The following is a 60948-nucleotide window of genomic DNA, read 5'->3' as shown; positions in this document are numbered from 1 at the left end:
CAGAGGAGGAGCAAAGAGGATTGCTAAGCCTAAGAAATGTTTTGCATAGCAGTAGCTTTAAGAGGAAAATTAAATTTCATTCTCTACCTCTTTTAAAAAAACCACCCCACATTCTATACTCTGTAGTATATAGTCTATAGTCATGTCTGATCCAGATGTAACACAACAAATTCATGAAGCTTTAACATGTCCGCAAAGACACAGCCTTCCAATATTCTTTTCTCCTTTGTTATATAGAAAAGAAAACTAATACATTTCCTTCTTTATATATTAAATAACTTTTTAAAAGGTAATCTTTATTTAAATACAGACAAAACCTGTACCCTTATCAGCCCTTGACAAGACACTTCATCAGTGGTAACTGAAAGTTAATCCAGCAGTAAGAACAATCTTACATTTAAAAATCCTCATGAAAGCAAGTGCTGAGCTTTTGACTAAAGGAAGCCTCTCAAATGTGAAGCCCAAGAGCACTGTACAAGGATGCTTGAATGAACATATTTAAAACTTTGCACAGGCAACTATCTGTAAAGGTAAGTAGTGAATTTTCAAACTTACAGAAGGTTTAAGCACAGAGTTTCTTAATGAGATGTACTTCTGTTGAGTAGGACAAGGTCTGGGAAACTTGGACTATTAGAGGTAACAGGGAGAAGAAACAGTGAGTCTGGGTTTTTGAATAGTAAAAAAAAAATAATATAATTAAGTGCTGTGTAACAGACTGACAGAATGAAAATTCCTCAATAAAATGAAGCAAAGTGACATTTCTGAGGTACATATACAAAAATTAATATGCACAACAGTTTCTTTCTTTGAGAGGATACTAAAGGTCTCTATGGCAACATCATTCTCATTTGCACATACTGCACTGTCATATTTTACAGTTGCAATGTGCACACTCCTTGCCAAAACTATGAATTTACTTCGAGGTCCCACTTGTTAAGATAAATTCAAAAGAAGACAAGATTCCAAGTCTGAGCTTTAATACCAGAACTAGAACACCATTTCTTGAATTCATCTAAACAATTGAAAATCCTGTTTCAAATTCTTATGGCACAAGACTGGCTCAGAATTGAAGGTCCACTTGGCCAATTAAAAAAAAAAAATCCACCAAAAAAACCCCAGACAAAAGATACAAAACAGAGCTTTACAAAAAATGAATCAGAACTGAAGGCAGCTTAAGGCTTCATTAAAATATTTGCCAAGTTCTGCTGTTACTTGTGTAATCCATTCTTTAAACAGACTTCAGTGGGATTGCACAGATACAATGCAGAGCAAAACTGGCTCATACTGCCCAGTTTGAGCAAGTCACATTATCTCTCGCGGGATTTAGAAAGACAGGAGAACAAGTTTAATCCTTCCTGCAAGGATCATTTTATTCTCCCCCACACACTCCTTGAGTACAATTAGAGATGACTTACAAAAATTAATGCCACACACACCAATAAAAAAATTAGCGTGGGGCAAAACTTAGTCTCAGTATTTTGATATTTTTCTGTCACGTTTGACAGAATTAAAAAACAGACACAGCACGGCTTTCATCTAGGCATCTGTTGGCAGTACAATCAATACAAGATGATATAATGAATCTGGATAATCACTGTTTTATAAAGCTGTCCTTAGTCTGTCGTTGACCTTCTGTACCAAAATCTAGCCCTGTAGTCGTCACTGCAGGTCATGAAGCCAGGATTGGTAGGAGAATGGACAATACAACGGACAATGCTGTTGTGCCCAAGAGAAAGAAGATTTCTCCGTTCAGCAGTTCTTGAATCCCAGCAGCACAGACTTATGGTCCTTTCATCTGGAAGCAGCACATAATCTTCTGTGTGGTTGAAGACAGCTTGTGTCCTGTGTACTTGTCGTCCACTCAAACCAGCTCCTAAATATATGCAGCAAAAAATTAACCCAAATAGGCTCAGTTTTAGGAAGTTTCTGAAGACCTAAGAATAAACCTCCCGTAAGTATCAATTTCTACAGTCTACAAAGGAGCCTTACTTTCTCAGTTAGTCTACCACTCCCACATACAACAGGTGAATCAATAATGAATATTCTTTTGTAGTTATATACATGGTATATTCTAAAATTTCTTAGAGGACAGAAAGATTAACTACTCCCACTGTGTCAGTCAAGTCCAACCACTCAGTATGAGTGCAATCACTTAACTTTAAGAGCACTTTTGCCTTATATTTTATGTGTGAGTGTGAGGCTTACAGCTGTAACTAAGGAGAAAGACCACAGATAGTAGAATACACAGATTCTCATCAATGACATTTATTTTTAATGTATATATCATATGGCACATCGTATGACCTACCTTGGCCATACCTTCCCTCCATACCCTTCAAATAAAATGTGTTTCATATATAGGCATTTACTTTTGCAAAATATCAGGTAAGATGCATTGCAAAGTTTATCAAGGAGGTGCTGCACCCTGCTGGTTGAGAGCAAAATAGACCTAGCGTACAAAAAAGGACCGTACACATCCCAAAGGCTGATACATAAAATTTTCAACATCCTCTCCTCTTTTATGCTATGACTCCTAATGCTTAAGCACATTACTGCTTGACCCAAAAGCTTCCCCCATGACGTAACTGCTATCCTATGCAAAGCTTCTACATCCTTCACCATTTCTTAAGTCCTGCTGAGATCAAAGCATGGTATTGTCAGCACGGTCCGAGTATGACTACCTTGCACACAATTGCATCCTTGGGGGGGAGGGGAGAAAAAAAAAAGAAACAAACCAGCTGTAGCTATTTTTCAGCATATTGCCATGGCTTACTAGAGCCATCTTTTGAACAAGAGTCTAATGGTTAAAACAACTGCCCCAAAGTAGGTTTAATTCTCTGTCTGGGGGGGTACTCTGCAGGAAAGTGGCCTACTCTAGCCAGAAATGGATTAGGTGTTAGTTTTGACCCTTCTAGTTTAAACTGTGCCCCTAGTCAAGCAATAAATAGAAAAGAAATAAATTCATAATAAATAAATAAATAATCAAAATTATCACCAGCAAGAAAAGCGATGATGCTGTTTTAATAATCACTGTTTCTAAAACACACTAAAGAAAAACTAGAGAACAAAACCCGCTGCACAAATGTCCTAGTCCTTAGGGCAGTGTTCCTTTTTATTCTTCCCTAATTTAGTGGTAATTTCCCTCCAAAGCAATGGAGTAATGATGTCAGAAAGTCTCCAAAATCTATGCAGACTAAATATGTTTACACATACAAGAATCACAGCTTCTCTTCTGGAATTAGTCTACATTTAAGTGTTCTCAAAAATTTGGGGCAATTTATCCTCAAAGCAGCAGTTTCTTATTCCTTTTAAGAATTACTATTCTTCTGACAATATTACCACCCCTGCCGTAGGTCAGTACCTGAAAAAGAAGGTACTTGGAAGGTCACCTGCCACATACCTGTGTATTTGACCAGTGTTCGACCAGTGGATATCTCCCATAGTTTAGCTACAGAGTCTTTTCCACTTGACAAGATATACTTTGAATTTTTGGAAAAAATAGCAGAACAGACTTCAGCTCCATCATGTGCCTTCTCAAAAGTAGTGATACAGCGATTTGAAACACCATCCCACAGTTTGATGCATCCATCCTTACTTCCTGTCACATACATGTTTGCACTTGCGTTGTAATTTACTGAACATATAGCATCAGTGTGCTGATCTTGAGGATTGCAAGACACAAAACACTGGAAAGTATTGATATCATACAGTCGTAAAGTAGGGTGCTGGGTACCAACAAGTATGAAATCTCCAGAAGGGTGAAAAGAAATTGAGCGCAACATCTCTGCTTCCTGTTTGATCAAAAATACATAATTGGTGTAAGAAAGAAAAAAAATCTGAAATGGAAGTGTCAATTCTGGTGGCATTAAAGAGCTAAAACATTAGTTAAATTATCAGCTGGCACAATGTGTTCTGTTTTTGCAAAATAGAAAATGCTTCCTATAGGGTTAAAATGACATGCTACCTTTAAATGTATTGTAGTTTTTGTCCTAGAGCAGCTTGCAGTGCCCACTCATTTTTGGGATATCGCACAAAAGCGAAAGGAGGCTTTGTCAGCCAGTCACACACCCCAAAGCCCACCACCACATAATCCCAAACTCTCCTCCAAAACAAAGATAATATAATTGGCTTCAAAGTTACCCATATTAGATTTGGTCTAGATTAATAAAAAGCAGACAGGCACTAGATTTAAAGAATATAGGTATCCGTTATGCAAACACTCTTAACACGTAATTACCATAATGTCTGCAAAGTTTGTAGCTGCACACTCCTACATACCTAACCACTTACGAACTCAGACACAATTCAGCTCTCTGATACCTCGGTACTTATACATTCAAGCTTTGGTTGCTCTGAACTGGTATTGTATCTAACCTGTATATATTTGAAGGCTCTTTTGGCAGAAGGTTTTGAATAATCAAACAATTTAAGTGTGTAGTCCCTTGAACCAGATGCTAGGATCTGTTCTGTTGGATGAAAAGCTAAACACGTAACTTCATCCACATGATCATACAGAGTCCGAATAACGGGGTGATTTTCCATGTTTTGCTGTGCTGTCTCATTCATCATGACCTACAAGGAACATTCAACAAGTTAGACTGTTAGAAAGCAGAACATGCTTTTGACAGGAAAAGTAGGTTTTAGGCTTGCCAAAGTGGCCAAACAACAGCTACCTTTCTGACACATGACTGGGCACATAATCACTATTACCTTAATTATTTGAAAGCCCATTATATATTGTTACAGATAAGATCCCTGAATCTTTGCAAAAGTCAACTGACTTGCTCAAGGACAAACTAGTTTCAGCAGCAGAGAACTGGTGCAAGAAAACATCTCGCCTTCGTAAACAGTCCAAATCAAAATACTGTATTGCCGTAAGAATTAAAGGAAGCTGTACCAACTGGGAAAACTGCAACTTTTACTCACGCAGGATACTGCTGAGAATTCGGTGTGCACTCTGTGCCAAAAAAAACCCCCACTTTTAAATTGCTACCTGATAACTGTATTAGAGAAAAATAATAGAAGCAAATAAATATGTATTCTGTGAAACAGTTCTGAAACACACAGCCACTGGAAGCTGTAGAGGCCAAAAGTGTAAGTGGCTTCAAAAATGATCTGTGTTCATACAATATATTAATTATCAGCAACTATTAGAAGCCACTTCTGGCTCAATTCTCTAGGCTGCTGCCACAAGTTACACAGGTATACTTGCCCTATTTCTTCTTCCTTTTCTTCAAGGGTACTTTATGAGCCGCTGTTGGAGTAGGAAATACGGCGAGACAGATATTTAGTCCAACCCACTGAGCCAGCCACAAGGCACAGACATGGCACGAAACAGACAGCACCTCAAGAATTCACAAAGTGGTTACGATTCAAGTCATATTTTACCTCAATAGGCATAGCACTTTTGGCCAACATTCTCTCTGTATCAAGAATTTTTATTGAGGCATCAGCAGATCCTGTAGCTATTAACTGTCCGTCTCTGCTATATGTAGCTACACGACACGGTCCTTTATGAGATGTGACATAACAAGTCTCATATTCAGAAGCCTCAGGAGACATGGTCTGTACATCTGCATCAAATTCCAAGTCAATTCCTGTGCCTGGAGCTACCGTATCTGACCGTCCAATTGCATATTGAACAGCACTGTCATCGTTCTCCATTCCTGAAAAGAGAGAAGTTGATGCACTTAAACCAGGTTAACCTTCTCCTTAGACAGATAGGCTGTGGCCAGATGTATGCTACAGACTTCTGTAACAGCTACGAGACAGGTTTTAGGAGAGGCAGGCCCTGTTGAACAAAGCTAAGCTAGCAGAGCAGATTTAGTTATACAGCAGTACTTCTCGTAAGAAATGAGAGGTACTTTGGCTACGCTAGAGCAGAATACAGCTCTCAAAATTAACTGTGGAATACAACCAGCAAATATTGTAGGATGGTAAGTGCACTGACAATCAGTTACTGAAGCCATCGACAGGCCTCTGGTCAGCTTTTCAGAGGGAGAAACAAGCCCCAACATTATTACATGAGATTTGAAGTAAAAAACTGACGCATTTACCAATTCTTTTCCTTTCTGTTTCATTGCATTGAAGAAAAAAAACACCCCACAAGCAACTATCCCAGCATTGTAAATGAAAATTTTTACTCCTTTTCACACCCACTCTACAGACTTTTTTATTATTTTTTTATTTCCAGGATGCATCCACTGAACAAAGACAGTTCAGCATTGGAAGTGGTAACAGGGCAGACACAAGAATTTTAAGCTACGTGCCCAACTGTGATCATCAACTGATCAAATGCAACAGAAAAGTTTTTGTTGCTTTCATCTACAAATTGCAAGTCTAGCTATTCTTATTTCAAACGGACACAAGGCTTCACATATCTGTAGTCTTGGAACTCAACTAGTTCAGGCAGCAGAACCAGTTCAGTTACAATACAGGGAAGACATGATATTATGACTAGACCTCTTCCAGTAACTTAGTCAGCTTGTTTCAACAGCAGCTCAGGTATTTTGAATACATACTGCAGCACAAATGTACTTTCAGAGAGAAAGATACACCGAGAGAGAGCAGGCGATAACTTTGCTGAGACCCTAGACTGTGAAGCTTATTTTCTTGAGACTGATATATAAAGGCTAGTGAAGATTGCCAATGGAAGGGCTCGCTCCCTTTCCAACACCGTCAGGAAGAATCATATAGAAAATATTTCTGAAGTTGGCAGAGAACTGTGTGGGTCAGTTTTCTATTAGGTCTGTGGACTCAGTGATCCCATTTACTGGCACGTATTTTTAGAAGGTTGCCAGTCACCCAGGACCCTGAGCAGGCATTCTTACGTGTTGCAAGAAGTTCAAACAAACAGGTTTTGACAACACTCAGTGATCTGTTTTGCTTTTAATGCATACTGAAGAATGAAACATAGCACTAGAATGCCCTTCAAAAAAAGCCACAGAGGCAAAGGCTGTATTTAAATATACAAAAATGTTATGCTATTACTAGACATAATCTTTGCATAAAAGATGTCTTTTCAGTAACACTAACCTCTTAATTCTCAAGGGATTTAGAAACTGGACTTTTATGTTAGCTTTATATTCCAGCTTACCTAACTTAATTAGGTGCAGCAGTTGTTCAGATGGTGCACAGACTGATTGTGGTTTTATCTCATTTATCAAGCCATTGGCAATATTTATGTATCCATCATATAGCAGCTGACTAATTATCAGTTTATAAAGTTGCTGACGGTCTTTCAAACTGACTTTTGTTCTATACATTGTGAGCAAGGAATGCCTTGGAGGGGCCTGAAATAAATAAAGAAGAAAAATCACATACAAGAGAGTTGCATGAAACAACCACAACCTTTAAATAAAGCACATCCTGCTGAATTTCAGTGCAGACACCAAATACCACCAAATTTTAGATAAGGTTCAGAGACATAGAAATGAAAGACAAAAAAAAAAAAAAAAAAAAGGAAAAACCTGTTGCACTTGTTTGCTGTAGAAATGAAAATCTCGCCAATAAACAGAACACGAATTGCATTAAGGTGCAATAGAGAAGACAGAAATAATGCGGCGTTAGTTAGCAAAATGATTGTCAGTATCTTTCACTCAGCCTGGCCAGCACCGGCGGACCCGGGCACTAGGGAGGCGGTTAACATAAAACGTGCAGGGAAGTCAAACGCCTCGCCACCCTCACACAGCCCCAACCCGCTCCCTCCCCTTCATCCCGGGAGACCGCATCCTCCCCGCACCTCCTCCCGCCCGGCAGACGCCGGTCACCCGCCCGCACACCCTCTCCCAGCCCCGGGCTGCAAGGCCAATAACCGGGTGCGGGGACCAATAACCGGGCAGGGAGGGGGCGTGGGGGAAAGCGACTGAATGAGGGCGGGGAGTGCTTAGCCGGAGCACAGCGGTCACAGAGAGCCGGCTCCGAACGCCGCGGGGCGGACAGGCAGCTTCGGGCGGGAGCTGCGGCGGGCGAGACCGGCCCAGGCAGCGGAGCCGAAAGCGAGGGAGAGCCCGGAGCGGCCCCAGTACCTACCGACCCTTCCTTCTGCCTCCCTCGCTCGCCCCCTAAAATGGCGACCGGAGCCCTGAGCGCATCGATTGGCGGCGGCGGCAGGGGAGGAGGCGGCGGCGGCGGCCGGGACCGAAGAATGCTCCTCCGCGAAGGCTGCTGCATCGAGCGCCCGCAAATCGATTGGAGGCGACTCTTGAAGGAGAGAATTGCAGCATCACATGACCGTGACACCCCGCGCGCGCGCCCGGGCACCGGCAGGTCCCACTGTGTCACGTGATGGATGACGCGCCGAGGGAGCCCCCGAGCGGCGGGGAGGGGCGGGGGAGGGGGGCGCGGCGGGCCCGGGCCGGGGCGGAGCGGGGCGGGCAGGCACGGCGGCCCGTCGCGGCGCCCCGGGGTCCCTCTGCCCCTTCCCCCTCCCGGGGAGGTCGGGGCCTTGGCCGAGGCCGGCAGAGCCGCGCTCAGGGCGGGATGCGGGCGGCAGGCCCCGCTGCGGGGGGCCGGCTCCTAACAGGAGGGCGGCTGATGGCGGGGGGCCGGGGTTCTTTTGTGTCCCAGCTGCAAAGCTCCGAAACGCCGCTTCCGCTGAGACACCGGGATCCCAAACACGGGGACGTGAACGGGCTGTGAAATAACAAGTTGCTGGCACTGCTGCTCAGCGCTGCAGGCCTGCCCGACGACTGCAGCCACTTAGGCTGCACAGTTGCAAGCACCTCACACTGCCAGGCTGCACGGTCTCTCAGCAGGCTGAGAGCCTGTCCCGAGAGCACACCACCACCCTCCCAAAAGCCCTACTCACGTCAGCCTCAAGAAACGGTAGTCGAAGTGGACGCGGGTCAAGGAGGGGGGATGCCATGCTACCCATGCCCCGTGGCAGCTGACGTCTATCACATGCTGCAGCGACACGACGACCTGACATCTTCTTTTTACCTATCCTGTATCACTTGTAAACACCAACACACACACCAGGGTCGCCTTCGCACTTCTTTTCAGCACCGCAGAGACAGTTAAAAGTTGCCTTCAATCACGGTTCTTCAGAGGCCCGAAGTACTGAACCTAGTTTTGGTGCCGCTTGTCACTCAGCGGCCAAGGTCCCCCTCACAGGCGTGAGCAGGACCACTCAGGCAGCTGGCAACTGAGACAGCACAGCAGCCTCACGCTCCTTTTACGCTGCTACTCACAAACTGCGCTCACTGATCGTCCGCTGCCAGCGTCGTCCCTCTGCCGCTCAGCGTCTCCTCGAGAACCTGTTTGGTTTTGGAAGCTACCGCGGGCGGCGGATCACCGCTGGCGTGACACGACGGGTCCGCGGGCTGGCGAAGGTACCTCAGGCCAAGCGTCCCCTGGCGCGCTGCGCTGTGCCAAGGCGGGCGTCCCCTTCGCACTTGTCCTCAGGAGCTGGCGGCACGTGGAGCACTGCCCTGGGCCGCGCGTCCGGGCGAGCGCGAGGCAGAGGCCTGCTTCACCCCTCCGCCCGACCTCCCGCTCCTCGGGGCTGCGAGCTGCCACCCGGGGCACCTACCTCGCCGGCTGGACACAATGGCCCCCGGCCCCACTCGCGCTCGGCTCCACGCGAGGTGGCAGCACCGCCTCTCCCTCGGCCCGGGGCGGCGGGTGCGTGTGTGGAGGAGGAGAGAGAAGAGGCTGCTGCCTCGCAGGATGCGGGACTAACCTGACGCCCTTCCCCCCGCCGCCGGCGGCACGCTCCCAGGCCTCAGTGGCTGTGAGGAAGGGATGGTAGTTGTAGCGTTGCCACAGGTGGGTGGTCTGGGCGTACGCGATTTGCGTAGCGGAAGACCCGGCCAGCAGAGACTTTGCGGAGAAAAGTGTGTAAGCGGGGCGCCGATCCACGCAGTTGGAGTACGGAAGGAGCCAGCGGCGGAGAGACGGTACGTAAAATACGCATGTAGCGCAAACACCGCCCTCGGGGCGGGCGGGTTGGACCTATTCGGGATACGCAGCAGGCTGCCGTTGCGCATGCGCCCCAGAGGCTCGCGGCGACGAGGCTCGGCCTCGCAACGAGCGGAGCGTGCGGAGAGCCAATCGGCGGGCGGGCCGATTGAAAAGGAGCCAATCAGCGGGCGCGAACGGCGGGAGAGGGGCCAATGGCGAGAGGCGGTAGTTTAAAGGGTATTTAAGGGAGGGCGGTTTGAATTCAAACAACCGCGGCGGCCGGAGGGAGCGGAGGCCGGGGGTGAGCGGGCGTCCGGGCTCCGCGGTGGGGGCGCCACCCGCGGGCAGGGTCGCGGCACGGGGTACCCTGCCCGCCGGAGGTGCTGGCGGGCACGGGCCCGGCCGGTGGGAGACTGTGGGCGCAGGCTGGTGGTCGCCGGGCAGGCGTGTGGGGCGGTGTGCTGCGGCGGGCAAGGCCCGGCCCTGCCTCGGGGCCTCCCGGCGTTCGAAGGCGGGGGGGACCCAACTCTTGAAGAAGAGCCCCAAGACGTAGTGTTTTCTGTTAAAGTGACTCCTGTTCTCTACGTCTCATCCGTAGGCTAAGTTATATGTGGCTCTTCTCCTCAGGCGCTATGGATAAGAATACGAAAGAGAACCATTCTGGATACCCCAGTCGTGGTACGAAAGTAAGTGACTTATGAGATTGGTGGGTGTATTCCTGTATACAGGCTTCAAACTGTCTGTGGTAATTACTGTTAACTGTACTAAGTAACAAAAAGGGGGGAAGTTGTCGGGAAACAATGTTTTCTGTGCCCAGAAAACAATAGCCAACTTTATCTTTCAGCAGCTTTTTCTTGGAGAGAACAGTGCCCAAGGCTTACTTCTTTTAATTGCTAATATTGGTATTTCATACTTGAATTGGAAAATCCTCCTAATATTTTAAGTGTAATCTAAGATCACTTAAAGAGAGAGCAAACGTGTGTAGGCAACTTATTCCAGATATGGTTTCCAAAAGAAAGCATTGTGTAAACGTCATTATTCTCATGCTTGTGCAGGAGTACTCAGGATCACCCTGATTACATATTTTTGTATATAGAAACACAAACACTTTCTCATTATTTTAACTTAAAAACAAAGAGGCCTCGGTAAGGTTTCAGAATAGCATAAGCAAAACTTCTATTTAATCAAGCTAATGGTACGTTATTTTCAGTGAACTGAACCACAAGACTAAATAATATCTAGGGGAAGAAAGAATTGTTGCATACGTATCATTAGAGGGCAAAAAAAAAGTGAGAAGCTAATCATTAGCATTTGAACTTAGTTGTAGGCAAACTATCATAAAACAACTAAGAATTTCTTAAATATAAGCCTAAACTATCTTCCCTTACTGGAAGCAAAAGGTTAAAAGCAGATAGCTGAACCTTACTAAATAAACTTGTGTTGTTCTGCTGAAGTCCTGTGCAAGGTATATCAAGATGAAGAGCACTAAAGGGAGCAATGATGCAAAGCAGTATATGTTTTTATAGTAAGGGTCTGCTGTCTTACCACCTGTGGCTGATATTCTATAGATGTGTGTGGAAAAGTTCTTCTGCTAGCTATAAAGAAGCATGCAGTTGACAAGAAGTAGTTAGCAGTTTTCTACAATGTAGAAGTTTAAGAATATTTTCATTCTTAAAACATAAGTTCAGAATACCATAACATCTCCTCTTAATGTGCTTTGTGTTTTTTTCTGCTCTACTGAATGCGGCCATAAAGGTTATAGTATGCTATGCTACAATTAATATATAATTTTTCTTTTTGAAGACTGCTAATCCCATTGGGGATGGCCCGAAACGTGTCCCTGTGTCTCAGCATTCTGCCCAGAGCCGGTTACTGAACAGTGGAGTTCAAGCACAACGTGTTCTGTGTCCTTCAAACTTTGCTCAGCGAGTTCCTGTACAATCACAAAAATCTGTACTGTCAAACCAAAAACTGTCTAATAACCAGACAACGCAGCAGCCCCGACCAAAGTTTCTGGTCCAGCCAACTGCCAGGCCTCAGGTTCCAAGCAAAAGCAACGAAAAACATCAACAGGCTCCAATACCTGGTAATTCTGAAGATGATGTACATGTATTTATACAATTGTGACACTTGGAATGCTCCTATTCTGTGAAGCAGAGTGCAGTGCAGAAAACCTAAAGCTGATGTTGATGATGTGAGACAGTCCTGTAGAGAAGTACTTGGTTGTGCCCAGAAACAGAACAGCAGCACATACTGCAGCTTAGATGTTACTGCACTATCCTTGTTGCCAAGATTACCCATTTAGAGCCAATATGGGTGTTGAAAAATTTCCAGATGCTCACTAGTCAGCTGTGAATGAATGTAATTGGCACTCATACATCACAGTTTCTCCAGTATTCATGTCAGTCTGTAATACACAAGAATACTGTGGGTTTTTTGGGGAAGCTTAATTTTTTTAAGAAAGCTTTTAAAATTACATTTTGATAGCACTGATAACTGCTATGTTGCTTTGCCAATAGTAAGCTACACTAGGTTGTTTAAAATGTCATTGAATGTATTCTAAGAACTGTTGCAGATACTACACAGAAGTTCGATTTGCTCCGATGTGAATTTTTGTATTGTGTTCATGGGTCTGGTTTATAAAGTTGATCTACTTCTTTATACATAGCAAAAAATTCTGAAGCAGAAAGCACCTCTAAACAGAAAAATGAAGAGACTGCTAAAAAGAAAGGTGAAGAGACTAAAAAGTAAGTTTCATGTGTAAATTGTTGTAGCTAACTGAGTCCTGTTGGATTGTGCTTGGTTTTAACTTCTAGGACTTCATGTTGCAGCTAAGCTGAAGGCTACTTGAGCCTCTTGGTTGTGGAGACCCTGTGGCCCTACGCTTCACAGGGACAACATATGAAACTCTAGGAAAGTTTACTTTGACCTGATAATTCTCAGGAACCAGGACTTCCTGTAATGTAAAGAAAAGTTCTGGCTAAATGAGTAATAGGTCTTCCCATGAGATAACACTGACAGCCATTGCTCCAATCACAAGATGTACACTTGAAAACAAAGCCGCCTTCGTATGTGTGAGAGGCTGGAGTCTAAGGATGAAGTTAGATTTGTAGTATGGCTTCCTTAAACAGTGCTGTTCTGACATGCACTAGTAGGTACCTCTGTATTAAGTGTATTGAAATGAGCATAGCTTGGTATACACAGTTTTGACTTTGTAGTAGTGTGGTTGATGTTAGTATCTCTGTGTGTAAGTTTTAGGAAGGAAGAGACTAGCTTTCAGAACTTTCTTTTGAAAAGTCTCAATGTGTATTTTATCCTCTTGGTGGTGTTCTCTTAAAGACTAAAATCTAGCTCAGATCACTGAGTGCCTATTGAACAGGAATTATTGGTTGTAAAACTAGGAGTCGAAGCCCACACAAGTATCTAGCTTTTATAACTATCTTTCCTCTTGCAGAAGGCAATGGTCTCTTGATGATTTTGAAATTGGTCGTCCTCTGGGGAAAGGAAAATTTGGAAATGTGTACCTGGCACGTGAAAAGCAGAGTAGATTTATTCTTGCACTGAAAGTGCTCTTCAAAACACAACTTGAGGAAGCTGGTGTAGAACATCAACTACGAAGAGAAGTTGAAATACAGTCTCATCTTAGGTAAAGTTTAGTGACCAGTTACACTTTTGCTTCGTTTGAGTTCAAATAAACAAAGTGACCTTGTTTATGATAACATACCCTGTTGAAGAAAAGAGAAGTTTCTTTTTAAACATGTGACACCTTGAAATTGCTAGTTAGGATTCTTGCCTTTCTGCACCAAGATTTACCTTGTCTAGCTTGTAATGAAGTAACCTCTGGTAACAAATCTTTCTACTACAAAAAAACCCCCCTTGTCTGTTGCTTGAATTTATGTGGGTAACTGCAATTTCTCAAGAGTCAGAGCTTGTTTCTGGTATTTCCTGGAAAATAAGCCCAACTTGCTGAAGAAATTAGTTGTTTCACAGAAAGTGTTTAAAGTGTTTCAGCTTAAATTCCAAAACCCATAGGAATTGGCACCTTCAATGGTAATCTACTCTTCCAGTTGCTGTAGAAAGGTATGTTTAAGAAGATACGAATTAGTGAAACTCTTGGCTAGCTGCTTGCTAGTAGGGAGTCTAAACTGCTGCTTTGACAAATACCATCTATCTGCTATGAAGCTCTCTTAATGGATATGTTGTGAGCTGAAGGAATGCTTACAAGATGTTGAAGTTCCTAGGCTTGCCTTGAAAGGGGGGAGGCAGGAAAGGGAAATTAAAGTTATATGGACAAATACATTGTTCAGAAGAATATTTAAACCTTTTTGCAGGCACCCCAACATTCTCAGATTATATGGCTACTTCCATGATGTTACAAGGGTCTACCTTATTCTGGAGTATGCACCTCGTGGAGAAGTCTACAAAGAACTTCAGAAGCTTACCAAGTTTGATGAGCAAAGAACTGCTACTGTAGGTTGTTCTAGCTTCTTATACATTACTTGGTCTTCATATCTGGAATATCTGCAGCATAAAGCTAGCTCTTCAGATAAAGTTCTGCATTCTGTTGTGTGAAACAGATTCCTCAGATGCTAGTTTGCTTGAGCACTTGTAACAAGGAATAAGTTGGGAAGACAAATTACTGCACAGCACTAATATAACAATGTTCAGCATTGCTTAATATTGCAAGTGCTTGGTCACTTCAGGCAGAGCCTGTATTGCCAGACTTCAAGGGTTTAAGGAATAATTGCTCTAACTTAAACTACTAATTATGCCTAGAAAAGGCTATACTCTAGCCAGATAAGCTAGAGTGATGATGTCTTTATACTTTAAAGATTTGTTCTCTTTCTGAATACAGTACATCACAGAACTAGCAGATGCCCTATCATACTGTCATTCAAAGAGTGTGATTCACAGAGACATCAAGCCAGAAAACTTGCTGCTTGGCTCAAATGGAGAATTAAAAATTGCTGACTTTGGATGGTCTGTGCATGCTCCATCTTCTAGGTGAGAACGCAATATATATTTTATGCAGTGAAATACTCCTGTAGCGAAAATGTTAGCTTTCTTGTCACACTTACAGTTGTGGAATGGAGGTAAATGTGAACTTCCTAAAATACTGGGAAAAAATCCTACAAGAACTGGGCCACTGCAGCAAAGGTCTTAATAGTCAACTGGTGTAGCAGAGGGAGTCTTACGATCCTGTTTTTTCAACTTGTATGGTTCAAAACTTGCTGAACTTGAAACAAGTGAAGAAGGCTGGTGTACTGTTGTAGGGTTATAGTGGTCCCTGAGATGACAGACCAGCCCTTGTATTCAAACATCCCACTAGCAATATACTTAAGACTTTCCTTAATTAGTCTGAATTGCACCTGACAAAGGAAGGCTATATTTGATCTAGCAAGTGGGATGAAAAAAGGAAGGATAAGACTGAATGCAGTGACTGAGATGCTTTAAAGCTAAAGTAGAAACCTTACTGCTGGAACTTCTTTACCAGGTATTCTGGTGGTGCTGAGTCTATCCAGGGTACAGATGATTGCCACAATTATCTTCTATCTAGCTCTTGAAATGGATCTTATAATTGCCATAATCAGTAATTAATTAACTTAAACTTTTCTTCAGGAGAACAACTCTCTGTGGGACACTTGACTACCTGCCTCCTGAAATGATTGAGGGAAGAACACATGATGAAAAGGTGGATATTTGGAGCCTTGGAGTTCTGTGCTATGAATTCCTGGTAGGGAAACCACCTTTTGAAGCAGAAACATACCAGGAAACCTACAGAGCTATTTCCAGGGTATGTGCCAACACTTATTTGGACTAGCTGAATTGTGCTGCCTTTCAGTTCTATTGTCTTATTGAAGCTTAACAAATGATCATCCTGAAGGGTATGTATAACAACTAGAACTGTAGCAAGACATAATGATATGCATAAAACTAGATCCCTAAAGCTGTCTTCAGTCATTCAGTAGAATGACTATAAGAGACCTTAAGATACCTTGCCTTACTTTTTTGGCTCTACCCTGTTTCTACCTGCTTCTGGACTTCTACCTCTTTCATAAAGCAACTAATCTTCTCCACATCTTTCCTTTTCTAATTTATAAAATGAATATTTAACATTCAAGGTGTTACTAAAAATACTTAAGCTTAACTTTTCCTGTTGCACACCCTGGAAAGGTTCCAGCAAACTAATCTTGTTTGAAGTACATTGAAAAATACACTAGCTTAACTTGTACAAGTAGCAAGAACCTTGTTTTCATCAGGATCATGATGAAATTACTTAATCTCATCTCAATAGGCATAAGGTGCATAGCCCACAAAGCTGACAACAGCTTTCCTTTCTAGATCTACCTTGGAGGGTAGGGCCCTTTGTCTCTGTAGTTTGGTTATTGCCAAAGAACTTTTGCATCATCTTTAGTGTCCTTTCTTTTCCTTAGGTGGAATTCAAGTTTCCTCCATCGGTAACAGAAGGTGCAAGGGATTTAATTTCAAAGCTTCTGAAACATAACCCATTCCATCGACTGCCCCTGAAGGATGTACTTCTTCATCCCTGGATTACAGCAAACTCTACAAAGATGCCCAACAGCAGAAAGAGTGATGTTGCTGCCCCATCCAGAACATAGTGTTAGCAGGGGTAACCTCATGGGATCAACAAGAGGAGTCTTGTACTGTGACTACTGTAATGCTTACAATAGGAAAAGCAGGTCTTGGAATCCAATGGCAATTGGAATGCAAATCTTTGGGTTGGCAGTCTTAAACTCTAATTGCAATGTAAAATTATTTGACTTTTAGCTGGAGTTGTGGAATACTTAATATACTTGAAATCCAGTTACATATGGGCCAGGTTTGCTGATGAAAGTATTAAGCTGTTCAAGGCTTTTATGATGTGGTCTCTCCTGGCAATGGTTCATTGCTCCAACAAGAGGAAGTTGTTGTTCTAGCTTATTGAACAGTGCAATATCCCAGAGATACCTGCCTCCTAACTTAATGGGCTGCTAAGGGTATCGTAACTGTGGTGTAATCTGAAACTGAGTGAGGTGAATGCGTTTCTCCAAGTGTCCTAAAAATGATGTGTGCATTATTTTTGTCTCTATTTTGTCTTAAATGTGAGCACTCAACTTTTAAAATAAAGACTTGTTATATACTGCCACCAGCATAGTAAGGTTTCTTACAGCATTTATCACTTCCACTGGCTGTCTCTGAACCACTTGTCTTTACCTCCTCATCTATGATCACAAAATAAGTTTACTGCCCACCTGTGTCAAAAAGGAAGCTGATATAAAGTTCTTGCTCAAAGTGCTGGCACCACAAAGTAGATGTGGTCACTTACTATTCTACAGTCACAACACAGGATTAAAAGGTAAGTACCAAATATGTTGCTACTTACTTTGTGGGTTTTCCACAACTATTGAAACTTAGGCCTGCTTCTTCCTTTTTTTTTTTAATGCCGTTATTCAAAGACAACAGGGTCTGAAAGCACTTTGGGGAGAAAGGTCTAGAAAGTATTGCTAGTAAACGGGATATGTAACAGGAACAAGTGTTAACATCTGATGTTGTAAGACATTATTCCCTAAAATGTAGCAAGGGTCAGGCCACTTATCGCTTGCCAAGAAAACATACAAACCAACTATTTTCCAGTAAGACACTTCAAGCAAACCAAGAGAAAGCAATTTATTGTATTTGCATGATAAAACTTTAAGGTCATCTTCACTATTTTACAAGTAATTTTAAAAAATGATCCTTTTACAAGCAAGGATTCTAGAATTCAAAATATATTCTCAAATTAATTTAAAATACACTTTGCAAAAAACTTTATCTAAACAAATTGCCAGTAGTTTATACAACCATATTTATCTTAATAGGTAATCTGAATTCTGGTCATAATTTAAATGAAGCTCTGTTTCTTTACTGCAAGAAAATCTCTAGTTTGTGCTGGTGACTTTTAATAACTTTTAGGTGTATTTGCTTTAAGTGATTCCTGCTTTAAAGAAAGATTTTTTTTTTTCTGAAAAAGAAAAAGTTTGAATATTCCTTTTCTATCAACTTAGGACAAAACATACTTATCAGAAATGACTGATTAAATGAGAAAACCAAGGATGCCTTGTGATTATTCTGGAATTCTTTTGTTATCCTTGGTAACAGAACACTGCCCTATACTGATACAAAGAGAGAGGGCATGTAAGACAAAAAACAACACAGAAAGGCTTTTGTGAACAGGAAAGAAAATAAGCCCAAGTAAAACTTAGTCTTTAAGAAAGACTGACTGCCCACTTGAAATTTAAAAGGCTCTAGCTGTTTTAGAATGTAGTAGGTCATAGAAAGCTACAGTAGTGTTGGTTGCATGTTGTCATACCATGGTAACCCTTCAACTGCTGTTGATAGGTAAAAACTGCACTATCAAATACTCAAAAATAAGTTTCCATCCCCATAACAGGTATAATAATCACACAGATTAGTCAAGGGTAAAGGTAGAGCTTCCTTGAGGAACAAACTGATTTGAAACTTATGCTCTAATTAGAGCTGGCTCAGATAGCAGCAAGCTGAAGGTAGTACCCTGACAAGCTGCCACCTTCAGCAGCCATACTGCAAAGCAGGCATGAAACAGGAAAAATCTAGTCCTTTTTTTTTTTTAATAAGCAGCTAGTCAAAATGAACTTGACAGCCCTTCCTCCTGCACACATGGGTACATGAAGCAGCAGAGCATTGGCTCCACATTTAACAAGCAAGCCAAGCAGCTGTGCATGCCATAAGCTCTGTCAGTGACACACCTTACAGCTCCCATGGAAGCATGCCACACTGCAAGGCTGATTCCGAGTATGTCCTGTTCCTAAGGCTGGTATTTTGAGCAGTGTTTAACTATCTAATGCATCTTTGCATATATGCCATGTATGGCTATGTTTGCACTACATCAAGCCTCTAGCATGTGTACCTGCTCACTGCTGCAACTGTTTCCATCTTAAGACACTAAACCCCAGTTTGGGCTAACAGCACAGCCCCCACTGAGGCCAAGCCCTTGTCAGGGGGTTCTTTGTTTTGAGGTGGCAGTCTCTAGTATCAGCTTGCTTCCACAGGGCAGAGGAAGTAAACTACATCTCTTCCAGTTTTCCCTGTCTTAGAGAAAACCTGTGATGAACCAAGGGACAGCAATAATACAGAGGTACAAAGATATATGTGGCTGTGACTCATCTTCCTAGAGCACAAACTCTGCTTGCTCACTTGTGAGCCTGAGATTCCTCAGAGCATCCGACCAGCCTATGGGTTGGACTTTCTGAGTAGGAAAGGACTTAGGGTGCAATCTAATGTTATGGCTGAGTGGAGTTAATAGGTTGCTCATAACAAAAAGAAATTAGTTGCTCTTCCTTCCCTCCCTCAGCCAACTTTCATCCTAACCACATGATTCCTTCCTCTCAATTCACTAAACTTCAGCAAAAAAAAAAATTTACTCTGATCACCAGGGTAATTTCCTGCTATTTTACTTTAATCAGATTCCTGTATGAACAGATCTGTGTCAGAGCCACCTTGGGGTAAGCGTAAGCACAAAGACAGAGAAAGACAATGTAAAAAGAGCAGACCTGAAAGGAGCAACAGGTCCAAAAGACTGATAGATCTGGCACGAGCTATCTCACAGAAGCACAGTCCTAAGTCTGAAACCCAGGTTTACCACAGAATGTTACACTGACTACCTAGTTTTGGGACCTAGTCTTTATGTTAACTGAAAGGTGGTATGTGCAACCACATTCTAATAGGAAGTGTCCAAATAAGGAAACGTAAAGCACCTCTAATTGGTACATTCAACAGTCTGTCAGACAGAAGCACAGGAATTGCTCTAGAGAAGCTATGAATTGTAATGTCTGGACTTCAGATGCAGATCTGAGTTTCATCTACAGGAGCAGAAAGCTGCTAGGGTTAGTTTTCAAATAAAGATGTGTCTCCAGCACAAAGCCAGATCTCAATAATTAAAAACCCACAGATACCTTGTCTCTGACTTGATGATCTTTGGAACATGTTCACATAGGAGGTAATTCTTGTTACACTGGTTTCAGTAGACTCAGGATTCCTTCTGAGTCTATAGGCATAAAAAAAAAAAATTTTAAAAAAAAAAGGACTTTTGTAAGGCCAGTTCCTAGCCTATAAATAAAGCACATTTTCAAACAATAAAATCTTGAAATGTGGAAGCACCACAAAGGAGCTGTAGTTCAGAACAGTGCATCACCTATTCTGGCTAAAACAATTATCACTGTGCAATAATTAAGCATATGGGCACTCCCACTTAAGTTAGTTCAGCATGTGTGTTGTATTGCAAGATTGGGGTCATAATATATGCCCTTTATAACAAAACACCCATCTACCACCTTAGATTCCAATATATACACTTACCAAAAGTACTATTCATACAGGAAGATACTATTTATTCCACAGACTATTAGGAAGAGACTCTTACTCTGTTTCCAACTACACAGTAATAAACTAATGCTGCCACTCTTTTTTGACAAGAAAAAAATAAAGGCCCAAAAAGCTAGATTATAAAGACCCAGAACTGTGTGTTCTAAAGAGACTGCTCATTGTCAAGCATTTATATTGCCACTTGCAGTGGAAACCAAATACCACTTTAACAGGTTTTTCTAAGGAAGAGGTGGCAAAAGGGAAAGAAAATTAGGACAGCACTTTTCACAGTGTAACAGTTACCTGAAAGAACAAGTAAGAAATGCAAGAGGAGGTCAGCATTAACATAAATCCAAATAAGTCATTTAAAGAAATTTAGCAATCTGAAAAGCTACATGGATAGAGAGCATTTAAAAAACAGAGTAAAAACCAGTAAGAAATAATCATGGATTTGGGGCAGGAGGTTTGAAGAAACCAATCTTCCGGCAGTATCGGACAATAAATGGCACAGAAACTATAGTAATGCTGATTCGTACTGGAGCAAACAATTTGTGAATAGCATATGCCAATACAAATGTGCTTGTACCAGCAGCCATTTTAGATTGCAACGATGATTCACTGAAACCAAGTTTGAAGAGAACTGCAGTCATATCCACACCACTGGGGAAAAAGAAAACAAGATTTTTTAGTTTATTTTAAGGTTGCATGCTAAAGAATATAAATTAAAAGTGCTACTTTTTCAGGGAATTTAACATGGCATACTTCCAACTCTGGAATTTATGTTTAATCTAGATGTTGTTAAATAATAAAACCAATTATTTCAGCAGTAACAGCTCAAGTTACTTCTCTAGCAACAACGCATGCAATATTTTCAAACGCACATTTTTTTTCTTAAATTGACAAGTTCCCTGTGAAGTCAAGTATGTTCTTATTTTTACAACTGTATAGCTGCAGCACGTGCCTGGAGAATACTCAGCCGCATGTTCAACCTTCTGATAAAATAATCTACCTCTCTACTTCTGAATTTTAAAACAAGTTAGAAATTTGTGCATTTGTGTTGGAAATTCATCTTCCCCAAATTTACAATAAAGTCTATTCTGTGTCTTGATGAAATTTATCACACAAATATAGATCAACCTAAACCGAATAAGGTAGCTGTTGTTAGGCTTAGTGTTCCAACAGAGGAGTACCTAGCTGTTAAAATGACAAGTATCTTATCTAAAATCTAGCAAGTGAAGGAAGTATTATGGATCTCAAATAAGCATTATCCACCAAATCCATTAATATTTTAATTCTCTATAGACATAGAGAATTTCATCAAGATTCCTATGTTTGGAGTAATTTTCCAAAAGAAGTTGTTACTATAATTTCTCTCCCTTCACTTGCCAATATAGTATCTTGTAACTGGGAGTTAAATCATACCTGAAGGAAAAAATTTTCATTGTCACCCTGTGCCATGATGTAGTAAACGAGAAAAATCAGGCATTCACATATTCCCACTGAAGTCAAGAGTAAGTGACAGGGAATGTTTTGAGAAACAATGCATTTCCCTATTTCCTCAGTTGAAATACCTCATACTCAACAGACATACCTATAACTGATGCATTCTCACCAGAAGCCACATACACAATTTCCCACCTGACTCCTATATGATTATCTAGTATTTTCTTTTTTAATCTAATCCTGTTTTAGTGGTCGTGGCCTTCTGCAGTTTCAACTGCAGAAACTAAGCCCAACACCCAGAAAAATACATTTATCTCTAAGCTCCAGCACTTTTGTATAGCTCTATCTGTACAGACCATATTACTGTTTGAGAACAAAAGATATCTCCGCAGAACAAAAATAAATTCTCTCATCTGGCTAGTTACTCTAGTGCAGTCTCTACTCTGCTGTTTTCACCTGCCCGCCATGGACCATGAACTTATGCAAAAAGACCATGTACATCTATCTTGTCTCATGCCTGATGGGAGATTAGATCCATTTATGGATCCATCTATACTCAAAATTCAGAAGATTACTGTGTGTACATCAAACAGGCATAGAGTACATGTCTCCTTCCAGAAATAAGCACAAAGCTAAGATATTTTTCTTGGCTAAACCATTACCTAGACGCTACACACAACTGTACAAACCTCACCTTGACACAGCCAGGTAGAAGATTCCTAGAGATACTAATGAAATTCCAACATGGAATGAAACCCCTACAGCACCATATTCTTTAAAAACTTGTTTCAGTTGCTGGGATTTGTTGAGTTTCTTGTTTTCACCACTGGGATCTGTGGCTGCTTTTTCAGGGGATATACCTGCATCCTAAAAAGAAAACAATTAAAAGCATTTATTAGCATTAAGCACAATATCATATCATAGTCAGTTGAACCAATTTGAAGTAATGAACGAAGTGGCTTGCATACAGTGCTGTTCAGAACGAGACAGTAATACACTTTTGCTCTTTCACATCAGTATAGCAGATGCCTGTGGCAGAGCCCATGCAAGCTCCTTTTTCCCAGCTATTCATATCAATTCGTATCAAAGGGATGCACTGAGCTTGGTGCAAGTTCTTACACAATGCAAGTTTCATAATTAAAAATAGTTATTATAGTCCCAGTCTTCCATTTGATCCAAATGTGTGCCAAGGCACACCCACACAGTTGCTTGAGAGATGAGACTGAGGTGCCAAAGAGATCTTTGCTTATACTCACTGCTCAGCTTTATACAGTGAATTCTTGTAAGGTAGCTTTTTGTTCAAGGGCTAAGCAGCTGATGGCACTGGAAGCCTACATGATACCAGGCTGATGCTGGCTTACTAACGACTTACTGATAGAAGAGGTCCAACATTTAAGTTCCCATACATCACCCTCTGTAGATCAGCTGAAAAAAGGAAGAACCAGAGAACTGCTACTGTTGACAGCAACAAGCAATACTGTTGCCACGGTGTAGACAATAGCTACACAGACATGCCAGTGCTGGTGTAAATAGCCTAACTTCACTGAAAATGTTTGTCATAGTAAGATTTATTGACAGCTTTTTATCTGGGTAAATTTAAAGCGCAGAACGTCATACTAAAATATACTCCAAAGCAATTTGATTGTGCAATGCAGGCAAAGAAGGGCATATACGCTGCTAGTAATAAGACAGCCCTTGGATACCTCCTCATACTTGCCATAGAAGAAATACTAACTCAAGAAAGAGAATGTTTCCACAAAGACTTCAGGATTTTTCTCTAATTAGTGAGCGGTTGTCAGGAAAGATTAGAAGAGTCCTTTCTTTTCAGCTGAATTCAGCAGCAGTCATGACAATATGACAGCCAGACTAAAGGCCACTGGACACAGGATAGGTACAGTACTGCCTGGCACCACTTCGTCCTACTGTAGATCGGTTTCAAGGCACACAAATTAGAAGAAAAATACTTTTGATTAATCCTTGGACTTGACAAGATTGTAAATTAGGATACAAGACAGGCCCCTCTTACAACACTCATGGTAGGATGAACTTACTTTAATCAGTGAGTTTAACCATACCAACCACACCAGCCCCCCCAAAACCCAAAAAACACTGTTTGCTGCTGTTTTTCTCTTTTTGATCATAAGTTGTGTTACTTTGTATTTCATTTTGACAGCAAATCATGCTGATCCATAAATATGTATTTAGGAAATTGTGTAGGTCAACTTACTCTGATTCTCATATTTTTAAAATTTTCAAACATAGTGGATAATGTTAGATTTTTTTTTTTTTGGCTCATGAGCCAAAGCAATATTTGAATAGAAACCGAAACTTGACTAAGAAAGAAAAATGTCCAGTAGAAAAAGAAATCTTTTATTGCTTAAACCAAGCAGTTTTAATACTAGAGAGTAAATGAGGAAAAAATGTTCAAATATATATTTTTGAAGCAAGCTCATTAAGCAAAAGAATGGATTCATAGTTAGATAATCTAATTACTTTCAGCCACTGGAAGTAATTAGATTCCATACATGGCTGTACTACACGGCTGCTACTTCACCATGTGTCAGAACTCATTTTCTTACTCTTCAGTTTTATTATAGGAAAGAGGGGGTGGGGGGAGAGGAGGGAAGAATGCTGTTTTAACTGCTAGTCTGTGAAATTTAAATACTGAGTTATTGAATGGAACTAGTTGAATAAACTGAACAAAACAGTCTCATAATACCTGCTGCCAAAAGCTGTCCTAACAATTCAATCAACATCATATGCTTAGTCAAGAATACTCATTTATTCAACAGTGTGATTTTCTTAAAAGCCAAGCGTGGTTTGAATAGCATTTTAAGATTTAATGGTTTATAGTGAAATTTTCATCCAGACAAAGATGATCATTGTCTATTTAAGGAGCCAAACATGAAGATTTTCTTCAGATAGCTGCCATGAAAGCAGGAGCTGACTTCAGAGATATATAAGCCTCAGAGGAACTCTGGGTCTTACAGCCACGCTTGCAATATGGATCATAAGGACTGAAAAATTAGCTTGTTCTCATCTTCCAAGTACATTTCAATTCACAGGCTCACATGCCAGGTAATTTCTGAATGGTATTGAAGCAAGATGTTAAAAAAAGTACCACTTCAACAGATATTATTTGGACTACCCAGTACAAATAACGTGAATAATGTACAACTTAGCAAAGAAAACTTCCTATTTTCCATATAATTCTGCTACAATATTTCTGCTAGAAAGCCAATTTTATTCCCATCGTTTAGACAAAGATTCAGCTTCTGGACGAACTAAGGCATGAAAACAAGTCTGAAATATCATGTTATGCTTTGTAATGAAGATACAGAAATTAACCTGAAAATCAAGCTGTAGAAATTAAACTGTAAATAAGGCTTGGTATGGAAAGCTCACATTCACAATCTTGGCACAAGCAAGTGTAAAGCAGGTCCCTATCTCCTACGGAAACCCAACATAAACATGATTTAATAATCTACTGCAGTGTAAAAAACACTTATGTGTAAGGCCTTCATTTGCTTTTCTCCCCGAGCCAATTCAAATTTAAAACGAAAACAATGAAGGGTACAAATTCATACAAATTCTCCCTTCCTATCTCCAAAACACGAACCGAATGTTGAAAGCACGGTGAAACACATCATTAACCGAGTGCACGGTCGTATTTTATCTCTCAGCTAACGAAAAGGCGCAGTCAGGCGGGGACCTCTCCGCAGGCACGCCGCCGGCATGCCACCCGCTGCCACTTCAGGGGCTGAAACCCACGGCACTTTTAGAAAACCCTTTCAGCCACCGCCACCAGGAACACCCGGGCTTCTCTGTGTCTGCGTGAATTACTGAAAACCCCTTTTTTCATTCTTCATGACTCACCTGAAGTGCTCAAACTCTGCAGCCCCCAGGCAACCCCTCCCACCCCTCCACGCTGGGGCGGTGCCGGCCAGCTGAACCCCTAATCTTGAAAACACCCCCAAAAGCTGGAAAACACGTCCAGGCCAAGACAACTTGTGCTTTAATCAAAGCTACCATCCGCTCCCCTCCAAGGCATCTCCCTCCAGAGGCGGGCCCTGAGGCCGCGCTGCCCCCTCACACAGCGCGTACCTCACGGGGGGCTTCCCTCCCCCCAAACCTACCTTGGCGGAGCTGCCGGCGGCGGATCGCAGCGTTACGAGGGGCAGCGGCGGGCTGAGGCCAGCCCGGGCGAGGCGGGGACCGCAGCCCGAGGCGCGGAGGCCGGTGACGAGCAGGAGGCGGCGCGGGGGGCTGCGCGGGACCGCCGGCGGCCGCAGCGGGCCCAGGCGCACCAGGCGGTACATAGCAACGGCGCGACAACAGCGCAGCCCCAACTCTGCGCGCCGAGCGGGGCGGGCGACCAGACCTGACAAGCCGAACACCCGCCCCGCCCGGCGGCGGGCACCCTCCTCCTTAAAGGGACGCTGCCCCTTTAAGGAGGAGGGCGCCCGCCGCCGGGCGGGCTGGCGGCTGTTTGAGGGAGGGCGGTTACAGGCAGCTGCCGGCTGAAGGGGGGCGAGCGCTGCGCGCTTTTGGTCTGAGGGAAAAAAGTCTCTAAGGGCTGTGCGTTGCCACTCGGGACGGTGTAAGGCAGTCCTCTGCCTTGTCTTGGCTGGCTAAACGCCCTCCAGCGCCCTTCTGGAGGGAGCTGTAGGAGCGTGAGCACAGCAGCTTTTCCGTGCGGCCTTCCAGGTAGCTCGCTGAGGAGGGAGAACTGCCTTTTCGGTCCCCTCGGCAGTGTGTGGGCCTGTAAGCGTGGAGAGGAGGTGATGCTTGTCGCTTTTTAGAGTGCTCCCTAAGTCTGTGCATACATTAAAGTGGAGAGGTGGTTAAAGTGTCATCGCTGCTGCAGTTCTGGTGCGTGGGCTCACAGTGCACGCAGTTTATTTACTGACTTTATCTTGAAGAGCTCTAGTAATTTGCCAGGACTTCATGGTATAAGGCAGGGTGCAAACACAGAGCTTTTCCAGTCCGGGTTCATAGCATCTCTCAGACCAGAAGAATCCTTCCAACAAACACTGAGAAGGTCTCGCATATATAGCCTTGTTTCTATATTAAAACCACAACAGGAAAAGTAGGAAATAAAAATGCCATTGAAGTATAACATGACTGTGGGAGAATTGCGGATGTTGGGGGGGGTTGGGGCATATTCCTGGCAAGTGAATCCCAGTGCCCTGGGGAGCACTATTTCAACAAGTAGGGCTTCGGTTGATGGGAAAGATCTGTCCGCATAGGGTAATTTTCAGGATCAAGGCATAACTCTGGTGATTTCCAGACCTTTTGTGGTGTTTCAACCATTCAATGTTAATGCTACTGAACACAGTTTAATATCTGCAAGTTGACTGCTACCCTGCCCAATGCCAAGGCTTTTCGTAACTGCTGTCACTGCAGTTTTCTGAAGTGGTGGCTCCTTGCCATCACAGACAAGGCTGCTCACTGCAGGGAGAGGGTAAATATTGCATAACTATATTAAGGTACTGAAAATGCATCTGAACGTTAAGCTCTGGCATAAAATACTTCTCTTTTCCTAATTACTAAGCCTTTCCTCTTGTTGCTTTTACAGTGATGTAAGCATACAGGGCTGAGTACAATAGGAGAACTGTGTCAGATAAATAGGAGGTTTTCCCTCCGGAAGAGCTTGCAGTTTAGGAGCAGAAGCTGGAACTGCACAGGACGACACTGAATGGTACAATGCTGAAACGGCATGGTGGGTGGCTCTGGTTAAGTGCAATGCACCACAGAACAGATGGGTTTCAAGGAGTATCTTGGAGGAAGAGAGGGAGAGAGCTTTGCATGCATTAAAATAAAGCCTGTTCTGGGCATAACAAACAGCACTGCCAGTTCTAGGGTTTTACACTTCCATTAGTTCTTGCTTCATAAATCTAGTCTCTCTCTGAATGCTTTGCAGAAGAATAGTTTCTCAGAACATGTATTTATTATGTTCACATATTTATTATGTTTATTACTATTCCAAAGCAATTTGCTAGTGTGTTTTCTCTGACTGCTTATAGACCAGCACCACTTGAGTAAACAGATGATGTTAACATGGCAATGCTCTAGTCATAGCACACTACAATTTTGTCATTTTTTTTCTGAATTGTAAAAAATCCCAGGAGTTAATTCTGGTCTCACTCTGTAAAGGAGATGTCAGTCAAGTTCCACTGACACGGACCACCATGGGTCTCTGCACATATGCACTGGACACTTCCCTGTATTTGTCTGGCAGACCAATTAGAAACCGTTGCACGGTGGAGAACACAGAGCTGCTCTCCTGTGGCATAGGTGTTATGCTGCTGCTGGACATCTAGAAATCCTGGGCAAGTGCAGAAAAGAGCAGGAGATCAGTTAGTGAGGCATAAAAGAGTTAGGGTTGGCAATTTTACATGTACGGTCTGGCTGTCTGCTGTCTCCAAAATCTCGGTGGAAGATTTTGCTTAGAAACAGGAAGGAACAATACCATAAACATCAAATGATATATGCAAACAAAACAAGCAAACACCTGGGCTTAAGATACTTTAATGTGAAGATGGTTTACAAGTGCAGGGAAAAAGGCATTAGCTCCATCCTGCTCACTGTAACTAACTAAGACAAAGGGGAGAAGGTACAGCTTTCAAAGACAGCTCAGGAAAATGCTTCCGCACAGACACACATTTGTGTTATCCTGGATGTGCAGGTCCCTCTGTAATATGTACAACAACATTTAGTCCTTGCACGTCACTATATTTACCTCTCTTTGCCTGCAGTAGTAGGACTCGGGGCCATCTTCCATTTGCAAGTACCACCAAATTGTTACTTACTGCCTGAAATCTTCAGGCATTGCACCTAGTATCTTACCTGTAAACCTGGAAGTAGAAGTAATCCTGATGGTGCAGCTGAAAGGCAACTTGCCAAGTAAGAAGTTAAAGAAAAGACTGATAAGCCTGAGAATTCACTTGCAATTTGTGTGGCTGTTGGGAGAACAAGACTTTAGGCCTAAGAAAGAACTGCCTTGGACTTGTATTTACCAGCTGCTAACACGTTATATCCCGTGGGAGGATGTGACATTGTACCCACCAGAGTGGGCGCAATAGCAATTGAATGTGAAGGAGGGATTCACTTTTTGGTTACTGAATTTCTCTATTACATTCATACAGTGCATTTATCTTTCATGTAAATAGAGGTGATTGCTATTGTTAGTGAGCAGGACTGACTAGTAATTTTCATTTTTCTAAAATTAACCCAAATTGTCCTGTTGCTCTTTGATAATTAGAATATCAGTCTTTATAATATGTCAATTTTCAAGCAATACCTTAATAATTTATCTTACATAAATGTACTTCTTTGTCTGTCATTCATTTTCCCACAAGCACTCATATATCAAAATGTTTTGGTATCTATACTAAATATAAGATAAACTGAAAAAAATGGATGCTTCAAAATGCTAAAATATTTACAGATCTCCAAAGTGTGTTCAGCAGGCCTGAAACAAGGCCATGACATGTCAGGATGTGAACCCCAAATCAAGATGGTTTAGGGATCTATTATTTAAAAATAGACTTAGTTTGACGATGCACTTGATCTGCTGCATTTGTGTCCTGTCTGAACCACTGCTTCATCTCTCAGCCTGTTGCTATGTAGATTTACTGTTATTTTCCTTTTGTAATTTTCCAACAGCCAGATAGTGCTGCTCTGGTTTTGTGTTATTCATGTTATTATTGCATTGTTACTGTTTATCATCAGTAAGAGTAAAGCTGGGAATTAAGATGAGAGATTGCCAAAGAGGCAGTAAGTAAGATGTCACCAGAAGATGTATTTGGATTTCTGTGAGGCAAAGACTTTTCCATAATGACTGTTCTCATACAATTTGTCAGAAATGTTTGCTATGCTTTTATCAGAACATTTTTAATGAAGTAGCATAGGGGACACCCTTTATCAAGATACCTATTATAAACCCCTTACATACACTTTCCCTTCCATAATTTGACTTTTTGAAGTCAAAATCTCTCTTGGTTTTACAGCGCTGTAGGAACAGTGACAGAACTGAAGTATGCTATAACATGCAATTTCTGTAACTAGAAATCCATGTTGCAGAATTGTTCAATCTGTGGTTTGCCGAGAGTGCAAGCTAAGTACTGCCATTGATGCTTGTGGGACCCTGCAATGAGCTAGTTCAGGAATTAAGTTCATTTGTAAGGATAAATGTAATTAGTAATTCAGTAACAGCTTACTTTTAATAATATCTTAGTCAAACTACAATGATGTTTTAATGATGAAGAAATCTTAGAAGTCTTCTAAGTTTTATAAATTGCATGAGAGCAAATTCATTACACGTTTTTCAAATAATTTAATCTACAAATAATTTGGAGATCGTGAATGTGATAGTTCCAAAATGTAATGCCTTCTAATGGGCAAGTAGGAATTGGTTCCTGTATGAGAATGGGAGACAATTGCTTATGCGTGATTGAAGCTGTATAATTTAGTATTATTACAAATGCAGTAATGCCATGTACATAAACATAATGAGAGAAGCTGGGAGCTGATCATGAACCTCATTCAAAAAAGCAGCTAAGATAATTTTTTTTTATATTATAGTAAATTAAGGGCATGGCATGTGAACTAGTTTTAAGTGGCCTACTTCTTTAGTACGTTGGCTTTTTCACATCATGTTCCATGGGTGCTTAAATTATGAAGATGAGATAATGTGGGTAGTTGATAAGATGAACATGAATTAAAATGATATCAGGAAAGGAAGAATGCCAGGAAATTTTATTTCCTTGAAATTAAAATTTGTATCTGTGCAAAGTATAACACAGTGCCTGTTTATTATTATTTGAGGAATCCATATGCAGTTTATAAACATATTTAGTAGGAAATTTCTGTATCATGAATGCTTTACTATGTACAGTTAGCTTTCAGGGGACATCTTCCTTCTCAAGCAAAAACAGTGGAAAATCGTTAAAGCTTGGTATCTTCTGTTCAATGGGAGAACACTGCACTGCTAGGATAGCTAAATCCAAAGGAAGGCAGCCCAGGTATTTTTGTCTGTGAGAGAAATTTAGGGTGAGAAAAATCTCCAAACAGGACAGCAAAGAAGGAATGATTTGCTTTATTTACCTGCAAATCCTTGAAGAATGGGGCTGCGTGACCCTGTTTTATTCCAGTGCCCTGGAGATGTGTGGGAACATCCATTGCAGAGCTCTGGTTGTCCAAGCAAGGGGAACTATGACTTCAACTCAAATCCCTCTAAAAGTGAGTCTGGCAGTTTATGTGATGACTCATGGGAGCCTCTGCACAAAGATGAATTTCACCTACTAAGCAGATCTTGCCCTTTGACCCTCAACTAGTCTTGTTGAGCAAAAAGGGGTGTAAAATAAAAATAGAAGAAAATAGAAGTGAAAATATCCATATTGCTTGTATTTATGTGACCTGCTGCTGACTTCATGTGCCCATCCTTGGCATGCATGTGAGTGAGCAGACTGTCGCTGTGGAGCAGTGAAGGTCCCTCTCTTTCTCATGGAGGAAGAATAGTTCTTTCAGGATCTTTGTGCCTTAGTTGATGCAAGAAGTCAGCAGCATTAATTCTACTCTCCACAAGAGTCCTCTCCAGTAATTTTCTGATGACATGTTTTTTCATTTGGATGGTGTGATGTATAGCCATTTGGATGTGTGTGAGTGAAAATCACATCCAATGTCTCCTGCTAGGTGTGGGATTGATAGCCCCAGCAAAGCAAGAAGGTTATTTTTTCACGGAATGGATAAACTACATGGAGTGGCAGCAGAAGCAGCTTCCCTGGCACCCACTAATGTGTTTCACCCTAACGTGGAGGGTAACTCAGTCTCCATGTCCAAACAGCTCTTGGCCTTTTTGCCCTATCTCTGCATGATAATGCAGCGCTGAGGACAGACACAACTTACTTCATAGAAGTCACTGGCTGTTCTCACCTTTCAGTAACTATTAACCTGGGTTACATTTGAAGCAGCAATAATTGCTGTACACACTGCTAGTTCCTTGAGAGATGTTATCACGTACCCATTCACAATTTGGATGACAGGCTTTAGCATTTAACTCAAGTCACCTTTTTTTGGTATCCAGCAAAGTTTCCATTCCTCATTCCTGCGAAGAAGTTACCATCTTCTACCCTTAGACTGATATTTATTTTGCAGTGAAGTGCAAACAATTAATTCAGGTACCTGGGGTTTGGCATTTGGATAAGATTTCGGCTGGCTATTTAATTTATCATTCAGTGCAACTGACTCTGAGGGGAGGTGTGTGCTTTCCACCTGTACCTCTGAAAAAGAGCTATCAAACTTTTAAAACAGATGAAGTCAGCTAGCCCAGCGAAAGTGCAGTGTCTTGTGCTGATGAATATAACACAGAAAGGGATGCAAAATGATACTGTTTAATGAATTCTTTTTAATGTCTGCTGCTATTAAAATGGGTAAAGTGGTATTTTGTGAAGTGAAAAATTATGGGGCCAAATTTGGAAGCTGAATGTTTAAACTGCTTTGCCTCCTCAAGCTGTTTTACACCTCTTCTTATTCCCATGGACTTTCAAATCTGCATAGAGTCCTTTAGATTTATTTTTCGATTTGTCTCACTGCTGTACCGATCATAATTTAGCTTCATGAAAACTTAGGAAATATTAGGCTAAAGACTTGTTTTGTGTTTGTTTTTCTAAATGTTCAGCAATTTCAAATTGTTTTCACAAATAAAAAAGCCAGTTGTCCTCTTCCTCTTCAGGCTTAAAAGCTATGTAAATAGTTGATAACGTTCTGTTGTAGCGGCCCATGACTCAGATTCTGAAGTGCAGATTTTCCTGCCCTTTTCTCCTTACCAATATTGCTATAAAGCAAATTGTCAGCCTATTTAGACGAAACAAGTAGCAGTCAAGGCCAGATTCCCTCTTTTCTACCTCTCACTGCATAATGCCATAATGAGATTCTAGCCAAACAACTCAGTGCAATGCAGTATTCAATCATCTGCATCTACTCAGAAAAGGCTGATGTGAATTACTAAACACAGTCATTAGCCCCTATTTGTATGAGGTTACTGGAAATTGTTCCCATGTCTTTCAGCTGGTTATGCTGCTGCACTGGGACACATCCTTTCAAAGTGAGTGACGCACCTGGTCTGTACTCTAATACATGCAAGTGAGTTTACCTTGCAGCTTTTGAATGTACATCTTTAGTTTGCTGAAGACATTCTGATGTGACTGGCGATAGGGAAAAAAACCTTCCATAGACTTCCTTAAGAGCATGGTTAAAGAGGCCAAGCTGCTCCTTAACTCCTGCCTGCTCTACAGAGCCAGCACTCAGGAGCAGTGCAACAAGAGAGCCTTTTGCAGAAGGCTGGGTCCCCATGCTTGTCACATCTCTGTTCTTGCATCAGAAGAATTGCATCAATACGTTCCCTGAGACCAGAAGAGCAGGTGCAGGAGGAGAGCATGCCTTCATCTGGTCTCTTCTTCTGCTCTTTTTTTCAGCCAGATACACCCAAAATTGTAACTACTTTGAATGACCAAACTTAAATAATAATAATATTACTTTCATTGATACAAGCATTTAATAGATGTGAGTATTCCCTAAAAACGGGGAATATTCTTTCAAAGCATCTAACCTATCACTTATAAAAGATTTATGTCATATTTTCAAGTGTGATTTGGTAAAGTAGGACCACTATAAACAGAGTAATTCTGTATAGGTTGTCAGCTTTGAGATCTCACAAAATAAGGAGCTTTTTCTTGGGCTCTGAGCATGTGATCACCCTGTTACTAGCCATATTACTTGTGTCATGTTACTGTACCTGGTTCTGATCTTGCATTATGGTGGTGCTTGTTATATGATCTCAGTAGCAGAAAAGAAAAGAGCCTGTTCTTTGGCTCTGGGCATGTGATCACCTTGTGACTTGTCATGTTCTTCTTGTGACACTAGTTAGCTGGCACAAGCACCCATCCATCATGAGTCAACAAGTGTGAACGCAGATATTCTGTTTGTATGAGTGAAGTCTTTTAACATGTCTGGCAGCTGTTGCTTGAGAGCAGGCATTGTAGCAACTTGTCTGGGACCAGAGTCCAGCGTATAAAGACTTTCTTTTTCAAATTATCTGCAATAGCAAGAAGGCAGAATGGAGGGATGTTGTTTGTTCACTGATAGATATTTCTCCCCTGCCAAGCACATGTCTTACAAAGTTTAGTCAATGGATGGCACTGCTGACTTTTCACAGCTGGGCTAGTTTTGGAAGCTGGCTTGTGCAATGCATTTATGACTCATTGTTCCATTTAAACCATGTCTGAAAACTTGCTATTGCAAAGTGGCTGCTTCAATAGTAGTCATGCAGCCAACTCCCCTGGAACAAAGACGGAGTAGATGTTGTGGGCCATTGAGGAACTCTGTCAGGGAAACGTAACTGAGTCCCCAGCCAGTCCTCATTCATCGCTCCCTAGTTCTCATTAGGAAAAAGGCTTGCTGCGCCTCATCCTGTGTGGGTACAGAAAACAGAGTGGGATTTTTTTTTAATTGAGATGGCCTACAGCAAATTTTACTGATCGGAGCTCAACCTGCTTGAGCTCTGAGATGACCAGAAGTCATGTAACTGTCCTGCGCTGTGCTGAGCTAATGAGCTCTGCTGAGAAAAAGCTGTTATTATTTCAGGCTTGATGCCATGCTAATATGGTTACGCAACTTCTAATAAAACTTGGAGCCGCTGCCAAGTATGAGCATATCTGCTGGGAATATGGACAGATATTGACTAAATTGCTGAATGTTCTTTTACTGCTGCAGAAGGTTCTTTACTTATTCTCCAGATGTGCGTCCAGTTGCCAAAATATGCTTTCAAGAACCACTGTATAAAATCTGCTACAGTAGCAAGTCTGGAGGAAGGAGGGCTCAGAAGGTATCCTCAGCACTAGAGAAAGAGGGAGGAAAGGCATTCCCCTGTATTACTTCCCATTATTAATTATTTCTTATCAGTAATGAATAAGACATTCTTCATTATTTGTTATCCTATGGGATAGCACATGATAATTCACTTATTATTCATAGATTTAGCAAGTTTATCTCTTTTTTATAGACTACTACTCACTTGAGCTCACTGAGGAAAAAATCTTAATTACACTGTTGTAAACTCCGAGTTTGTAAAATGGGAGAGAAAAACAAGGAGATACAGTGATGTGAATTTAAATGGGGAATCAGAAAGGAGAGCTGAAAAATTGAAAACAATAAGGATCTTGGATGTTGTACAAAGGTTATTAAGCATTCAAAGAAAAGAAGAAACAGAAAAAAATGAAAGGGGAGGGTTAGAAGAAAAGATGATTAGATGAACAGATCCTCTTATTCCAGAAGCCTGGATGAGTTTTAAAAAACAACCCGATTCCAAAAGCCCCTAAAGAAACTCAACCTGGTAACACTCTTTGTTTAGCTGGATGCAGTTAAGTGAAGTGAATAGTGTTGCGATAGTATAAAACTGACATAAATCAGAGAGTGATCTGTGCCTTAATTACCAGTCTGCCATATCAGCAGATTCAGTCCTATGGAAACCCCAAGTGGTTTCCATGGTACATCATCCCCCACATACTAATAGGTCACTTGCCTTCTAGAAATACTTTCAAGATAATTAAGAAAAATAATAAATTGGTAGGCCATTTTGCTTCTAATTGGGGGTCAGACGTATTGAACCCTTGAAAATCTGAAGGTTTTGCTAATAATCAGAAACAATCGGCATCCTATAGTGCTATCTGCTTTGTTCTTAGTTGTTTGTGAAGTGTCAGCTTTTTAATGGGTGCAAGATGCACCACAGATAACCAAGAGATGATGTTTTTGGGGAAGCTGCTCTGCTGCCAAAGTGGAACTGAATTTTGCTGGCCTGAAAAGAAGCCAGCATCTCATCTTTGAGGTTACAAAACCTAATTTTGCCTATTATTAGAAAAGCCTTCAGCTGCCTCTGACAGGACTGCAGGCAAAGAAATTGTACTGGAGAAAAAGATCTAACAATATACATTGTCTGCTAAAAACTTCACTAGGTTAAGTAGTTCTATTTTGTACTGACTCATGAAGTAAATAAACATCAGTGTTTATCAACTACTGGTAACGCTGCATATGAATTCAGCTTTTTGATGCAGTCTTTGGGATTTGGAGTTGTTCCTGGATAATGCTTGAACACACAGACATTAGGCATGTGGTTGTAAGCAGTTTCCATGGGAATAGCATTAAAAGCTATTTAAAGAATGAAAGAAAAATGAACACATCTTTTGTAGATTTTTATGCCAAAATAACTGATCCTAAAAGCTAGTGTGAAGAGGCTCACACACTGACACAATGGTGCCCAGAGATGTTTAATTCTCCTTTTGTTAGGGGTGAAGTATTTATAAGTACTTGTGACAGGCAACACTGTGCAGACAGAAGTTATATGAACATTTATAATTCTACTCTACACTTTATGTGCAGAGGAACTGTATTGATAAAGACTGCAGTCTTTCCTAAGCCAGTATTTAATATTAGTATTTAATTCTCAGTGAACAGAAAGAGCTAGGGCTTAGTTCAGATTGTTTTCTTCTTTTTTGTTATCAGAATAAAGTCAGGAACTTACGAGGAAAAGAAAAGATAAACTCTGGTGTCTTTTGCAGTTGAGGAGATGGCACAGGAGTAACAAACCAGGGCATTCAGCACTCACAAATACCCTAGAATAATAGGCCAGCATGTAAACCAACAGTGAACAAAAAGGGGGAAAACCAGCCTGTGCAGTCCTTCTGAGTAACTCTGCTTTCACAGTAGGTAGCCGTGGGGTGCAAGGAAGGGAAAGAAGAGGGTGGGAACAGGGGGAAGAATTGATTCAAGAAGTAGAATCTCATTAGAGGCTGCCAGGGAATAGTGGTTAACAGAAAATGTAAATGATTAATTCAACAGGATCTGAAAAATGCCTTGTCGGTGTCATTTTGAATTGGGTCACTGTTGCTCCAGTGCAATACCATAATCAGTGCTGGATATGATAGAATAGAATAGACTATTTCAGTTGGAAGGGACCTACAATGATCATCTAGTCCAACTGCCTGACCAACTCAGGACTGACCAAAAGTTAAAGCATGTTGTTAAGGGCATTGTCCAAATGCCTCTTAAACACTGACAGGCTTGGGGCATCGACCACCTCTCTAGGAAACCTGTCCAGTGTTTGACCACCCTCTCGGTAAAGAAATGCATCTTAAATGATGAAACTAATAGAAACTAGGAATGTGAACTATGAGTGAGGTCAGCTGTCTTTTACTATTAGTGACAGTGTCATCCAGCTGTGATACCTAAATAGACTTTCTCACACACCATTGGCAGACACTACTTTTTAGGAGCTGACAGACCCCAGATCAATAGCTTATCTAATAAATTTTTTGAGCCACCTACAAGCAACTTTACAATGTGAGATTGGAAAGAAATAGTCTTGAGTTTATGGTACTCTATTCTCTTACATCTGTTTCCCTTGCAACAGGATGTTTACCCCGGGTGTCAGAGGGTGCAGGTCCAGGACTGTCTCTGCCGAGGTACAGCTTTGGCTGTGCCCAGCTTCCACGTGCCCAGCCATGCCGGCAGCATCTCCTGCCTGCTCATTTGAACTGTTCTGCATTGAGCAACATCATCAGGCTGGAACTGGGACAGGGAAAATTTGCTCATTTCAGAAATTTTCCCTTTTACGATGGAACAAATATAAAAATGTGACCCTTGAAGCACATGCTAACATTTGCCTTGGTACGGGTTGCCAAACAGGGCAAGAGATGCTTAAAAATCCTTGGGACTTTTCAGATCTTTATTTAGAGGAATGAGGAGATAATCAGTTTACAGGATGTACTTCAGTGGACAATACCAATCAAATTGAAATTCTAAGCTGTATATTTATGCTTGGCAATAGATTTTTTTTTTAAATGGTGTAAAACACTAGCTAGAAAAATGGTTTCCATCTAGGTTAACATCTTGCATAAGCCACTGGAGCTTAAAAAAAAAGCCTAAAAATAATTTCCTGAAATCTTCTAAATTGAACTGACTGAAGGTAAGATTTGGAATAATTTCCTCCGGAACCTACATTACGTTTAACTTGTTATCAACATCTGAATTGCATTTCTGAGACAGCAACCATATGTGCTCACAAATTAGGATGTGTATTGCATACTTTTATTTTTGTAGTTAGAAATGCTCCCTAATGAAGGAAGGAACCTTTGTTATTAGGAAAAATACTTCATGATAATTAAAAAACCCCACCTTGTCCAGCTTGTTATTTCCTGCTGTAGACTACTGGGTGCCAACTTTATATTTTTCTTCTACAGTTGGAGCATTTGTATATTGGTAGGGTACAAGAATGTCTAGCAGGGAACATATTCGACTTTCTGGAAATTTGTTGAAGATCATGGAACACTGCCAAACATTTTTCTCTTCTAAATATATAGTTGTACATTTAATAAATGTTATAGAATTTGTAACATTACCATCCCCATATCTGCCTTAATATGAAAGGACCTGAAGGTTGCACATTTCTATGCTCAAAGGTTAAGATCCTTGACAACTAGAAAACAAAACTAGATAAATAGCTTGTAATGAATACTGGGGTTTTTTTGTTGACTATGGGAAAAAGTCTGATTAACAGATTTGTCTTCTTCTGATTTCAAAAGGATTCAGATTTCTTCTTCATTTTCTTTCTTAAACCATAGTGTAAGACTACTGTGTGGTCTCAGGCAGATGTTTCATTGTACCTCAGAAGAATTTGGTGACTTTTTGTATATTTCTTAAAGCACTTAAGATAAAAAGAATTATATTGGTGAGCAAGTACTTTATATCAGTATTTGGGGCTCTGTAAAAAAAGAAACAATACTCGTCCACTTTTGTAAAATATTTTGAGCTTAGTTGCTTCCTCATTCATATGAAATTTTATTCTTATTTAAAAAAACAAGTTTGCTTTATAAAGTGCACTCTGGGCTGTTTATAGTGCTGAGTTGCTTTCAACCTGCTGCTTTAGCATGGGGATGTGGGACAGTTTCTTGCTGGCCAGCTGCTTCAGAGAATTAATTCAATATGCAGATCCTGAACTTTAATAAAAGACTAATTATCTGGTAGTGGCTGAGCCTCAGAAGCCTGACTATACCTTCAGGCTTTTGACTCAAGCCTCTATGGAAGGCAGCTGCCACTTTCACGCTGTGTTTTCTGTTGAGGAGTACACGCACACTCTTGTTACCACCAGGCCCAGAAGGTGAAGGAGAAAAACATCAATTTCTTTTAAAATTCACTTGGAGTTCAGTGTGAACTTTAGGAGATATAGTTGCTAATGACCTAGAAGTGGTTCATCCGTTATCAGATAATCTGCCTTTAGCTGAAATTATTTAAGTACAGTGAGTTGAAGACAAAAAACCCAGAGAGAACTTCACGTAGAAATGAGCAAAGTATTTTAAGTTAATTGAACACTTTCAAAATTAAAAAAATCTGGCTCCTTTGACTGCTCAGTGGAAACAAAGCAGAAGGAAATCTAATTTACCATGCATTTAGATGGGCTTTCCAGCTTCTTTGTTAGCAGAGTGCAAAGTAGCAGGCTAAGGCTGGTATATCTGGCTGTTAGTTTTAACCTAACTTTTCCTCTTTTTTCCCCTCAAAAAATAATAATTATGGAATGAGCATTTCTTGGACTTGTTTTAATGTTGAAAATGAGCAGATGCTCAGCTAACATGGCTTGACATCTATTGATTTTAAATTTTGTTTCTGTTTCATCTGTTGTATCCTGATTAAAATGGCATGGACCATCTTCTGATGTTCGATGTTAGAACTTAAGTTTTGTTAAATCTCTTGGGTTTTAACATTCAATAAACCAAGAAGCAGAGAGAGCTAGTAGCCTGAGTGCTGAGGACAGTTAGCAAAAAAAGCAACAGCTTTAATTGGAAATAACTAGACTTCACGTGGCTTTGGACCCTGACATTTATTGTCAAGGATTTCTCACTAATAAGGTTTTTCTTTCTTTCCCTTTTGGCTTTAGATAGAAATATTTTACTTAATGGATTTGTAAGCTTTCCCATCCTGTCAGAAATCACACAAGCAGCCACCCATTTATAATGGAATAAGTAAGGCGAAGAAGTGGTTTATATATTGATATTCTATGCACCTAAAATATCTTGAGGGAGGAAACAAGTTGAGTGTATGATCCTGCAACTCTCTTGACAGCAAAGCTCATATTAAGTCCTAGCTTTTTCATGAAGAAGTCATAGTCTTACAGAGTATTAATAAACTATCTCTTCACCTTACAGAGCTCACCTTAATGGACGAGAAGTTTCATGTCTCACTTGATGTATATGGATGAGAATGTAGCCTGGAAAGTGCTGTTAAAACTACTTCTACTTCCTAGCTTTACATACTGCTGAAGGTAATTCTTACCATCTTAGTTATTTTTGTGTTTAAAAAGGAATACATTGATGAGAAACTTTATAAGCTTTTTGGAAGAACCAGTGATTATTTTAATGTAATGCTTTTTTCCAGGAGCTTGACATCTCTCTTTTACGTATTCTGGATCTGAATCACTCTCAATCTGAAGTTAAGTATTAATGATGAATTCTCCCTTGTATCACTTGTAGATAATTTGTTTCTTTGTCTATTTTGTTTGATTTTCATCTTGCATTGATAAAAACTTGCACTAGCTCTCTAAGGGTGGCTACCCCAGTACCAAACTAACATAAACAGAGGATTCTCTTCACTTCACGTATTTGCCGTTTTTTAATTTAAGCAGCCATAAAAGAACACACAAGTGGGATATAACTGTTGAATGATGACTCCCTGCCTCCTCCACATCCATTTTTTGTACGCTTCTTCCATTTTCTGTGCTGCCCATACTTTTGTACCCTGCGATGACAAAACTGACCTCAACAGGTTGCCAGTTCTGGAAAAGTGCTTAAAAGTCATTTGCATGATAACTACAGAGAAATTTATGCCAGTGACTCCTTGATTACCAGCCTGTCTGCATGGAACAACAGCCTCTTAATGCTGGAGCACACTAAGGTGTGATGCCCTGGACATGGCAGGGAAGAATCAGAAGAGGTTTTAAAGAGGGATCCTTCCCATGAAGAGAGAGTGGTTCCATGCCCATGGAGAGAGAAAGCAGGAAGGAATTTCACTAAACTTGAAACGATGACTGTTTCTTTGAATCAAGGGGTGAAGTTAACCTAAGAGATGAGGGGGAAAGAAGAAAGAAATAATCTCTGGATTTCTTCCACCCACCCTGACCCCACCAACAAGGCTTTTTTTTTTGTACTTTCCTTCTTAGAAAGTATCTGTGATTTAAAAAAAAAAAACACAAACACAACAAAACAACATACAAAACTTCTCAACTAATCCCCTCTACTAAAACACCTACTTTCTTGCTGTTATGCCTGTGTAGGGCTGAGATTAACGTGCAGCTGAAAACTTGGGGGAGATCTATGTGGGTTTGGGAATTTGGAGGGCTGAATTGTAGAAGCATTCAGGCTGGAATCTGCTCAGGAGAGTGCACTTGAGGGACAGAAATCACATCCAGACTCTGCCCAGGCCACATCAGGGCTGTTTATAACAGCCAGGGGCTATCCAGAGAGGACTGAGTCAAAAGGTGACAAGAGTGGGTGAAAAAAATGAAAACATAGCTGCTAAATGACTCAGTGCTGCAGTCAATATGTGCACAGAACATTGGGCATCATGTCATTTCAGTCATACAAATAACTCGGCAGTCCTCTAATGATGTGATGTATTACCATATAATTGCATAGCTAATTTGGCAGCAAGACTAAATTAATTCCTTAATGTAGAGGTCTGCAAGATACAGTAGTCTTTTATGTTGTGTTTCCCTCAATTAATCTGGAAGGTGGCCAGATAAACAACTTGTGATAATAATGGTGTAATTGTTCTCAAATCTTGAATGTTAGATGGAAAAAGCCCAGCTTTCCTGTACTGCAGCCAGACACAGTCGTCACTCTCTTCTATTCCACAAGGTGGAGAAGCTCAGCAGTGCGACTGAGAGGAAAGGGCGATAGATGCTAAGCAAACTGTGCAAAACAAGACTGCTCCTGATCAAGAAACCCTTTGTTTTACTTTGAGCCCAAACCTGCCTTTTTAAAAAAAAAAAAACAACTGATCAACAAAAATTTCAAATATAACGTTATTTTCTAAGGGAGGAAGATGACTTTCACATCCAAAGCAAGCAGCATTTCACAGCCCTCTCCCAAAGTAATGTTGCTTATTACCAACACTTAATAGCTTTTCCAAGCTATAATTCTGAAAACACTTTTCAAAGATGGGTAAAATCTTTAACCCTCTTTTATAGATGGAGAAGCAAATAAAGGCTAAGCAGCTTTCTTGAGATATGCTATAGATCTGTAGAAAAGACAGTGAATCACCCACTTTTGAGTTGTAGCTGATGAGACTAGAAACACCAGCACAGGAAAACTGACAAAATAAATCATAATTCTGTATGGATTTACAGTGAGTGAAAACACGTATCACGAGCACCCCTCAAACTGAGATGCCTAATTTGATCCCCAATTAGGTGACAGTACACTATTTGCTTTTGCTGTTTGAATTGTGGGCAGAGATTGTACCCACTGAAAGAACATCCTTTGAAAACTTTACCATGTTGTCTGATAAACCAGGTGGGGGCTGGAGGCTTATTGAAATTAAGGGATAAAGGCTTGGCTTCGTTGTTGAGATTGGGTGTTGAGCAGGGCAGCCTTACAGAAGATCCAATCCCAAAGCTATTCTGCATGTACAAGTGGGGGATTCTGGATGCTGGACTGAAGAATGTCAACGTTGACAGGAGCAGACAGACTTGAGGTGTCTCTGGTTATGTTAACCCTCCAACTGCAAGTGCAGGATCATTTGCACCAGGCTCTTCTGAGCTGTCGGGACAGGAAGCTGCCTGAAAGCCAGGTGATCTAGCTATCCTAGTCCATGGTCAGGGCTTATTTGCTAAAACACAGCATGAAGGTAGTGAGAGTGCTGCGCCAGCTCCAAACATAGAGCATCTCTGTAAGCTATCCACTTGCAGTATGGCAGATCTTCAGGGCTCAGGGCAGTGCTGTCCACAGGGAGCATACAGGTTTGCGAATCAAAGTTCTCTTCCAGGTTTCACTGTCTTGAGAGAAATGCTTGACCTCAGTTATCTCAGTTTACTTAGCTGTAGGATAGATTTTACTATAACCACTTAGAGTAGTCCGACTGGATAGTTTAAGGATTACGTGATAGATGATGCAACAGATGATCCATAAGAATTTCTTTTGAAGAAGAAACGATATAGGTTGGCTCAAAATTTGAAAGCCTGGCTCTGGGAAACTGGACCTTAACCCTACTCCTAGACTTTCTGAATGTGTCCTGTTTACTGAAAGTCTGAATCCCTTTAGCATCTATCAGCATTCTTGTCTGAATCTTGCCTTCTGTGCAAATCTCAAGAACTGAGGACATGATAGTTAGAGCATGATAGTTTTAGATTGTATCAAGATGAACTCTGTACTTTCAATCTATTATAAAGTTTGATCTTTCTGACCCCAAATCAAAGCTATTTTCTGAAGCATTACCATGGTGATGCACAACACAGTGTATTGTCATTGCCAGTGCTTTTAGAGCTTTATTGAAATGCTTTTGAGCTGAAGAAAAAGATGTATATGAAATAATAGTACATTATATTGGAGATTGACTTATAATGGGTTGCTATATAAAATATTTAATAGAATCTCTAAAATTGTATCAAGACAAGTTACCAGAAAATTAAAAATACCTAAGTATATAGAGCTGCAAACATAGACATTAGTGTGTGAGTACAACCAAGCCTCTCCTTCCAAAGCATTGAAGGAAAAAATGTTTGCTAGCAAATTCAGTAATTGTTTCTGAAAATTGGCAGCTATTTAGTTTCTGGGTAAGCCTTCGGTATTACCTGTTTCTAAGAAACTTCTTTGGATTCACAGAGTGCTTACTATTGTGAAGCTAATAGATATGTTTTTGATGAATACATTTTTCCATTTGAGTTGTGAGAGCAGTAACCTTTAGTCATACACAGACAAGATCATTTCAATTCTAGGCTTAGTCCAGCAAAATTGCTTGATTCAGAATCTGAGACGTGCATTGGCTTAATTATTTTTGATTTTTTTTTTCCATTTTGATGAATCTTATATGATGATCAGATTGTGAAGTTTATTTTACGTGTATGGTAAGTTCATCTTAGGTCTGATGAATTTATTTCTCCTCTGTTCTCCCCTGCTCTTTAAAAATATGCAGGATTTCTTTTATTGCTTTTTAGAACACCTTTTGTAAACATCATATTCTGTGGATCTAATCCCATCTTCCCTGAAAACCAGCAAAGGGTGTTTGATGTTAAATCCTGACCCTATTCAAGATTCAGCAGGAATCTTAAACTATTACAGGTAGTTCAGACTCCACTCAGTGCAAATGAGGACCAAACCCCATTCATTTTCCTAGGTTAGGCAAGAGTCCTAAAGCTCTGTTGCTGAGATGTGCAAGAGTTGACTGATCTCGCTTGAATCTGTGTGTCTGCTCTGATTTAGGCTGGTAAAAATGCAGTCAATGCTATATATTTTACCTTATATATCATTAATTTTAACATATCTTCTCATTTTCTCTCAAAATTCATTAATGAGAATAGAACTATTAAATTTACATACATCAATGACTAAGCAGTTATGTTAACCGGATTGTTAGAAACATCAATATTACTTGAAAGTAGGTCTAATTATATACTGCTTCATATATTGGGTGTTATTATTTCTGTCTGAATTGTAATGTGGTTAAATTATTATTTTGATTAAGCTGATGAGTTCATTCTCATTTATCTCCTTCATTCTGATTGATTTAATTCAGAAACCTTCTAAATCTATATAGCCGTCCAACTCTGAGAAGCCTCCCACTCAAGTTCAAGCAATACAGTGCTATTCTTCACAAAGGCAGAGTCACTGGAAACTGGGAGAAGGAAGAGAATGGGACAAGATATTTCAAGTCATAGGACTGAGCTTCCTGAGTGAATTTGGGCATTACTCAAGAAGTTTAACTTAATGCAAATTAATGCAAATCAGTTCAGCTTTGCATCCATAAGCCCAATAAATGGGTTGAACTAACAGACTTGAACTTGCTTGTGCTAACAGTCACGATGATTAGCTGCCTTTTTCCAGCAGGTCCTTAACAAGTCTGGAAAAATTCTTTTCCAAGGATTTTTATTTTCCATTATGTGTGTCATTTCCTGAGACTGATGTTCTGCTAGTTGGTAACTGCCGTCTCTCCTGAAGGAGGCACCTGACATATTTGCGAGGCCATTTTCTAAATAATGGGAAACATTGCACAAATTCTTTCAGAGTTAACTAGAGCTCTCAGTGGTGGGCTCTTGCCACAGAAGCGGCGAGGCGGACAAGGCACTCCTGCTTGTTCTTATCCTCTCCCCGTCATTTAAATAAGGGCTCCATGTGGTCGGTAGGGAACAAAGAATGAAGCTGTGTGCTAGAAGACTCTCCAATCCAACATATAGTGTGTTTGTCTTATCTAAAGAGGTGAGAATCAGCGCTTCATTTCCAGATCCATTTATAAGGCTCATTAACACTTTGTTTACTAAGTAATAACCAAAAAATGGAAGTACAGCAATCAGAAGAACAAATTAGGAGTTATGGGAATTGTGGCTGAGCATTAGAGCTCATTTGGTCACTTGCTTGGACTGTACCCAATCACCTTCCCGTGTTGCACATCTTCTAGTTAGACTGTAAGTACTATGATTGGGCTTGTTAAGCTAAAGCTTTGCAGGCATGGTAAAGTGGGTAAAGGACAGCTCTCATACGTAACTGCTCTTTGGGCCATATAGAGCTTCACTGGTTAATGCTGTTAACTGGAGGCAGGTTACCAGAGATGATGCTGGGTGGTCTACCTGTGATAGTACTGCAGATTTAAAGTACAGTGGCTTTACATGTTACTATTGTTGCACTGGGTCGGTGCTACTCTGCTTTGTAACACCAACGAAATGCTTCAAACATTGCTGATTGCTTCTGAGCTTTGCCAGAGCTCTCTTATTTCTGGCTGTGATGTCCAGAGCACCCACTAGCAACATACCACAGAAAAATGACACAGATACACTGGCTTTCCCTTCCACACTCCATGTCTGATCTTTGTACATGTAGTAGGAAAAAAGGAGGAGAAATGTGTTTAGCAATGGACTTCTCCATTCTCAGTGAACCACTAGCTTAAGGGTTAACTGCCAGCAACAATAACATGTTAAATAAACCAATAAATGGATTAAATACTGCATTGCTTGTATATGAAAAAAATGCTTCATATAAGCAAAGAGTTTTTTGGTTTTGGCTGGATATCTTGAGCCTAGTCCTGCTCCTGGGTTAGTTATAGCCAGGTACTCTATGGTTATAGGCTGTCTTCTCCCACAGGAAGACCCATGCCTACTGCACGGGGGTTGCACCATTCTCCAGACAAGCCAGTCTTTGTTTCTGGCTTCCTCCTTGCTTGAATGCAAGCTGTGCACTAGCTCTAGCTCCCCATCCCTTTGAAGTCTGGATACAATACAGAGTAATTTAATTAAGGATGCTCTGTGGGGAAAAGAGAAGGCTGAGGCAGCCAGGGGACAGCACATAAAAGCAGAACATCAGCTGCAGCTAAATGATCAGTTGTATCGCAAAAAGAATACCAGATACTGTGACAAGTTGGAAAAAAGGCAGTTTATACAAAATCACATGGATCCCTTGTTATGCTCAGAATGAGGATACAGTGCATTCTTTTATGAGCTTTTGGAGCAGGCAGTGTGTTATATCGTTGTGTATTGCTTCGTTTCTCTAACTGGGCCATGACATTTAATGAAACTGAGATTTTTTTCCCTCATTAATACTGCAAAATATTTAAACAGCATCTAGCATTGCTTTTAGAGGCTTTGCTTATAACTTTTGTTGCTCTTAGCAGGACTGGTTAGCCTCAGTACGAGAAAAAGGATAATCTGATCATTTCTATGTGAGTTTAGAAACTGTAGGGCTCCTGTAGAGGTATTGACAGTCCTGTTTAGGGACCTAATTTTCCCACATGTTGTATAAGGAGCTTTGCTATCTTGCCAGCAGTGGCCAGCATCCTGGATGCAGAGCCATCTTGAAGGAAACCTCAGGTAGGAGTGCCCAGAAGATGTGTACATATGTTCCACCTTGGCATGTATTAACCTCTTTTTTTCTTAAGACTTTTATCTCTGTGTGTGGCAGAGGGTAGTGGGTCAGAGGATTAGCAAGTCTCCATCTTATTACTTCACTTCTCTTGTAAAACTTCCTAATTCCCTGAGGCTTTTAGAGGGAGAAAGGGCCTCATAACTTGACCTTGGTTTCAAATAGACAGAAAATCAAAGGTCCACATTCTTCTCCCCACACTTGCTGTGGCAGTATCAGGGCAACTAAAATTGCACTGATGCTAATGGAAAGAAACCTACTTCAGAGTTTCCCCATTGCAATGGGGATTTTGAGACTATTGTAATGCTTAAATTATTTTAAAAGTGAAGTACGGCATGCTGTTTCAGGAGCTGGCTTGAAAAGCTATAAATCCAAACTCATTCTAATGTTAATTGCACTGAACTATGTACTGGGCTAATTGCAAAGCTTTTAGCTGTGTTGGTTGTCCATGCACTCCCTACTTCCCTGCCCAGGAGTCCCAAATTACATATAATGGAAAAAATTAAAGCATTAAATGGTTACTGCAAGTGGCTTAGATTGCAGTCTGCCGTAACATCTACGTCATCTGCACAGGAAACAAAAAGTGTTATTGTCTGGAACGTTTCCATTCATCTAAAAGACATTGGGAAGGCTTAGCACTTGACTTTTACATGAAAAATTCTTTATCTTTAGATGCTACAAAACAGAAAAAGGGGGTTTTCTTAGAATGTATTTGTGATTCTGAAAGACATCAGAAAGCTGTACTTCAGGATTGTAGATTAGATAGAAAAAGCCTGAGCAAAATAACAGAATTTCCTCAGTTTTGATAGCTAACATTTTAAGTACCATGTCTTGATACAGTAAAGTGATACACTATAGTGTCACTTTATGAGAAGAAGGACAAGGACTCCTCCCTGTTCCCTCTCTAATACTCAAAGGAGGGGACTCACATAAGTGACAAGTCCACAAAGCTATTTTGTTGAGGCCTCTGCTGATGCAAGAGAAGCTGGCAAGTTTTCAGAACAATAGGAAACATGTAACCACCTCTCCTTTTCTTTGGTAAAGAATGACATACATACTGCCTAGATGCAGTCTGCAAAATAGATCTGGACACATTCCAAAGCTCCACCCAAGCCAAGCTCTGGCACAGTATGAACAAGGTCATCCAGAGCTGGTCAGGCTGGAACGTCTTCAATACATTTTTCTTGCACCTGGCACTGTGAGTGCCCACCTGATTTTCTTGTTGTGAAGGTCAATTACTTGTGCTGTGCAACAGAACTAAATGGCCGCAAATATTTGCCTATCTTTAGTTTTTCCACAATTATTGAAGTAATGCTTGACTTGAAGCTGCCATGAAGAATCATGTTTTCACCATAATGAAAAACAGTCTACACAAATGATTTTTCTTTGCTTGTTTCTATTTCCTACATGCTGGTAATGAACTGTGTAATCTGGCACCAGGTGGACACTCCAAACCAAGTTTTTCTGGGACTGCAGCAAACCAGAAATGTTCGCTAGTGAGTTACATTCAAAGATGATAAAAGCATCCTCAGCACCTGTCAATGAGCAGAACAGTCCCTGTTGGAGGCCTGTGCTTGACTGACTGTGTCAGCATAACCAGAATGAATGTATTTATGGTGCTCAGCAGGTATCTCAAAACAAGTTTCCCTTGAAAACACTGTGCTGTATTATGTCTTTCAATTACCTTCTACTGCTGAAACTGCTGGGAGAAAGATCTTTGCCACTGATAATAGAGGTGTTAAAATCAAACATACACTCTAGGATTTTGCTTCAGTAGGTCCTGGAAAAGAAGAGAACCATGTCTTCATGGTTCTTTGAATTTTTGGCCTCTCCTGACTATTCTACTCTGTAGTTATGTCCTTATCCCTGTAGCATAGAAATATCTTCATAAAACATGAATTTATCTCCTGGGTGAGAAGGAAACAGAGTGAGAAGAAAGGGAAGCATTAAGAAGTCTACTACAAGAGAGCGTATGTGCTTTTCATGCTCACTCATGATCTGTGGCCTGCAGCTGTCCCTACCTATATTATAACTATATCCAGTCCTGATATGAAACTGCTGGTCTTTGACATGAGCTGCATGATGGCATGCCATGAGCTTTGACATGAGCTGCGTCTTTGACATGAGCTGCACCATCAATGATAGACTGGGAATGGTTGTGCTTTCCAAATAGGACATAATCCATTGGAACCACAGCTGTCACGACTTCATGATGACAAAGACAATCAAAAGCCTTGGGAAGGGGCAGTAAAATGGTTAATTCTTCAGTTTCTGAAGGGGCTAGAGAGGCCTGTTGCTTTGTGCCTCGCCACTTGCTCTAGTTACTGCAATAGGAACTCTCCTGCAGCTCCTCTTGAAGTGAGCTATCTTGAACCCTTATGGAAAACTGATAATCAAATTGGGCTGATCTTTATCCGATCAGTCCATCAAACAATGTCATTAGGAGTGTTGCAAAATAACCAACCAACCAACCAAAACTACAAAACCCACAAAAACCCACCTCCCCCCTCCAAACCTCTGAATGCATTGTAGCTCTTGCCTTTGTTCTGCAATGGCAGTTGGAAAAGATATTGAGGAAAACAGGTCTCTTTCTTAGAACAAATTCAGCATGAGATATTCGCTGCCTATGACACAGGCCTTCCTCTTTTAAATTACCAGTGTCCTGAAGGTGAGATCCTGCACATCCATTTGACAGTTCTGCTGGTCTCCCCATTCTACACTGTTCTAAGACATTACTGGTTGGTAGAAATAATCACAAAAACCTTCTGCACTGTTTATTTTAAAAAGTGTCATACAATTTGGGAAACAGTGTACAAAGTCTGCTTTCATCTGTAGAAATAGCAGTATCTTTCCAGTCTTTGTTTAATTATCTGGAGAAAAAAATCCCTTTCAAGTGCATTATGGCAAACCTTTAAGTGGCAGCATCTGTGAGATGAGAGTGATATCAGGTTGGCGCAGTCTGAGTGAAGTGGAGTGAGCGTGGATGACCTCTTCCTGTGGTTCAGAAACAACACTGCGAGCCTCACAGCATCTGTTTTTTTGCTCTGCAGGAGCACCCCAGAGAGAAGATGATAATCTATTGTCAAAAAGTAACACCTTTTCTAACAAGAACAGTAGAATTAGAAGCACGAATCTGGAATTATGGCAGCATGTTATAAACGACAGCAGCCAGGAGACAACCAATGCACAAATCTTTGCTTCTTGAAGAAAGTACAGGAAAGGTACAATTGGTATCAACCAAGAAGAATAAAAGCTGCACGAAAAGAAATTACTGGTGAATATAAGAAATGCTGATGCATTGAAAATGCCTTTGCTCTCATTCATTCTCCGTGGACACTTCCTTCAACATACTTGGCCATCAACAGCAGGCAGCTTAGTTTTATTCTGAGAAAGCAGTTTAGTTTTATGCTGCATTTTATCAACCGAATTCCGAAAAGGCTATAGGGAAATGGGCCACCTGTACTGCTGTTGTGTCTTCTAGCTGGTCCCATTCCCACTGGTCAGTGTTTCTGGGAGGGCTCTTCTCCCAGTGAGGCTTCCAGAAGCAGTCAGCAAACTGAGCCCTCTGGAAAGCATACTGACAGTTGTTGGGAATGGTGACGTTTTCAGTAGTGAACTTGCTGTTTAGATGCTTAGATGGGAGCTGATCTCTTTTGAAAAATCTGGCTCAGCAAAGTCTAAATGGCAAGACTCCTGATACTGTAGTGTCACCAGGTTTGTACCATGGCACCCCACTTTTACGTGTCTCTCTCTAAACTCTTGCTCCTGTCTTTTGCTCTTTCGGAGGTTGACAGTTGCAGGTGGTTAAACGATGCGAGTCCATGTCACCACTGAAGCCTAACTTGTTTGTAGGTAGAGTTTCCTTTTCTTCCTGGAACTTGCCGTGCTGCTCCGTGCGGGCAGAGTGAGAAGGCAGGCAGCTGACTGCCTTGCTTTGTAGCAGCGCAGGTCAATCCCAAATTCAGGCAAAGCAGCAGACACAGATTCAGTTTTCAGAAATACCTTGTTGAACAAGATTCTTTGGCAATGGGATGGAGAGGCCTCTGACAGCGAGGTACAAAAGCACTGACCATGATAATTTTTCTGGAGAGGATTTTTGATCATTAGAATTTTTCTCTCGATTAATAATTCACCCTATTGGGATTAGGTGACATTCTCAAGCGTTTTTGTTACTGTTGTTGAAGGTTATTTGTAGGTCTGAAGCTGGGCAGTGTAATGAATCAGGGCTTGAAGCATTTGCTTATACAGAATAGAAAAAAACCCTGCCAGTATCTCACAGTATGGTGTCAAGAAAGCCTTAATTTTCATGTGCTTGACAGTAAGAGGAAATTGATTTGTAATTTGTCTTGGGTTTGTGTGGGTTTTTTTTTAATAAGAAACTTCTCTAATTGTCATTTAATGTACACTGTTGCATCCAGTGATTATCTTTTTTCACTTGAGTGACTCTTCCCATGGTGGTGTCTAATGCTGTTTAAAACTGAGTTTTTTGTCAAAGCTAGAGTCACGATGGCTCCATAGCCTTCCTCCCTTGAAAGAAAGTAATTATTCAACCAAAATATATACACTTTGGTCAACATACCCACTTCCTGCTGGGTATTAAACTGTATTATTCCTGGAGTCTGGACTGGGAAAATGATTAATAACAGGTTCTGATACAGAAGATAGCAAATGAAGGCAGAGTAATAGTAATTTTTCATTTGAATCACAGACAAATTGGCTGTTTTGCAGTACTTGTCTATGGCAATTATATGTTGTTTTGCTTCCTAATGCTGATTTCCTTCCACAGTTTATTAGCATGAATGTCAGGAAACACTAGCATATTGGTTTTGTCTATAAACACTTCTGGCCAGGTGGAGAAGGCAGACCTGTCTGAACTGCTGATTAGATCTGTTCAAATTCAGGCACTCCTGCAAGATAGCGCTTTTGCTGAGCGCTTCTGGTCCTGCCCGTGGTGTGACACAGCAAGCTGCTCGCAGCATCAACCTGCTCGTGGTGGCCGTCTGTGAATGGCCTGATTTGTGACAATCTGGGGAAAAGATGTGCAAGCCTTCTGCAGATGTAGTGTGTACCAAAAGCCAGATCATCCTTCTCTGGCTTGCACAAGTCACCCCGCTGAGCCTGAACTGCAGGTTTACGCTCTGCCGTGGAGCAGCGCCAAGCTGCTCAAAAGGCTTGTTACTTTTTTTGTTATTCCAAAATAGGATATTGAGCTCTTCAGAAATGCTGACCTGCTGAGCTAGATTTGCAATCAAACTTCGGCTGGATTCGCTCAGGGGACACTCAGCAGTTCACATTTTGTGGTGCTTATGGTCAAGATCCGATACTCTTCCAGAACTCAATGTTCCCAGCTCTCTGAAGAAATTTGGCCCCAGCATGCCTTTAAATACACAGAGGAACTAAAAGGGAGAAAAATTAAATAAGGAATTGCTTTTGTTTTCTAATTTCTCCATTAGAACAGTTGTATTTTGTAGTTCCACAAAATAAGATGACAAAAATTGAAACAGCAGTTGGATTAAGTTGACAGAGGGCCTAGAAGAGAACTGTTGAGATTTAAGCTTCCCACAAGAAGTAGGTAGTGTTAATCTTTCTAAGTAAATTGTAGATTGCTTTGTGCCAGTTTGTCTTAAAATGATCATTGTAAATCTGTGGATCTCATTTGTTTTTCACATTTTAATTCAAACTAGCTAGATGTAAGACAGGCAGCAGAACACAGGATGCTTAAATTGTTGCTAAAAGAACACAAACAAGAAATCCTTTCATACATGCAAAGAACAATCGTGACTGCAAAAAACAGTTAATTCCAGCTTTTCTATGAATTGTCAGTGACTGATTCAAAGTGTGCCTTCCTAAGGAAAATGAATATATGGCTTGTACATATACATGTATAAACGCACAGATATATGTGTAAATATACATATATAATTCATGATGATGGGAAAGTTCTTAACAAACTGCTGTTTTTTACTGTGAGCTACTAATTGTAGGATGTGAAAGTACACATTTTAGCTACTTAGACACCATGAATGTAGGGCCCATGTGGGACTGATTACATAGGTGCTGACAAAATGGGCAAGGTGCTGTTGGATTCACAATGTAAACAACAAGATTTTTGAAAATGAATTTATTACAACGTTAACATGGCTGTGCTAAGCAATATTTTTCAAACAAATACATATTTTGTAATGACAATTTCTCGTTAAGATATGGCTTGTTTATAGACTCTTCCTCCCCTACAGAAATTACTTTTTGCTTTTAACACATGCTCACTCATTATGCGGATGGCTTAATGATCTTGTATTCATTGCTATATCAATGTGGGAACTGTATTCTTAGTTAATTACATCTTTTCCTTTATTCAGGAAATCTGATTGCTCAGAGTTCTTTGATGTGGTAGTTTTGATCATGGAGAGCTTTCACTCGCCGTTTACAGAGCTGTCTTAATGTACTTATCTCTTCAGGAAAAATAATGTTAAAACCTTGTGTTGCGTGTTCTGCTCTTACCAGTTTCCAATAAAACAAGAAAGTGGGCAATATATCAGTGAATTAATTTTCTAAATAGCAATATTTGTGCATATGCCTAGGAAGCTATCCCAGCTGGAGCCAGGACACCTTTCCTGATTAGTAATTATACAACAAATTGGGAGTAACTGTCAGATTAGAAGTAAAGTATTACTTCAGTATATCAGAATAATTTTTAATTAAGGAGAACTACCAAAGGGACAGCATTTAAGAAAACAAAAGACGAAACTGTCACATAGCTACAGCTATCCCAGAAAATTCTGTTCCCTGAGGTGTCTCTTGGCTATTACAATCTGGAAAATATTGTTCCCTGAACTAAATATCCTCCCTGCCAACTTTGCTAGCGTCAGTATTTGGCATTAATTAAGAAATGGTCCCCTACATCTTTTCCTATCTCTTCCCTAAGCTATACAGAACCTTCAAAGGTGACAACTTATAAGCAGTATGTTTTGGTGGCTGAATAAGAAATCCTGTTCCTTTAGGAGGGGGCAACAGCAGGGAAATACGCGAAAGATGCTTCTGCCCTCGATACCAATTAAGTAGTATTCTGGTCTGTAAGCCAGACAAACAAAGCCTCATACTCTAGTTTTCCTTAAGCAAAGCAAACCAAAAGTGTACAGTACAATATTCAATACCTCTTCACATATTACTTTTCAGATAATAATTGAGCTGGTTTTGAATATTTCTCGTACATTCGGACTGTCAGTATTTTCAGTAATCTTAGATTCTGGTAAGGAGCTGCACTTAGGTCAAAAAATGATATTTAAAATCTAGCATATCTGAGAAATAATTAGTTCCATTTTGATTACCCTGTCTCATTAACAGAGAGAGCATTGATTTTCCCTGTGCTTGTATAACACAATTCATACGGAATTTAGATTGTGGATATTTCCCTCTAAGTAACATTATTATTTGGTCTTGGTTGCCTTAAATGTCTGTGTTTTGTAAGCTTTAAGTTTTAAAGGCTATTATTAGTTTAATTGTCATTTAATCCTTACAAGTACAATATGTTTTTAGCTAACACAAATAAAGAATACCTAAATATCGAGGCCAAAGCTACAGGGCAAAATTTTCACATATCACTTGGAGGTTTTCTCTTTCTGTCCCTTTGAGAGTCAGCAGAGGTTAGGAGTAATTCCCATCAAGCCAGCTGGAAGCTGTTGTTCCTCGATAAAATAATATAAAGTCTTCTTGCTGGCAGAACTGGGTGGAGGCAAGTGTTCCCTCGTCTCATTTATATAATTGCCTTTGGAAATACATGAGCCTGGTAAGTGCACCTGGAACAGTTTTCTAGTCAGCCAGCAAAGAAGGTATTTTAATACAAGAGAAAAAATTCTTTAGAACGTGAAGTCATCATGACATGTCAGCTCCTAGTGACACTGCACAATAAATAATCAGAGGTGGTAGAAATCTGACCTAAACCAGTTTAAATTAAATTAAATTATATGAGGTGAGAGAAGAAAAAGATGAATTGAAACTCTGAGAACATCACATTTTTCCACTTGGTGAATTCATTTTTAAAAAGCATATTTAGTAACTTATGTGTGCACCATCTGATTCATTTCAATAGCTTTTGTAACTAATTACTACCTACCTGTAGAAATTCTGGAAAAAAAAAGAGAAATACAATTAATAAAAAAATACAATAAATACAATAAATCAAAAAAAGATAAATACAGGGAAAAAAAAAAAGAAACACAATTTTTTTTCTCTTGATAGAAAGTCATTGCCCTATGAAAATTTGCTTTTGTTTCCAATGTCATTCCCATTTCTTCTAGCTTTTGATTTAAAATTTAGGTTTTCGTTGTTATTAACATTGTAACAGAATTTATAACATATCTGGTTTATAATTTTAAGATATGTTTTTTAACAACAAAAGAATATATGCATTTTAGGCAATAACAGTATGATAGAATTATCAAATTGCATGCCAGATCATCCATAATAAGGCTAAATTATATGAATCAGTGGTGGAAACAATGTTTGCATTGTTATTACACCCACAAGACAACCTGTGTATGCTTTCAGTTGTATATGCTTGTATATGATTTCAGTTTCAACTTAGCTTGCTTAGTTGAAAGAAAAAAGCCTGTGCTTTCTGATCTAAATGCAGTTAGCAAAAGAGAACAATTGCTCATTAGTAAAAGCTTTTTACTATTGAAATATACAACTGTCACTTTGTATAGAAATACACACATGCTTCCAAATTTAACATTCTCAGTGCATTTTTTTCTGCTTCATCTAGTCTGATTTTAGTCAATGGGAACTTCTTTGATTTCATAAATAATCCAATATGGTGTCTTACTAATTGCATTTACCTAAGTTGATTTTAAATGTTTCCTTCTGTACACTCCGAAGTATATTAGCCTACATGAAGTTTCTCAGAGTTACTCATGTGCACGCACCTGCTTTTTTTGCATGAATAGTAATGACACACCAGCATATGAACTCTAGCCACACAGTCATAGGTTTATTTATAGAAATGGCAGGTTTGTGCCAGTTTTATACGTGGATTATTGGTTTTTTTTTGTTGAGACTTCATCCTGTGAAGTTCCCATTTGCTACGCATGGCATTAATCAGGGAAGTAGTGTCAAATAGTACTTAGGAAATGAGGTTAATTATTTGTCTGTTCAGTTATCATTTGAGTATTATTATTATTATTATTATTATTATTATTATTATTATTATTATTATTATTAAAGCCATCAGTACAGAGGAGAAGGGTGATAGCTGAGAGACTGCCTTTGACGCATAGGGTTGAAAACACTGTGGTATGGCTCGCAAGGAGGCACTGAATAGCAATCAAATGACCAAAAGAGCATCTTCTAGTCAGATTTTGTTTGTGACTGCCTGCTGCAATAGATGTCACAGGGAGCAGCGTGGTGTTCGCATAAGCTTAAACAAACTTGAGACAGGAAAGTTGATTTTAGAGAATTTTAGTTGATTCTGCTTAAAAAAATCTGTTTAAAGACTGCTTTGGTGTCTGCTGATGGACAATCTGCTCCTCTTTGCTATTCCCCTCCCCTGGAACTGAATGTTCAGGTCATTGCATGATGCAGGAGTTGGTATTCTCCCTTATTTTGTGCTTTTAAATAGCACCTGCTTTCATGATTTTGTAGTGAGAAAAACACTTGGTCTTTCAGAAGAAACAGGCTGGACTCATGAGTATCTGTTTAAAATGGGAAGACCTCTGGCCTCTGTCCCAAGACTATCATCTATGTGGTATGCTCTGGCTCCTGAATGAAAAATGCCAGGACCAACCTGGTTGGGGAATACCTTTTTCTTAAAACCTCAGTCTTTTTCTAGGCTAAACAGTTTTTGTGCGTGAATCAAAATAAAACTAACCAACAACAACAAACCCCAAATACCTCCCCCCCTCAAAAAAAAAAAATTATTAACATATATCCAATCTGTTTGGACATTCAAAAGCTTGTGCCAGGCATACCCAAATTTTCTTCTTTGCATCCCCCCAACTTCATGCAATTTACATGGCTCATCACCATACATTAAATCATATGTTGATTTACTTTGCCCATGATCTCTTAGAAAAATTGGATGATTAATACCCTTTAAAGCTTGTTTAAGCTTTAGACTTTCATAACTGTGCAAATGCTTTTCATTACTGTAATTGTACTAGAGTTGTGATAGCTGGTTTCTTGAATGAGGGATACGAAGGTGGTTAATGGTGCCTGTGATAGCTTTTGTGGAATACATGATCACAGCTACTGATTACACATGCTTGTGTAATTCTCCTTCAGAAAGAAATGAAAAGCTGTGTAATCACAAAGGCAAGAACTAAGGCCTCCCGCCTCAAACCTGGGTGCAAAGCTGGAAATATAGTAACAGAGTCTACATAACAACATTTTCTCTTAAGTTTAGGAGCATCTTTATATGTTAAAGATCAACCTTTGTGTTATATAACATGCCTTTCGGATTAAATAGATGTTCTATTACATAAACATAAAAATATAATGCAATACACTTTATTATGGCAGTAGTACAGTGTTTGGTTTAATTTTTGTACATCAAGTTGTATATGCAAACCCATTAATTGCTTTCTTATGTATGAAGATAAGTTTACTGCATGCCTCATGTTTGGGCTGCCTCCTGATTTGTTTTACCAGAAGTTTTGAATTCCCAAGTGTACCCAAATTTCTTTCATGCAGAGAAATCTAAAAACAAAAGATTATCTTTATTTACTGTCCATATACCACGTAAGAACTTTAAATTATGAGTCCTTGATTTAGAGCACATTTCCAAGTACATGCTGTACAATTTTAAGATTACTAAAAGCAAATCTTTTCACAGGTATCACGTAATTGACTGCAATGAAGAGGCAGGCAATAAAAGGCCACAAGGATTGGTCTGGTGTTTTGCCAAAATGAAGAATAAGTTCAGCCTCATTTTGAGACAAGTGTTTTGTGAAGCGGTGCTTTGTTCTTAAAGGCTGAAGACAGGAGTAACATGTTGGCTTTGTGAAATAAGACAGCAACAGTGATACAGATGAAGTCTACTAATTAGCTGCAGACTCTTGATTTCACAGTTAATGGTTCTTATCTGCTGATATGCACCAAAGATATCCATCCTCAGATCTTGTCCTCTCCCATATCTCGAACGTCACTACATGCCTCCAGTAGCTATTTTGCATAGCTGTTCAGACTTTAATTTCGCATCCAGCTTTCTCTTGCCCCTCTTTTTTGCCTAATATTTTCTTAGGTGTGTTGATCCTGGTGGTGATAAAAATCTGAATTGCAATGATTCATGGAATTATCTCATTGCATGTTGGGACTTCTGCCTGCTGGCAGTGCTATAGCTCCAGGTCTCCCAGCATTTGGGCAATCCCGGAACCAGATTTTCTCTATGATCTCAGAGGTGATGACATAACTGGCAGGGATAGAGATGCCTCTGCCTGACCTTTTCCGTTGTATATACATTTCATAAAAATGCAACTTTGTAAATTTTTCACTATTTCATTTCAAATTTGGGAAGGTCAAGGTCTACAAGGTTGGATAGAAATTCACTATCTTTCACTGAGGTAGAGATAAAAAGACTCCTTAGTTCCCTAAGCAAGTTATTTCAAAAAATCTTGCTCCTCTATTTTTTCCTGAATATAGAATTTAGCGTGACCGCTTAGCTTGACAAAACTAGCAATTAGGTAAAAACATTTAGCATGCTAAGTTTTAGCAGTCCTTGTCAGCTCCCTCTGTAGCTGAAGAAGGAAGTTGTTCCTGGCATAGATATGGTGAAGCAGTGGCCGAATTTGACTTTTCTAGACAGCGAGTAAGAGAGTCTCATCCTCTTCAGTGACTGCTGAAGAGGAACTTCCTTGCCTGCAACATTAGCTTTTGGGAATACGCACCACCATTCAATAAGGTATTATAAAAAGAGAAAAAGAGTTAAATACACTTAGAGGTGAAGAATGCTGAGATGACCCTCACAGCTATATGCTAATGGCAGAGGAAGTACTCTGTTTCTTAATGCACTTATTTTGAATCACACTTGGATCCTTTTCTCAGCGTGCACTTGAGCAGCGTTAAGTCATACACACCAACACTCATGCAGAACTCTGTTAAGGTGTAATATGAACCCCTAATGAAATGAGTGCTAATAGACCCTCACTGCCTTTTCTCATCACAGGAAATAACTGTTTAGACTGATTTTCCCAGCTGCACCTTTTCACTGCTTTGATTATCAACTCACTCAGTAAAATGGTCCCTTTGGGGTAAGTTGTTTTAGTAGCACAGCTTTTGAAGGTGAAGAGGCACTGCAATTGCTACCCAACTGCTTGTATAAAATGGGACTGTGTTGAGTAAGCAAGCTTGAATGGGAACATGTGTAATAGCAGGTGCATATAGGCAGGAGGTCTGCAGTTGTTCTGCCTCACCTACAGTTTCTTGTACCTCTGTGAATATGTAAGTCTAAAGAAATGTTGATTTTTCAGGATGTCTGTAGGTTTACTTGTGCTTAAATGTCAATTCAAGTTAAGTTAGTGATTTTGAATAGCTGGAAGTGTTTCTGATTCAGTATGGGTGTTTATTTTAAAAAAACCAAGCCTTCATCCTGTTAATTTAAACTATATTCATTGTTATATCAATTAATACCTGGTTACAATATTTATATGTTAATACAGAGTAGTCTCAAGTCCATCATGTTTGGCCTCTGGCTTTGTAGTTCGGTTGCACCTTACTCCCAATGTGTGTCCTTACAATTGTAGTGATTGTATCAGTAATGTGTTGAAAGTGTTGTGCTGCTTATTATACCCATTATAGTGAATGAGGACTGCTCTATATATTTTAATTTTTTTCTAGAATGTTCATTTCTGACCTTGAATCAGTAATAGATATAGAACAAACCAAAATTGCATCTGTTAGGCTCGAAGGTGAATACTGACTGTGTTTGTTACTAATGGAGGCAGTTTGAGTGGTAGAATCATGGATTTATGGATTTTCTAAGTAAATCTCACTTCAACAGTACCTTCTTTGTTTGTAATCACAAGAGAGGAATAGCCTCAAATGAAATCTGTGTGTTTTTTCATAAACAATGAAAAGTGTAAAACAAGACAAAAAAACCCTTGGAAATTCATAACTGCTTAGGGCAGATACTTAGCTATGGCACTATAAACGTTCATACCAGCAAAATAACAGATAATAAATAGATTTCCATCACCATCACAGAACAAGGAGGTATGTCCTCTTCTGGTGTAGAGTCATATAAATGAGTAAGAATAGTGAGTAGATCTACTTTTGTCATTAGTGTTTTCAGAATTATGTGAATATTATATAAATTTATCATAACTCTTAAAAGGCCTGGTTCAAGTCTTCCTGATAAAGTATATACTTCTGGACTTCTGCCCCATTGACCAATACAGCATTGCACAAACACCAAATTTACTGCGGTTCCACTTTTACGGTTTCTGTTTCAGAGACATTTCTAACTCACCTGTGATATACAAGCCTCCCCATATCTGGCAGGTTTAGGGCTACTTTGCATAGCACTGAGTATGATGGAAATATACCTTTTGCTCAAATCAGCTCTGGTGCAAGTAGCAAGGTCCAGTGATTTTAGGTTGACACTATCAGGTGTATATTACGAGAGTGATGAATGAGCATAGTCCTGTGCTACAATTTAAATTGTTTATGAAATACATAATGACTTTGATGATGATAAGGTGGTGGATGGTTATGAAACGTGGATTTGGAGCAAGCTTCCTTATGCTTGTTATTTCTGGAAAAATTAATTTAAAACAAGAAGAATATGAAATGCTTGTTTTCCAAGCAGATTTAAAGCATCAAAAGCTATGTTTTTCTCTTTGGAGCGAATCTGATACAGCTTATTTTCATTCATCAGTGTAAAGTCTGACTTGAGTTGTGACCCATTACATGGCAGCCTAGGAAAGAGCTGTGATGCTGTGCTGCTCCCAGTGTAGTGAGCTTCCCCTGTGCAAATGGATTTCGCCCGTAGCTCTGGCCTTAAGAATCTGCTTTATCTTCCTTCCTCAATGCCTCTGTCCACTTAATGTACATTATTAACTGA

At 40.3% G+C, this 60948-nt stretch overlaps 3 protein-coding genes across 12 annotated transcripts; 1 reads left to right on the top strand and 2 right to left on the bottom strand.

The window, feature by feature from the left end:
* Window positions 1-556: 556 nt before the first annotated feature.
* CSTF1 (cleavage stimulation factor subunit 1) lies at window positions 557-9882 on the bottom strand. 2 transcript variants are annotated; one of them, XM_075166568.1, is made up of 8 exons: window positions 9192-9882; window positions 8810-9066; window positions 8032-8202; window positions 7097-7292; window positions 5389-5666; window positions 4375-4572; window positions 3401-3791; window positions 557-1873 (listed from the first exon to the last, which is right to left on the bottom strand). In XM_075166568.1, exons 2-8 carry the CDS (start codon window positions 8927-8929, stop codon window positions 1614-1616), a joined length of 1614 nt encoding a protein of 537 aa, XP_075022669.1. In that variant the 5' UTR covers window positions 8930-9066; window positions 9192-9882; the 3' UTR covers window positions 557-1613. The 2 variants fall into 2 exon arrangements, with proteins under 2 accessions (XP_075022669.1, XP_075022668.1); XM_075166567.1 differs by having other exon boundaries at window positions 8810-9431; window positions 9683-9882.
* Window positions 9745-17068, top strand: AURKA (aurora kinase A). Of its 5 annotated transcripts, none has more exons than XM_075166569.1 (9): window positions 9745-9899; window positions 10502-10589; window positions 11707-11989; window positions 12572-12650; window positions 13358-13549; window positions 14235-14373; window positions 14759-14907; window positions 15523-15697; window positions 16338-17067. In XM_075166569.1, exons 1-9 carry the CDS (start codon window positions 9745-9747, stop codon window positions 16521-16523), a joined length of 1446 nt encoding a protein of 481 aa, XP_075022670.1. In that variant the 3' UTR covers window positions 16524-17067. The 5 variants fall into 5 exon arrangements, with proteins under 5 accessions (XP_075022670.1, XP_075022673.1, XP_075022671.1 ...); XM_075166572.1 differs by lacking the exon at window positions 9745-9899 and adding an exon at window positions 10035-10128 and having other exon boundaries at window positions 16338-17068; XM_075166570.1 differs by lacking the exon at window positions 9745-9899 and adding an exon at window positions 10035-10140 and having other exon boundaries at window positions 16338-17068.
* FAM210B (family with sequence similarity 210 member B) lies at window positions 13532-26143 on the bottom strand. 5 transcript variants are annotated; one of them, XR_012676282.1, is made up of 5 exons: window positions 25863-26143; window positions 22421-22593; window positions 20870-20943; window positions 19875-19966; window positions 13534-13628 (listed from the first exon to the last, which is right to left on the bottom strand). XR_012676282.1 is itself a non-coding variant. In XM_075166576.1 (4 exons), the coding sequence occupies exons 1-4, from the start codon at window positions 26043-26045 to the stop codon at window positions 19929-19931; spliced, it is 468 nt and encodes a 155-aa protein (XP_075022677.1). In that variant the 5' UTR covers window positions 26046-26143; the 3' UTR covers window positions 17916-19928. The 5 variants fall into 5 exon arrangements, 3 of the variants coding, with proteins under 3 accessions (XP_075022677.1, XP_075022676.1, XP_075022675.1); XR_012676281.1 differs by having other exon boundaries at window positions 13532-13628; window positions 19875-20943; window positions 25863-26141; XM_075166576.1 differs by lacking the exon at window positions 13534-13628 and having other exon boundaries at window positions 17916-19966.
* Window positions 26144-60948: the final 34805 nt, after the last annotated feature.

Source organism: Calonectris borealis, chromosome 17 (genome assembly GCF_964195595.1).
Source record: "Calonectris borealis chromosome 17, bCalBor7.hap1.2, whole genome shotgun sequence".
NCBI classification, from domain to species: domain Eukaryota; kingdom Metazoa; phylum Chordata; class Aves; order Procellariiformes; family Procellariidae; genus Calonectris; species Calonectris borealis.
This window is presented reverse-complemented; position numbering and strand designations above follow the sequence as displayed.

Bases quoted from the DNA above. Each gene is read 5' to 3' on its own strand.
- FAM210B (XM_075166574.1), bottom strand. From the start codon at position 26,045: ATGTACCGCCTGGTGCGCCTGGGCCCGCTGCGGCCGCCGGCGGTCCCG. The intron at 22,594-25,862 runs GTAGGTTTGGGG...TTTTCTTTTTAG, and splicing joins CCGCCGGCAGCTCCGCCAAG to GATGCAGGTATATCCCCTGA. The intron at 20,944-22,420 runs GTGAGGTTTGTA...CTTTTTCCCCAG, and splicing joins TTCTACCTGGCTGTGTCAAG to TGGTGTGGATATGACTGCAG.
- CSTF1 (XM_075166568.1), bottom strand. From the start codon at position 8,929: ATGTCAGGTCGTCGTGTCGCTGCAGCATGTGATAGACGTCAGCTGCCA. The intron at 8,203-8,809 runs GTGAGTAGGGCT...CTCTCCTTCAAG, and splicing joins TACCGTTTCTTGAGGCTGAC to AGTCGCCTCCAATCGATTTG. The intron at 5,667-7,096 runs GTAAGCTGGAAT...CTCTCTTTTCAG, and splicing joins GCTGCACCTAATTAAGTTAG to GAATGGAGAACGATGACAGT.
- AURKA (XM_075166569.1), top strand. From the start codon at position 9,745: ATGGTAGTTGTAGCGTTGCCACAGGTGGGTGGTCTGGGCGTACGCGAT. The intron at 9,900-10,501 runs GTACGTAAAATA...TCTCATCCGTAG, and splicing joins GAGCCAGCGGCGGAGAGACG to GCTAAGTTATATGTGGCTCT. The intron at 14,374-14,758 runs GTAGGTTGTTCT...TTCTGAATACAG, and splicing joins ATGAGCAAAGAACTGCTACT to TACATCACAGAACTAGCAGA.